At 40.5% G+C, this 57,503-nt stretch overlaps 1 protein-coding gene across 1 annotated transcript; it reads right to left on the bottom strand.

The window, feature by feature from the left end:
* Positions 1 to 460: 460 nt before the first annotated feature.
* Positions 461 to 56,349, bottom strand: LOC140236834 (apolipophorins-like). Its single transcript, XM_072316772.1, has 49 exons — positions 56,228 to 56,349; positions 54,240 to 54,284; positions 50,858 to 51,018; positions 49,740 to 49,994; positions 48,740 to 48,877; positions 48,017 to 48,206; positions 46,270 to 46,522; positions 45,142 to 45,316; positions 44,162 to 44,350; positions 43,394 to 43,540; positions 42,542 to 42,686; positions 41,494 to 41,658; positions 40,938 to 41,062; positions 39,564 to 39,737; positions 38,753 to 38,893; positions 37,764 to 37,981; positions 37,101 to 37,280; positions 35,961 to 36,105; positions 35,141 to 35,242; positions 33,975 to 34,140; positions 33,089 to 33,343; positions 31,381 to 31,668; positions 30,560 to 30,799; positions 29,984 to 30,241; positions 28,864 to 29,066; positions 28,408 to 28,572; positions 26,724 to 27,798; positions 25,486 to 25,988; positions 24,489 to 24,824; positions 23,403 to 23,522; positions 21,108 to 21,301; positions 16,870 to 16,990; positions 15,803 to 15,977; positions 14,730 to 14,914; positions 13,967 to 14,194; positions 13,323 to 13,466; positions 12,266 to 12,530; positions 11,600 to 11,799; positions 10,649 to 11,026; positions 9,202 to 9,694; positions 8,493 to 8,707; positions 7,478 to 7,703; positions 6,977 to 7,182; positions 6,313 to 6,463; positions 5,723 to 5,902; positions 4,859 to 5,127; positions 3,113 to 3,239; positions 2,305 to 2,615; positions 461 to 1,891 (listed from the first exon to the last, which is right to left on the bottom strand). Exons 1-49 carry the CDS (start codon positions 56,307 to 56,309, stop codon positions 1,805 to 1,807), a joined length of 10,794 nt encoding a protein of 3,597 aa, XP_072172873.1. The 5' UTR covers positions 56,310 to 56,349; the 3' UTR covers positions 461 to 1,804.
* Between the last annotated feature and the right edge of the window lie 1,154 nt (positions 56,350 to 57,503).

Below are 57,503 nucleotides of genomic sequence, written 5' to 3'. Positions count from 1 at the left end.
GACCCGATAGTCGACTAACATATGTCGAATTCATCAAACTGCGATTCAATACACTTCTGTGGGTGGCCAGAAGCAATGAACTTTGCTTCCGATGAGTGACCGATGTGAGAAAATCTCTGTAGAATGGGGGTGTTAGGTTTTGACACCATGTAAAGTTGGTTTGAACTGTTATTCATGTATGTACACAATGGGAGGAATCAAGGCATCATTTTATGAAACTTGTCAGTCACAGATAAATATTTCAAGCTTCTGAAATCCTGTGTTTGCTTGGCCAATAGAGTAAATTTGTTAATGAAAATCTCTGACCAAACGGGTGATGAAATGCCACCTAACCCCAATCTCTCTCAAAGTGTCTACACCAGCAACTTTTTCTTGTTTATCTTTGTCCTTCATGCTTTAGTTTCCACAAACATCAACAGAAAACATGCACAAGAAATTTGGACGATCATGATGACGCAAATTAATCTCTGAATAAAGTCACTTTTAATGCTTTAAGAACAACTATACATTTTTCAAAATCGTCATTCACATAATTACACATACAAACACACAGCATATCATAAAAAGAAACATTCTGGTAAGAAAATATAATTCCTAAACACTAGGTACTTTTCCGAAGGATCAACAAATGATTTAGCAGTTAGGATTCTCAAAAATTACATGGACATTGAATCACAATTCTTATCAGCATTTATGTTTTGAAATGAAGGTGTCTGTGGACAATGATGTTTTAGATAGAAACTGAAGGCTGAATATATGAAATCTGTATCATCTTGTTAAACTAACCCTTGACATCCACTGCTCAAGTTGTTAAGTAATGAAGTTTTGTTTTCACTCTCGGTAATAGAAATGTGTTACTTACGTGGACATCCGATGCAGCATAATCTTCATAGACTGTTTGTATCAACAGGCTTTACATAATTGTGCTATATTGCATAGTTTATCTTAAATCTATGTATGAGGTAAAGCTCTTCATAACATTACTGACATAACACAGAAATTGGTGGGTTTATGGCGAAAAAAAACAAAACAAGCCCATCATTCATGGTCCAGTTTTAACTATTAATCTCACAAAGAGCACGTAGAGTCCTGCCTATATCATCGTGAAGTTACTGCGTACAAACTGGGTCCCCACCATATGTCAAAAGCTGAACTCGGCATATACAAGCATATGAACACACAAAGTCTTTGACACTGGCACTGTCTTATCACTGTGCGGAAAGGGGTGCATGCATAGATCTGACACACATCAGAGCTAATATATAGTCTAGTATCCTCATCCTCTGTGCTATATCCCCTAGCCCTGTATTGTACAGACATTTACAACACAAACAATACATACAACAATTGCTCAGTTTCAAAGAAGATAGCCAAGAGCCTCTTCGTACTGATGTCCTTCTTGCATTGAGCATCGCATCCCAACATTTAACTTTCTACCAACCAACATGGCGCAACTATGAAACTTAAAAGACATGATTGGCATGACAAATTCCAATTTGCTTGACTATTGCTTTCCTTCCCATGTACATTCAAAAGAACGAAAAAAGAAAAAGAAGAAGAAGCAAAGAAAAAATTTCTTTGCCGAATTACTGCAGAAAACTCAACAACAGACTATTATATCTAGCTACAATGTCAAACATATCCTTGTATTTTGATTTGGTGGAGAACATTAGTACTTCATCCTGTGGTCATTCTATACAATGTTTGGAATCTCCATCCTAGATGCTGCCGATAAAGAGATCGAGGGATTACTTATCCTACCTACTATCCGTCACGGTCATTAAATACATGGTGGACTTTTTATCTACTCCTCGTCTTCGATTTGGTCACTGAATCTCATGTGTGGAAGGTCGTATCTCAGTTCAAAGTCGCGGATGCTGCCCCGTATAGCCTGTCGACAGAACAGAGAATGATAGGATGGTTACAAAGTCATTTGAGGTGTGGGCAAATTGAGTATCTATAGGACCACGAGATTATGGTAAATACAGGGAAGCATTTGTTTGTTGTATTCCTTTTAGACAGTTTGTGGTGAATGCATACTGAGATGCATTAAACAAGAACCGTTATCAAAAAGCATAACAATCTATGTCCTCTCAAAAAACAACAATAAACAACAAAAACATTAACACATGTGTACAACTTACCACATTACCTAGTGACTTTTGATTTATTGACCCTAGAAAGACTAAGGGTTTAGATTCCTTTGATAACCCTTTCAATGAAAGGCACAAGGACAAAGTCTACAATGCTATGGAGTTTTTGGGGTCAATTGGCACGGAATACACACAAGGGGTTGAAACTCACGTGCTGAAAGGGGTTGGCGGGATCGGTGCACACTTCACACACAGACCGCCCCACTCCGACCATCTTGTCCTCGACGCAGCGGCAGACCTGGCAAGGCTTGGGCTCGCTCTCCTTGGCGATGCGCTTGACGAAGATGTCGACGAAGCCCTTGTTGTCCATCATGCTGCTGTCGAAGATGGCGCCGTTGGTTTCCTGGGCCAGAAGAGAGCAGAGGTTGGTTGGTTCTCGGATGAACTCACGGAGGGTGCGGTCACCCTTCAAGACGTCTTGGCCGGTCATCTTGCTGGTGTAGACAGCAGTATCATCCATACCTGTAAGATCAAGACACAGGATTCTAGTACTGTTGTGTCCTTTAACTCACTTAATAAAAAACACATGCTCATTTTTTTGTTCCTTTTTATATAAATTATTGACAGCGTGTTTACAAAAACTAAATCAAGGTTTCACACGGTCATGGCCCCCATAAAGTTGAAGAGAGGTTTGATTTACAGAATCTTGTCATCACAATCAAACACTTGTAACATCGGTGACAGTATTAACAAGATAAATGTATGTGAAATTGCATGGGGACTGAAATATTCTACAATGATAATAAGAAAAGTATTTACTCTCACTCTCTCTCTCTCTCTCTCCCTCTCTTTCTCCATCATAGCCATCTATCTATTTGTCCATCAATGTACATGTATTAACATCTTTTTTTTATGAAAGTGCTTATGATTATATTTCGCTATAATCCCAGTTTCTCTAACAAAATAATACACAGCCCCAAATGGTCAAAGTCCAGGTGGCTGAATAGAAGGCAACATACCGTATACACGTTCCGACTTGGACTTGGACTTGATCAAATCCTTGCGGATGGTGAACTGGTGGTCAGTGAGCATGAAGAAGGAGATGCCTTGCCTATTGAGGGCGACAGACAGGTCGCTGAACTCCATCTACATCAGGGGAAAGAAGGGAATAGTGATAATAAGGTCATGTTTATCCAGGATAGCCTCTTCAGTATTGCCTCTGCTCTACCACAGGGCCCTGCCATTATCATTACACTAGTATTACCAGGTACCCATTTTTAAAGCTGGGTCAAGAGGGACATGGTGGGTCATAACGGGTCTAGGACACTTACCCCCAGACAGCTACCCCAGACAGCTACCCCAGACCCTTCCCCTGGCCCTAACCCTAATTGTACTCCTGAACCTAATCCTAACCAAAACTCTGACCCTAAACCTAACCCAAACCTTTACATATAACCTTATCACTATTAAACCAGTATTTAGCCAGGGGTAATTACCCCTACAGGGTAAAAACATCTTGTCAAAGGACGTAAGCATCGGGCGGGGATTGAACCTATGTCTTATTATTTTGGAGTCAGGAGTCTTATCCACTGTGCCAGAGTGCTTCCACTTCTCTCTGTCTCTACCCCTCCGAGGGGAGGGTTGGGATTGAGAACAATGTAAGGACTAGAGTAAGCCTGATGAAAGTCTTCCCTAAACACACCGCATAATGACCTCATCACTTCTTTATATCCAACTCAGATACACTGCAGCTGTTGCAAATGTGCAGCGAGTATGACGAATCACAACAATCACTTATGTTTTCCAGGTACACATACATGTGTTTAACCTAAAATGTATGTTCGGTATCAAACACTTTGTCTGCAAGTGAGCTTTACTTATACCTATTCATTTAAAATTCTGACTGACATTACAATGGCAAAGTGTTAAATGGATAAGTTAGTAAATAAAATAAGGAGAAACAGTGCTTCAGCTGTAGGCTAGGCTGTAACTGGTCATGCCATGCCATGTCATTGGTGCTTTTGTAATCCCCCAATGCCATTGCATTAGTGTTATATGTAAAGATACATCTATTTTGGGATCTTATTATCACAATGTCATAACATCCTAATAACATCCTAATGATGTTGAAGAGGATACCATAATCCCTCTATTAACCAGGTGTTGGGAAGATTCTGGGCCAACTGTCAAGGATCTCACTGTAATCGACACTAACGGTGGCCCGGGGCCACCAAAAATGCAAGTCGGGCCACCAAATTTCAAAAAAGGGCAAATTTGGTGGCCCGCCTCGGGCCACCAAAATTTTTTGAAAAGTATGTCAATAAATTCGTAACTTTTTGCGCCGGAAATTAGCACTTAAATTTGTTCAAAGGATGGATGAAAAGGACTGAATGAATGCCTGAGAGTGAGTGTTGCAAGTTTGTTGGAGTTTATTTATGAGTAGATATGTCCAACTTCTAATTCTTACTATCATAAATCTTAAATATTTGACTCATTTAAAAAAAAAGGACTTTTAATGTCTTTTATTGTTTTTGTTTTTTTCAGGACACCAAATTTTTCTCTCGGGCCACCAAAAATGTGAAATTTAGGATTTTGGTGGCCCCATCGGGCCACCAAACAAAAAAGTTAGTGTCGAGCCATGCTGTAACGATGACTTAAACATCCCAATGGTGATGAGGAGGATACCATAATCCCTTTTTTAGCGAGGTGTTGGGAAGATTCTATGCAAACTGTCAAACATCAAAGCATCCACTCTACAATTGTACCTCAGTGTCCTCCTTTCGGCACTCAGAGCAGCCCAGGAGGATGATGTTCTTGGAGGCTCCGGCACGGAATGGGTAGTTGGCGGCCAAGCTGATGGCAGCAAATGTGTCGTTGTTGTCGCTCTCCTCGCTGAACACGAGCGAGTCGCGTCCCAGGACAAACTCGTTGGCTATGGAGCTGAAGATTTGATGGTTGATGGTGTGCGGGTGGGGGTACTCGTGGATGCCGGCGCCACCAAATGCAGCAAGACCAAACCTGACATCCTCGAAACCTAGAGAGAGACGCCAAGGAAACACAACAGAACAAAACAGTGATGAAAAATGACAGCATTTACAGCCTAGGTCCCTCATAACACAGTGCAGTGGTGATGATGTAAGTAAGTTTTACTTTATACAAATACCAAAGTAACAAAGTCATATCATTCAAAAGTAAAAGAAAGATATGTCAGCACCATACCTTGTCTTTGATGTTAGATTTCGAATCTATCAACAAACATGAAATCTCTGGATTTGCACTTGAAGCAGCGATATAATTGTCATACATTCGCTAAACCTTTATTTGTGATACACAAAGCAATAATGTCTTGTTCACCCTTCAGGGAGGAGGCACAATAAAAACACATCAATGCATGTACTGAAATCAAGTATGAAGAGATTATCAAGATCTCAAGATCAGCCAGCAGTCTCATTACAGTGAAGTAAAAATTCAGGTTGCAACAAAATTATCATCAATACTTCTTTAAGGACTTTACTGTGCGGCTGCATTAAAACTCTGATTATAATGACAGAAAATTCAAAACCACCAGTCCTAAGGATTTCTTTACAATCGGATTCGCTTAAATCACAAAAATCTTGTGAGATCCTCACCATCTTCCTTCAGTTTTCCGGCAAGCCTCATCACGATGTTGTCTAAGTTTTCGGCCAGGGACTGGACGCACTGCTTCTCCTCGACCACGATGACGAAGTCCGCCTTGCGTGGCACAGCCTCGCCCTCGATCTTCTGGGGTGAGCTGGCATCAAACGTCTGGTCCCCAAGCTCGCACGTGACTAGAGAAGTAACAATGTCAGTATTCAGAGATTGATATATTCCCCATGCTTGGCTTGTGATATAATTATTGCACACACATCCTGGAGAACATTAACATGATGCGATTATAGTGATCGACACACCAAACTAACAGAATCAATGATTGTATTTGGCTAAGATCCAAAAACAATTTTTGTTCTGTAAAGAGAGAGAGACATTGCATAAATTTGGAATAAAAATATAAAGAGGAATCATAAAGAGGTATGTCAGTATCATACATTGTTATCTGGTAGATTATGTCTTCACTGACCTTGTCTCACACATCAACAGAAAAAAAGAACAAGAACAAAAAACATGGCATGTCTCGCGTTCTTGCTGCCAGCTGGGGGAAAGGGTGGAGGGGGGTGGGGGGTTTCAAAACAATGCTTACTGCATGTATCCGGCATCTTGACTGGAGAGCCAGACATCCAGCACTGAGTCTTGTAGGCGGAGACAAGGCTACACAGCTTGGCATGGCGGTCCTCCTCTGCTGCGTTGACGGTGTCCGTCACGCACATCCTGTAGAACGCATCTGGATCCACCTGGAGCATATCAGTGATAAAACACAGGGATGGTTTTATGGTGGTTGTTGTTGTTGTTTGTCATTCGGTCTCACATCATTCTTCACAACCACAGATTGCTAGTGTTTTTCTGACCTTCAACATTTCTATGAGCAGTTTCTTCACCACAGTTGGCTACTGTAAAAGTGGAAATTTTGGCGGAAATTACACATGAGAAACTCTTCTTGCCTGGCCGAGCCAAAAAAATTAGTCGCGCGAAAATATCCACTTTTACAGTAATTCATTTAACCAAACGAAGGAATCTATTGATTTGTTATTGCACTAATGTCCTGAAAGGCTTACGGGCAAAGTTTTCCAACACTTGGATGAATAACTGACCTACTTTACAACGATCTCCTTCTCTATCTACATCTATTCCTCATAACTGTTTCATCACCCAAGAGCCACTTTAAAACACTCTAAATAATCATTTCTTAGGAGATTGAAGATGGGGAGATACCAAATGAGCAGATCTGGGACATTCTGAATACTTACAGTGCTGTGACAGCGGGCAACAGGAGAGCAGTTGTCCAAGAACATGTTGGCGCATTCCCGGTTGTCTGGGTTCAGGGGGTCAAAGTCTACGGCACTCTCCATCTGTGGGATGACCCTGTTGATGTCGGAGGACACCTCGTCCAGACAGTTCTTGCCCACCTTCCATGAATCCGCAAAGGATGTGATGTTGGTTTGCACCTCGTTGTCTGCATCAAAACAAATATTTGATACTGCCCTTTAACATCAATTTCCAACAATTGAGATATTTGAAACCACAACTCAGCAATGTATGCACTGAATTCTATGTGTACACATTATCTGAACATCAAAATGTATATACATTGAAATCATACATGTTAACCTATATTATCTGAACATTTAAATTGTATTGAACTCATATCTAATTTGCATTCATCTCACTGTTATCATGACATTAGAGCAAAACAAGTATACTACATGAAGCAGTCATAGCTTGTCACAATTTCACATCTTGTCATGTACCTGGAGTCTTCAAATCGTCGTACTGTTCGTAGTTGAAGTTGCCGAGAAGACCGGCAGTCCTGGCAAAGTACCTGCCCTTGAGGACCATGAAGCAGACATCGTGCTGCAGCTTGCAGCCGAGGGTGACGCCGTGGGCGTTCTTCAGGAAGACAGCATCTCCGAGGCGAAGCACCACGGTGTCGTCCACCTGGAATGGGAGCTCGCGAGCCTGGCGATTGACGAGGACCTGCGGAGAAAGATTTAAAAATCGTCTCCAGTCAGACAAGGACCCAGAAATCGTGCAATGACACGTCTTCGACTTTCGTTCACATGATGGATGTCAAACATCTTGGGAGCGAAAGGCAATCATTTTTTAATGTTTGTTTGTTTGTTTTTCTTTGTTGTCTGTTTGTTTTTGTTTTTTCTTACTAAAGGTTACAGAGATAGCAACTGAGTAAGGGAAACTTCTTGACCATTAAAACTTAGTCTAATAAGACTGACTTGCCTTAACTCGTTGAGGACAGACTGATTTTGCTACAACAGGCATTTCCCATAGACACTTGCCCGAGTATACTCAGGACTCGTCCTCGATGGGTTAAAGTTCATACGCAAAATCTTGAAAATTTCCATTTTCTTTGCTTAGAAGAAATTGTGCCTCAGGTTCAAATCCTAATATATCTGACTGTTATCATTTTAAAGTTATTCAGCCAGGAATAACATTACAATGTGCGCTTTCATCGCAGAAAAATTTAATTTTCATTGGCTTTTTGTACACGATCAAAGGAAACTGTGAGGTGATGACATCATCAGCTTTGCACTTATTTGTATACTCCTATCAGCTGTTCTAAAACTGTATTGCAAAAATCAGCAAAACTTTACAATGTTAAAACTTCCCTAATATTTATCAAAATTTGATCAAATTTTTACTGTTGTGCATATACGACCTTTGCAATTTCTTTTCAGACTAACTTCCATCTGGTCCAGAATCGCCCTTTAGCATATTGGCATCACACAAAATTATTTTCCCTTCACTTACGCTGCCATCTGACTTGATGCTGAAGGTTGTTGTGTTGATCATGAACATCATGTTCCTGATGGGGATCTCAGCCTCGCGGTCGTAGTCAACGATTGCAGAGAAGTCGTTCTCGTGCACGAAGTCCTTTGCCAGGAGGTAGCCGCACTTGCCAGAGAAGTCGTAGAACTGCTGGTCAAAGGTCATGTAGTGCTGTGCACCAATCACAAGGGCATTAGCTGGAAAAAAACAACAACAGAAGATTGAAGAAATTACAAATATTTTGGTACACTAGATGCTAACAAGCATTACATCATAAAAATAATGTTATATCTAATTGGCCCACTCTCACATTCTCAAATAACTACAAGTCATGACATCAATATGTCTTGTTTTTCAAAGGAATTAAACTAATCATTAAAACCTCTCTCCCCCTTTAATTGCATGCACTGTTATGGCAGTATTCAGTTCTGTCCAATCCATACTTTCCTGAAGCAATAGCGCGTCACTTTCTTTTCAAGTCAAGACAAGAATGTTTGCTGAAAAACTCATTATGCAGTCCCGCGGCCCATTTCATAAAACTTATTATCAGTGACAACTGCCACATTTCTGTGACAAATATGCTCTTAACCAATCAGATGCAAGCATTTCAGTACCTTATAACAACTGTGACAACTTGTCATTGATAACACGTTTTAGGAAACGGGGCCCTGGGATGTGCTTCTCATTTTACCTTTGAATGGTGGAATGAGCTTCCTAGGGCATGTAGCCTTGGAAATGGTGCTGCTAATCTGGTTGTAGGCCCCACACACCGCCTGCTTCATTCTGCCGTACATCCTCTCGATGCTGCTCACGTCCATCTGCCTGCCGAGCTCCTCAATGAAGGAGCGCTGCTGCTCCGTGACTTCCTCGGTGCGGTAGCTGGGGAAGAACGGCCTGGAGCGCGGGAGGGCGCGGTCCTCGAACCGCTCCAGGAGCGGCCGGATGCGGGTCTCGATCGTCTCGTGGGCCCTCGTCTGAAGGCGCTCCATGATCTCACGGAAGTACGTGCTGTTGCTGCTGAACTGCTCCTGGAAGCGTTGCTGATACTTGCTGAGGAGACCCCGCACGTTCAGCTCGGAGGCAAGCTTCTTGAGGGCAGAAACATTGAAGTTAGACAGGTTCCTTGGGAGAGCATCCAAGAAGGGTGCAGTCAGATTCCTCACTGCAGTCATGTTCTTCCAATCCTTTAGGCAAAAACAAAAAACAAAAACAAACAAAAAAACACATGGCACAATTACTCATCAATAATGATGACATAGAGAACAACATTTTTTGACTCTAATACATTGATTAGCTTGATACAATATTGATATCGATTAATCTTATTACATCCTACGAACACCAAAATCATGTCTCTAGCACCCTTTGGTGCAGAGGTATGAGAGAGGAAAAAAAAAAGAATTCTTTTTCGTTATAGACCGTATTGACACCACAGTCTTGTCTTACCAGTTTCTGATTACACACTGAAAAATGAGTGGTTAAGGATGAGTAACAGTTTAAGTTTTTCATCACTTGCAATGCCCAGTACTTGGGAAAACCAAACCAAATTGACAGACATCATCACAATTAAAGTAAAGCAGACATCAAAATCACCAAACAACTTCCTCTGAGCCAAACCACACAAACAGAAAAGGTAATGGGCATGAGAAAGGGAGGAGGTGGTTTAATTACAGTAAATTTGTTTTTGTCTAGATGTTGCTTCTATACAAAACACTTAAAAGCACTTGGTGGTGCCACAGACAATTCATTTCACATAGTTGCAAGAATGATGTGACAGATTCCAAGAAACCTGAGTATCATACCAAGATGAACATCAAAGAAGCTTCACATTGATACTTAAAATCATTTAAGTACAGAAACTATCATCATTTATGCTGCTGGACAAAAATTAAATCATAATATCAAACAAACTGTCGGCATTGTAGGTAAGTTGTCTCTCCATTTTATTATCAGACAATAAATCTAAATTTACAGACATTCCATACTAAACCTAAAATCATACTAAAAGAAATTCTTTGAGAGTCCCCTCCCCCCCCCCCCCATATACATGTGCAAAATTAAGACTTTGGAAGGTTTTTTTAAGGAAACCTCACTAAATCACTATTCACCCTAGTGCTGCGTGTCCCAGAGAATCTCACCTGCAAAAAGAACCTGAACATGATTTCTCCGTTCTCGAGATCAAACTTGGTCAACTCAAAGGTGCCATTGAAGACCTTCTTCAGGAAGTCCAAGGTCTTGTTCAACCCTCCGGCGAACCTGTCATCAGTGGAGATGGCATTTTCAACAGTGCTGCTCATGGACTGGGAGGTGATTTCTTCTTGGGCAGGCACGATAGCCACGGAGGAGTACTTCTTGTTGAAGTTTGCCAGGGCTGCTTGGATTCTTGCAAGGTCCATGCTGCTGGACACATCGGGGGTAGCACGGCGGAATCGGAGGGGCATTTCCACAACAGCTGTGTAAGGAGCTATCAGTATCTCCACAAAGGTTGTCATCTCTACCAGAAATTCTCCAACCCCCTGGGGAAATAGAGGGACCAACAACGTGTATCAGTTGGCTACGCTTCAGTGGTTGACTTGGTTGTGCATGCAAGAAACATCGCTTATTTCTATCTGTCCAAATGAATACAAATTCTTCATGACCGACATTGTAACTTAAAGGGATAGTATAATATTGGTGGAGATAAAGATTGGGTTTTTAACCCATGGAGGACAAGTCCTGAGTATACTCTGGCGGGGTCTACGGAAAATGTGTGTTGTAGCAAAATCTGTCCATCCTCAACAGCTTAACTTTTTGCGAGATAGAAAGAAACCCCTTAAAAAATAGTAAAGAGCATATAATTCTAAAGAGGAATTCAAATTTTATTTGATGAAAAATCGGTTTTAGAATGGCTGAGACATCCATGAACAAATAAAAACAAAGCGATCGTAATAAAAGGTGGCTCCCACCTTTTATTAGGATGACTCTGTTTTTTGGATATCTCAGCCATTTTAAAACCAATTTCTATCAAATAAATGGTTAATTCATATGGGAATTACATGTTCTTTCATATTTCACCCCATCCCATCCCTAACCCATGAGCCATCGCTTACTCGGTTCAGAGATTCCTTGAGCTCAACTGCCATAGAGCTGAATGGGGAGACGTCGGGTCGCTGGAAGGCCTCCAGTTCTCTGAGGATGTTCTGTTTCAACGACGACACAGTCTCATTCAAGTTTCTCCTTGACGATGCCACGTCTTCCCGGATGTGTTCAATGACTGCACGTGCCAAGTCTTGCTCCTCCGACAAAACCCCTGAAAGGTACGAATGTTGTACGGTCACTGTTAATAGGGCGCATGCATTCATTGTGGACTGCCATCGACCTATCAGCTGTGTGCATATCTGCTGTTGCAGTAGTGACTGCAATAATTTCAACAAACAAAAATTGCAAACATCTCTGTAAGAGTTATTGATAAAAACTTAGTGTACCAGCTCTTCTGAAGACCCATTGGACATTTTAAATACACTGTACTTCTGTCTACCCTGCCCATATGGCTGATTCCAAGCGCATCTGATGAAAATGCATGACATAATTACAACAGTCATTTTTCAACCCCAAGACCAACTCCTAAAAACTGCCATGAAAGCTACTACCATACCTCCACAGGTATTTATAGACATAAAAACTGTACCACAAGAACATTCCACTTTAAGAGGACATGTTAACTTCAATCGCTGCTTTGGATCCTTTGGGCATTGCAGTTATATTTTTTTACTCACCGATTCTCCTTGTGAATTCTGCTTCGATGCGTTCAGCAGTCGCAATTCTGGCTTGGCGAACTGCTGCAAAGCGCTCCGCAAAGAGCTCCCTCATGGGTCGCATGCGTTTCAGGCTGTCAACCATTTGTTGGTAGAACGTCGTGTAGAATTCCATCTCGGCACGGTCGCTCTCTTCGGTGTCAGACAGGATCAGGGCGGAAGCAAACTCAGATGCCCCGACTGTTCTCCAGTTGTTCACAAACTCGCTCCAGTCCTCCTTCACAGTCTGAATGCAACGGAGAGAGATGATTGCCATGGAAACAGATTGATGCAGTCAAAATCTCATCCTGATCACATTCTGGCAACTTTTTTGTCCTCCACTTTCAGCTGGCAGGAGATGCTTCCACTTAAAAGTTTTACCAACTCCCCCTTCAGGGTCCCATGGCATAAATCTATAGTGGCTTTACTTTCAATGGTAACCAGCGGTAACCATCAGCGATTTCTTGGCTTTGATTGGCCAAAGACTATCCTTGCTTTGGTAGCTACGACTGCTTACAGAGTTATCATGAATTTAGTAAATTGCAAAGTTACCATTGTTTTATGCAACGGGGCCTTAGTGTTATGAGCAGCAATTTGATTTTTCGCACTTAACAGAAGATTTCAGCTGGCAGTTTCAAGTGATTGTTGTGATATCATTCTTTTTTTCTTTTTCTTTTTTTCCATAAAGGCTGCACACATGTATACTGCACTTCCACAGAAGTTGTAATGGACAAGATTGATTGCACTGGATTTATCACATACTGTTACACACTTGAATGATATGTTTGAGCTGACACTGCACTCCAGTTATAACGAATATAGGTGTAACGAAATTCTTGTTACAACAAAGTAAAAATTCTGGTTCCAAAATTTACCATCTATACATCTTTATACACTTTTCTTTTGGGCTTTAACAAAATTTTGATAAAACAGAAGAAAACCATCAGTTCCAAGAGCATCATTAAAACGGGAGCCACCTGTAACGCATTTCATGATATGGCAATATCGTACAATCTTTGCAGGGTGATGGTGAACTCACCTCGGCAGAAGTGGGGTACTGACGCTTGAAGTATTCTGCGATGTCGGCAAACTGGGCCTTGAGTGAGTTGAAGGTGTGGATTCTGTCGTTCCTGGCTCTGACAAGGACTTCGTTGAGAGTCATGTTGAACATGATGAATTTCATCTAACAGAAAGAACAGAGACACGTACACAGCCTGCTTTCAGCATTTTCACAAACTTTCACGACGACCACCTAACAATGCCACGGACAATTTGAATGAAGGAATGAATGAGTTGCCAATGGAAATCAGGGAGTTGCCCATGGAAATTATGGAGTTTACTGAAATTCTGTCAGTACATGGAAATAGTAAATGACAAAACTGTTTTCTTCCAAAAATAACTTCCACATTGAAGCACTAATGTCAGCCCTATCTAACAAAAAGCAAACACAGAAACTAAATTCCTTCCTAACTCAAACCAAAACTGCACTGGTCACACAAATCTGTATGCCACAAGCATATATAAGATGTCATGGGGAATAATGTATATCTGGAAAGACAACACTTTTCATAATGGTTTATTTAGGTGGCTCTAAGATCAATACAGCACTGCCAAGACACATTCATAGTAAGATTGTGACAATTTGTATAAAAACAAGGCCTGATGAAGTTATATTGGGCGTACCGGGAAGCGTGCCACTTGAGCCAACAACAGTGGCTTGTTCAGGGTCCACTGAGTTTCCAGCTGTGTCTTCAGCAGCATCGCACTGCCAACAATGTCGGCGTTGGCAGCGACAAAACGGTTTCTATTGGCGGCGATCCTCGCAGCGAGCGGCTCCCACTCGTCCATCACAAACTGCCTGGATTCGTCCATGTTGCTGCGCATCTGTGCCACCATATCCCGCACAGCAGCCTGTGTGATCACAAATCACAGACAGTTAACATCACTTGATTGCCGTAAAGCTTTCACATTCTGGATCCTTTTCCACATGAAGCGCCAACAGCACTTCAGGGTTACTTTGTTGTCTACAATGATTACATTAGCAGACTGATTCTTGGCCTTTACAAGGTATAAATGCTAAACAGCCAGGGCAAAGAACTACTGCAGACCACTGTTTCACACTTTTCACAAGACACTTATTTCCTCATATCATGCCTCTCGTAATAAATGTCTGTTCAACAAACAGTCAAATGATGTAGCACAAGAAAAAATAAAAAAAAACTATTACAATAACTGCTTCTTACAAATACTGCTTCAAACTGAAAAAACAAACAAACATCAGAATATCAGTGTGTGAAGACGTCAAGTCCATCCTATTACATGTAAATAGCATGATAATAACGATAGTCTGAAAAGTACCATAAGTATTTCAAATGGTGTGTTTCTACCATGTATCTCAGAGCATAAGGAACTTAACAAACATATTATGCCATACGGCCATGTGTACCTTGAGATCCTCAGGCCAAGATGGCTCCCACATTATGTGTGTAGTCAGGATGGTAGTGTTGGACAGTCCAATGACAATGGATCCGTTGTGAATGAGTTGGCCTTTGTGTACCGTGTCCAGCTTGGCAAACACCGCTGTGTTATTTTCGTAGCCAGTGCTGAAGGTCCAGACATCTTGCGTATTGTCTACAAATTAATTAGATTCATTTGATGCACAATGCAAAAACAATTACCACAATACATGATTATTTGCATGAAGATGAGAGATTCATTCTTTGCCCATGCACAGTTAGTATGAGTACGCAAAACATTTATAGCTTTGTGAACAAAGTTTGAATTATGCATTTACAGAATGTGTTCGCTGAAACACACACTGCATACCAGCACGTGTCCAGTCTCTCTGAAGTATCCTCATAAAGAAAACACAACATTTGCATCTTTTGCACCTAATGGGTCATAGGTCTTACATCGTAACGATACAAGCATTTCAGGAGGACATAGTCAGAGACTCCAACCCGAAGCACCTTCTGATCTGGAGATTCTCCCGCCCGAAACCCCTAGCAAACGGGAGACTCCAAGTTAATGTGTGCGAAGCGCAAAGTTCCTAGGGTTACAGATGCTCTCTGGTGCTATCTAAGGCTTATTTTTGCAACATACGATAGCAATAAGTAAGAAATCCTTTCCAACGGGAGACATTGAGCCAGGGCGGGAGAAATTAAATCTCAAACGGGAGAACGGGAGATTTTGCAAAAATGGGTTTTCGGCGGGAGATCTCCTGTCGAAAACGGGAGAGTTGGAGTCTCTGCATAGTGTAGGAAAATTTATGGAATGCATTAATTCAAATTTTTATACAACATTCATAACAATTTCATCACACTTATATTTGAATGAAATATTGTGAAAACTGGGACACGTTTTTTTTTTTTTTTTTTGCTGGAACACTTGTATTGAAATCAAATGGAATGCAGAAGTAAATTAATTGCTCCAAATATTAACAGAAAAAAAAAATCGAGCCAACTTCACTAAGAGCTTGCTGTTGAGAGGGTGGATGGACAGGGTGATTGCCACTCTCACCTGGATTGTAGTGGACAGTGACGGTCAGAATCCTCTGAGGCTGGTCAAGGAGGAGTTTGTGGAATGTTTCGCGATTTTTGTACACACTGCGCAGCGAGAGGTTGTACATGTGACCCGCATCAGTGGTGCCATTGACAAAGTTGAAGCTGAGCGCATAGGAGTTGGCGTCCGTGTACTGTCAAAACAAAAGACAACAGCTTCCCCGTTACACAACATGGGCCAACTCTGGCTCTGCCTCGTGGTAACGGTGACATAATAACAACCGACAGTGAGACCTAGCCACATGGCACTTTATCTTCCCACGCATTGCCCTAATAATATCCAGTAGCTGTCATGCCTCTGGGTTTCAGAGAGAAAGAAAAATGAAGAATTGTCACATGATGTCAAGTCAACAAAATCTGATTTGGCTTTGTATTTCATGACTGCCTCGTCCGGTATTAAAGAGATGTGTCATCTGAAACAGGTTTTGAGTTAAAATTGCACAAAAAGCATGCGTGACTACACCCTCAGGCTGGAATTCAGTACAATTTCTAATCATTGTGACTTTTCATCTCCGGAATACGAAGGGTCCAGCCATTGATGTAGTATGATCACACTCGTGGCACTGCATCGAAGAGGCTCACTGTGATACAAGCCTGAGAATAAATTACTAAATAATGACTAGATAATGTGGTCAGGTCCAATGACATTTTTCTATCTTTTCTACAGACATAGGAGACACAGTTTATGCCATCATTCATGCAGTGTATGAACCTACGTGGTGATAAAGAGGACACGGTGTCAGCGTTCAGAAACCTCACTCTACCATTCTTTTCTGTAGTTTATTATCAACAACATTTCTTGTGGTTAACAGAAATGTTAAGATGTGCCATATCTGATGGTTTCATGGAATTTCAGAGCCAATTCTGGAAGAGAAGTAGATAATTTCATCTAAAAAAATATGCCAATCATGAGTTGGTTTTCACTCCACTCGATCATGGGTTTGCTTTCAATTCAGCTGCCATTAGATACCCAGATGTCCGACCATGAGAATGAAGGAATTGCCACGAGTTTGTCTTCTGACTCACCGATAAATCAATGCCTGTCTTGTTCAGTGAAAGGATGATCTCCGGCTGATACCTGTTAATTCCAAGAAGTATGCTGTTCTCAAGAACCACCCGAAGAAGGTTTTCCTCCTTAATGTATGTCCTGAGGATCAGAGAGTCACAAACCCAGTCAAAACGAAACACAACAGGTCTCCGACCTACCTGATCTATCAATTGTGTGGTGAAGAAGAAATCTTATAATTTCCATTCAGTGGCCTGGCAGCCATTGTCGCCAAATTTTGAGAGCATGCCTCATCTTACTTTGGTGGCATAATGTGCTTATATAGTTTCAAACACTTCTTTTTTTTTCTAGTATCTTTGCATCTGCAAAGGCATTTGTGCGTGACCTAAAGATTACTTACACAGAGTTTTATTCTTTACCCAGGGCTGCACACTGGCGCCGGTCCGACGGTCAAGACCGGCAAAAGTCACTGTCGGACCGGTAACTTTTCAGGAAATCCACAAGTTACCGGTCCGACATGACCAGTAAAAAAAAAAAGCATTGGCGGGGTCAGTAGAAAGAAAAAGATCAGCCCCGATCAGGGAGAAACAGAATGCAAGATATCGCATTGTTCAACACGTTTTACGCAAGTTTTCGAATATGTCTACCGGTGCAATTTGTAAAGTAAACATACAATTGTATATTAGTTTTGAGCACTAGCAGTCGACCAGTTATTCGCGCTCGCTTGCGCATTGGCGCTGCTCACGCACTGCCATGCTATGCAATACATGCAAAGGTACAATGTAACTGTTGAAATGCATGGATTGTTTCCCCGATCCCGTTTTGTTTGTTCGTTTGCTTGCGATCGGCGGTCATGCCAGACAAAAAGCATTGATAGAAGCGCACGCATTTCTGGGTCATTTTACTCATGATTTTTTTTTTTTTAAACGCAAGATCGATCCGATCCCGGCTTCGCAGCTGCGTGGCAGTTGACATGTTAGAACTATTTTACTTGTGCCGATTTTTAGAAAAAGTAAAAACATATTCTATATTCAGCGATACAGTAAATTAATATTTTCATTCGTTCAGAATGGTCTCATAATGAAGATAGGCGCGAAAAGGATCACGAAATCGGCCCTTAAAAAAATGTAAAGAGATAATACAAGGGAGAAAAAACAATCATGAAATCATCGCAGTCCCGCTTACATATTTCAGGTAGAAATCGTCCCAAAAAGGATCATGAATTCGGCCGCGTCGTACACCTTTCAAAAGCTCATACAAGTACGAAATGCGAAGAGATTATAGAGGAGAAAAAAATATAAGGACATATCAATTTGGTGCGTGCATCATAAAAGATTACAGCCGAATAACAATTCATGAAATCAACGCAAACCCGTTGAAATTTGAGGAAATAAATAGGCGCGAAAAAGATCTTGAATCCAGTCCTGCATGCCGTGTCGGTTATCAAAAACGCATGCACAAATGCAACGAGATTATCGGGAGAAAAATAAAGGACACATTTTTACCCTTCTGGTGCGTGCATTACAAAAGATTACATCCGAAGTAATTCATGAATTCGCCACAATCCCGCTGATATTTGAGGTAGAAATAGACGCAAAAAGGATCGTGAATTCGGCCGTGTCGTATACCTTTTAACAACGCATGTACTAAATGGTAGGAGATTAGCGGGATAAAAATAATGTACACATTTTCAACCCCTTTTGGCGCTTGCATCATATAGATTACAGCCAAAGAGTAATTCATGAAATTATCGCAATCCCGTTGAAATTTGAGTAAACAATAATAGGCGCAAAAGAATCTCGAATTCGGCCCTGCGTGCAGTGTATAATTTTGAAAACGCATTCACAAATGTGAAGAGATTATCGGGAGAAAAATAAAGAACTTATTTTCAACCCTTCTGTCGCGTGTATCACAAAAGATTACAGCCGAAATAATTAATGAAATATCGCAATCCCGCTGATATTTGATGTAGAAATAGGCGCTAAAAGGACCGTGAATTCGGCCGTGTCGTATAGGCCTACCTTTTAAGAACGCATGTATACGATATGTGAAGAGATTATTGGGAGAAAAATACAGGACACATTTTCAACCCGTATTGGCGCGTGCATCATAAAGATTATAGCCGAATAATAATTCATAAAATCATCGCAATCCCGTTGAAGTTTGAGGAGACAATAGGCGCAAAAAGAATTATGATTTTTGGTCGTGGCGTATATCTTTTAAGAACGCATTTACGAAATGCGAAGAGAAAAAAATAAAGAACACATTTTTTAACCCATATTGGCGCGTTCATCATAAAAGATTACAGCCGAAGTAATTCATGAAATCATCGCAATCCCGCTGATATCTGAGGTAGAAATAGACGCAAAAAGGATCGTGAATTCGGCCGTGTCGTATACCTTTATGTATACGAAACGCGAAGAGATTATGGGGAGAAAAATAAAGAACGCATTTTCAACCATTCTAGCTGGTGCGTGGATCACAAAAGATTACACCCGAAGTAATTCATGAAATCGTCACAATTCCGCTGATATTTGAGGTAGAAATAGGCGCAAAAAGTATCATGAATTCGGCGGTGTGGAACATCTTTTAAGAACGCACTTACGAATTCGAAGAGTTTATCGGGAGAAGATAAAAGGACACACTTTCAACCCCTTTTGGCGCGTGAATTATAAAAGATTACAGCCGAAATAATTCATGAAATCGTCACAATCCCGCTGATATTTGAGGTAGAAATAGGGGCAAAAAGTATCATGAATTCGGCTGTGTGGTACACATACATCTTTTAAGAACGCACTTACGAAATTCGAAGAGTTTATCGGGAAAAAATAAAGGACACATTTTCAACCCCTTTTGGCGCGTTCATCATGAAAGAATACAGCCGAAGTTATTCATGAAATCATCGCAATCCCGCTGATATTTGAGGTAGAAATAGGCGCAAAAAGGATCGTGAATTCGGCCGTGTCGTACATCTTTATGTACGGAATGCGAAGAGATTGTGGGGAGAAAAATAAAGAACGCATTTTCAACCATTTTAGCTGGTGCGTGCATGAGATCACAAAAAGTTACACCCGAAGTAATTCATGAAATTGCCACAATTCCGCTGATAATTTGTTTGAGGTAGAAATAGGCGCAAAAAGTATCATGAATTCGGCGGTGTGGAACATCTTTTAAGAACGCACTTACGAAATTCGAAGAGTTTATCGGGAAAAAATAAAGGACACATTTTCAACCCCTTTTGGCGCATGAATCATAAAAGATTACAGCCGAAGTAATTCATGAAATCGTCACAATCCCGCTGATATTTGAGGTAAAAATAGGCGCAAAAAGTATCATGAATTCGGCCGTGTGGTACATCTTTTAAGAACGCACTTACGAAATTCGAAGAGTTTATATCGGCAAAAAAAAAATAAAGGACACATTTTCACCCCTTTTGGCGCGTGCACAATCCCGCTGATATTTGAGGTAGAAATGGGCGCAAAGAGGACTGCGAATTCGGCCCTGCATGTCGTGTACCTTTCAGAACGCATGCACAAATGCGAAGAGAGTGTCGAAAGAAAAATAAAGAACCCCTTGTAGCTCGTGCATCCGAAAATATCACAGCTAAAATAATTCATTAAATCACGGTTATGCAGCAAGTTCGTGCGCTAATGTTTAGAAAAAGTCACAAACGCATGATACAATCTGATTTTTTTTTTTCATTATCATTTTACACTGTAATTCACGAACAAACATTCTATTTTTTTTCTCATTTTTTTTAATTTCTTGTGCAATAAATAATTCAAGTTTAAAAAGACATTAATCAGTAAAATGTACATGGGGGGGGGGGGTACGTCCATAAAAACAAGAAAATAAGTTTGCAAGTAATTTAATGTTTTTTTTAGGTTGCCGTTGTTGACCGGTAAGTTTTCTGTTCGGACCGGTAAAAAATGGTAAAATGGGGCATCTACCGGTCCGACAGAGACATGTCGGACCGGCAGAAAAAATGGGTTAGTGTGCAGCCCTGCTTTACCTAACATAAACACAATCTTCAATATGTGTATGATATGACATGCATCGCTAAATAAGGCAGAATAGATAGACAGTTAAATGTTCATGTTCACAAAGGGAATCATCACTTGTGGTATGCAATGCCAAACACACAGTGTCAAGCATTTGAAGGACTCAGAGAGTACATGGGTACAAGGGGGTACACGGAGATAAAAGGGAGTACGATGGTGGTGACTTCAAATAGGGAAATACATGAACAGTGACTGACCCGTGCATAGTGATATCAATGGCGTTGATCAAGTGCTGGAAGGTCAGAATCAATTCATGACCACCATCCCTTTCTGTCACCTCGATGCCTGTAGAGATTTTCTCGTCTTCATCCTGAGAGTAGGTGATGACCAGGTCAGCATCCAAGAGAGCCTCCTCACCATTGTGAATAAGGCTGGTCTGCACACTGATGGGCTGCACAATTCGGAGTTCAAAGGTCAAAGTTTCAACTAGTACATGTTTCACAGCTTACAATTTCCAGATAAAAAAAATGTGACCCGCTACAACAAAAGGATCTGAAAGTCGAGGGAGGTCAATTTTCTGAAAATGACATGACATTATTCCCTTACTCTTAAGCTTTAATATCATATAGAACACGACTCATAAAAGTATTGGGTTGTAGAGATATTGATGATTTTATGAGACTATGTTGAGTGGTCTAGGAAATCAACGTTTTGTGAAAATCGCCTTCAAAGTTTTCTTCCGACACAATCGTGATCAAGGGAGATAAGACAGTTTTCACCTCTTGACAACAGAAGGTCCGCTCATAGCAACCTCCGCGACGTTCATTCAGGCTTAGCGCCAGCGGTCTTACGCACAACAATTCAGTAACCAGGATGCCACGCACTGGCCAATAAGATCACTCCCTTGTTGCCAGGGGCAGAGTCTATCTGCAGCACTAAATCCAAATCTTGGGACACATTTCCGTTCCATTGACAGTTGGAAAACCATGACCCTGAAAAATGCTTATTTCTTGCCTTTCCCTTGATCATTAAGTTCCGAAATTTTGGCAGATGATAGACGAAACATTAGATTACAACATTATGCTAACAACAGAAATTCAATGGTTTTGACCAACTTTGATGATCTGATTTCAAACTCGTTTTTCTCGGCTCAGCTGTCAGCGACTTTCGGATCCTTTTGTTGTGGTGGGTTACAAATGGGGAAAAGGACTTTGTACTGTGAGGATTTTCATCAAAAATTGTTGATGGAAACTGTTAGGCTACCTGGTGAAATAAAATGCTTTTTTCATGTGGAAACATTTGAACAGGAATGAACTACACATAACTGACAGGAAAGGATGTGCATATCAGCTGCCTTAGACTACACAATCAGAGTAAGGAGGAAATTGGTATACAAAACCAATTTTGAGAAAATTTTATAGCAAACTACATTTGCTCATTTTGAAATACTGCTTCCAATGGGTGAGACACAAACTGGGATTTCTCACGGGATATCATCTTGACAGTTCCAAAACACACAAGCGAATATCAATTACAGGCTTTCTCATCTGTCACAGTTTTCATAGATGTGTTAAAGGGATTTTATAGTTTTGGTTGAGATGGGAATTCAGGTTTGAACTTTTTACAAGATAATCAGAAACTTCTTATATGAAATATAAAAGAGCATACAATTCTAAGAGGAATTAAAAGTTTATTTGACAAAAAATGGTTTTGAGACGGCTGAGATATCCAGAAAAAAGAAGTCCTAATAAAAGGTAGGTCCCACCTTTCATTAGGACCACTTTGTTTTACTTTGTTTTTGGATATCTCAGTAATTTCAAAACCAATTTTAATCAAATGAACTTTGAATTCCTCTTAGATTGTATGCTCTTTTATATCATCATATACTGTAAAACATGATATATTCGCGGCATGAAATTTTTCGCAAATGGGAGCCAACAGCCTTTTTTGCGGCATGACATTTTCACGAACTGCCACTGGTATTCAATGCGTATAGTGTAGACAAGAACTTTCGCGTGCATTTTAATTTCGCGAATCTTCGCGCTCGCGAAATTCACGAAATTAAAATGCACACGAACATTCCTTGTTTTACAGTAAGTGGTTTCTAATTATCTCATAAAAGTTTAAAACCTGAATTCCTGTCTCAACCAAAATCATACCATCCCTTTAAAGCTGTTTTTTTTTAATGCTCCACTTGAAATCCACTGACTGATAGTTAAAACTCCTCGATTATTTCCCCAAATCCACTGACTGTTACTTGTAATTCCTCTCTTAGTTGTTTTAAAGCAATGTATTTGTAATGCAGAATGAACTCTGAATGCTCAGTTGCTTTTTTTTTCAGCATCAAATATCATTACTCTATTAGGTGATCTAAAACAATATGCCATCTGTCTGCTTAATCTGTTAAGTACCAGTTATACAGAGCAAAGTTTCGTAAATTGCTTCTAGCGACAGTGCATCAAGTCAGGTGGTCAGTGATGAATTTTCATACAGTCTCTCATTGAAGATGATCACTCCCCCAAAAAAGGATTGAAACATTCTAGCTTCTTTACCTCTTTGTTGGCTCTTGTTACGGTGACACCAAGTTGGTGGTTCTTCATAGAACCCATACTGGCATTTTTGTAGTCAGTCTCGATGGTCAATAATCTGCCCATCTCTCCATACACAGTCATCTGAAACAAGAGATCGGTATATATGTACATATATATATTATATACAATGTATATATGTATGTATGTGTGATATAATATATATCAGCATTATATTTGTGACAATTCACATGACAGTTTTGTGTGAACATTTTAAAACTAAGTACAGGAAATATGTACATATGGAATAAGAGAGAATTACACGTTTAAACTGGGCACTGCTAGAAAGTACATACAGGCGTATTGATCGTGGGAACTTTCTACTATCAAATAGAGGAAATGTTTGCACTAGCTGTGTGAGAATTCACAATCCAACCAAGAACTCATAGAATATCCTTCATGAACAAATCCATTCACAAAAGTTGAAAGTCAATGTGTGGTGGAAACAGACATCAAGGAATTTTTCAACAACACCAGAACAAGAGATGTGGATATTACTTAATGATATTAAAGGCATAATTTACCATTTGAAGAAGAAACAAAAACCCAACATTAGTGCTTTAAAATAGTTCTAAAATGTGAGTTAGGGATAGAAACAGCCACTGTAAAAATTTGAATTCGCATAATCGATGTTAAGTATTGTTAAATACACAAAATGTGAACGCTAGTTATAATAAAAATGTTTCGAGACTAAACCATCTACAGTTACCGTTTAATGAGAAAAATACTGATATCTCTGTATATTTTAGGCTTTATTGCAAAAATTCTATATGTAGGATGTTTTGTGATACAACAGACCTACACATATGCATTGACTGTGATATCTTGAACATTTTTTAAATCACTGCTCCCAAAGGTAAACAGGACCTTTAAGCATTTCTAAAGGCATTTTTCATGACTTGGAAACCCGGGATATCCCGAGTTTGGCAAAGATTCCTGATTGGGCGATGTGTTGCATGCAATTGTCCCCAATTGACACCAATTACAAGAACACAAAAACAAACACCGATGGGCAAGAGCACACTGAAAAGTTCAGAAATCTGAACTCACATTACGGGAGCGATCGTAGCCATTTATGTCATCAGTCATGACAAGGCCATAGAGGTTGCCGAATCCAAAGACTCTGCCTGGATTGATGATTTTCACCGACTCCTCTCTCTTGCTATCAGAGCCGCTGGCTACGAGCTTCACGCCGATCATCTGGGTGGGCAGGAAGTCGCCCCACATCACCGTGGTGTTGTGCCGGTAGGAGCTGCCCGTCTTGCGGCAAGAATCGTGGAGGGCCAACTGACGCAGGCGAAGGTCGGGGTTTGTGGGCTGCTTCACGAGCACGTGGGTGATCCTGGTATCCTCCACCGATCGATCGTTGCTGAACACAAAAGAAAACTGGAAAAAGACAAGAGACCAGGTCGAATACAAGTAAAGAAAACATGAAGATAAAAGAACATTTCAAATATTTGACATTTTTTCAAGTCTTATGCACATTTTCTTGTAACACTTTTAAATATTGAAGACTTTTTTTTCAACTATCTCATATGCAATTTAGAATAAAAAATGTAAACTGACTAATGGGTAAACAAAAAAATGTAACATCTAAAATCAAGCTGCCCTGGTGATAGAATTGTTCAAAGCAAGACAAAACTGCATCAAGAAAAAAAAAAAGATGCAGATGAGTAAACACTTTAAAAGATTGCTTTAAACATTTTCTGCTGACTTGTGACTTGTAGTTTAGGGATGGTTTCATTTTATTTTAACACTTATGTAACCATCATGTCATAAGAGGCATTGCACAAAAATATATTGTTTGATATACCTTGTACAATGTAAATTGCCAGTGAGGAGATCTGCACAAACGTAGTTAATGCCCCCAGATCCTGGGGAAACCAAGCATTATAGGACATCCTACACTCTGTTCAAAAGATAATTTCCACACACTGTTACATAGGTGCACATCCATTAGGTTGATAAATAATTTGAAAGCAAGCTATCACTGCCAGTGGAAAATGCTACCAGAAAATGGAAAAATACCAAATATATAGCAGATTACCTCCTGCTGGTAGTTGACACTCAGCGAAGAGTTCAGCGACGTGACTGTCTCAGTATTCAGGAAAATAAGATTTGCTACAGTGGCGTAGCCTGGCACATACTCCGAACGCACATCCAGGACAATGTTCCTTGCACGTGGGGAGCGAGAGATAGAGATACTGATGTCGAGAACATCAGTGGTGTTCTGTCGAAGGCGACCAGAGAAGGAAATGCCATCGCTGAGGTTGGACACCGCGAAGTCCCCCTCAAGAACATGGCCCATCACGTTGGTCCTTTGCATGTGTCTCACTGACACGAGGTTGTTGGGGGCTGACCTCACCACACTGGTAGTAGTGTTCTGCATGAGGATGGGCTCTGAGTCCTTCAGAATAGTGACATTGCGGTGGCGATTGGCACTGCTGTCATAAACAAGCTCGTACGTGTGATCTGGCAACGTCAGGTACACCTTTGACTCGACATTGTCCTCTACTACAACCCGACTAACGCCAGTGGAGACTTCAATGCCTGCAGGAATTCAAAGTACCAGAAATATCAAATATATTAAACCTTTGGGAACAGTGATTTAAAAAATGTTCAAGATGTCACTTTTGATGCATATGTGTAGGTTAGTTGCATCACAAAACATCCTACCATATACAAGGTTTGCAATAAAGCCTAAAATATACAGAGATTTTTTTTTTCATTAAACACCAGTATAAAGTGCCAGTATAAATGCATTTATGAAGAGAGGATACTCGGACAGTAACTGTAGACAGTTTAGACTGGAAACATTTTTATTATAACTATCGTTCACATTTTCTATATTAACAATACTTAACATTGACTATACTGGTTCAAATTTTTACATTGGTTGTTTCTATTCGTATCTGACTTTTTAGAACTATTTTAAAGCACTAATGCTGGTTTTTTGCTGCATCTGCAAATGGTAAATTATGCCTTTAAAATTAGGTCCCCTACAGACTGACTCAAATCAAAACCTATCCAGAAATTCATTGACTTGTACATGAAAACGAGTAAGCATATGCTATTCTAACTTGTCACATAAAGAATGTTGGCAATAAACATGTGGTACACTAAATTAACACACAAAAAATGAAAATCTGTTGTTTATGTCTTGGATAATTCTTGAAAGGGCTAAAAATCACTTAAGGAAAACAGAGCAAATGGAAAACTCTATATTACATTAAAGTCTGAATTGACTTAATTCTTAAAGAATGTCTGAAATAGAAATGCTCTCACCACTGAATGATCCTGAGATTTCACTGGCAATATCCATCATGGAGGGCCGGCCGACTGTGAGATAGTGCCTAATACTGGACTGGTGACGAGGTGCTGCAAGGACAAGGGAGGTCTTGTAGCTGAGCTGGTCTTCGCTGGTGGCGTTTCGCATAGCTAGGTCTACACTATATGTGATATCGCTCCTCCTGCCGTTCGAGATGGTGAGGCTGAGGGTTCCGGATGGGACGCCACCTTCCAACTTGCCCTGAGCCAGGGTAGTGACGTTCATGCTTTGCAAGGCGACGGTGGTTCTCAGGAGCCCCTCTCGCTTGGACTTGGAGGAAGTGTTCCTGAACTCAACCGTGAGAGCATACGGTCTCAGACTGGGTGAGAGGCCGAGCAGGAGCTCCAGGTTGGCATTGTTGTTGTTGGTGTGATCCCGAGAGAAAGTCAAGTTGTAGCTGAATTCCTGAGGGGTGCTAAACATGGTCTTCCAGACATCGCTGACACGGAGCAGTGTACTCTCCTCAGACCTTTGTAATGTCAACTCCTCTCTTCGCAGCATTTTCACCACATTGTTCTTCTTCACAGTCTGTAGTCTGAGCATGCTACCCTCTTGTTGTGCAGAGGAGTAGTGGTAGGCATAGGTGTTATCAGCACTATCCATGCACTGTAAAAGCAGGTCATAGTAAACTTCTTCGATCAACCCAAGCACTGTCAAATTTGAAATAAGCAATGCACCCATCTTGTCCTCCCCAGACCTAAGTTGTGACAAGACCATGAGGTAGCCTCCTCTTCTGCGCCAGGTGGTATTGGTGCCATAGGAACAGAGGCCCGGCATCTCCAAGTCAGCTGCCACCGATCCGTTTCTTGACTTTGTCTCAGGTACGTAGCGGAGCGAGACGTTGAACAGCACCGCAGAGTCATCTCTGATGAGCAGGGAGGAGGAGGATGGGACGTCCCTGCCACAGTCGCTAGTCAAACTCAGGCTGTAACTCTTCCCGGCGGCAGGATGGCTGTACTGCACTTCCAGGTCATTGTTGAACAGATGCAATTCGTGGTCACGGCTGAAGGTCAAGTCGTGCCCCAAGGTTATCTGAAGTGAAACCGGCAAACAATTCTGATATCACCACAGTCAGAGAAGGAAAATCAAAGTTCAATAGATCCTGCCTACGCACAGCTACTTTCAACCAAAGACATTCCATCAGATTCGTCAATGTGGCAGTATTCTCAACAACAATGTTTGAATGCATACCTGCAAACCAAATAATTTAAGAAATAGAACTGAATGGGAGAAAATGTTAACCAGTTGAGGACGGACTGATTTTGCTACAACACGCATTTCCCACAGACACTTGCCTGAGTATACTTGGAACTCATCCTCAACAGGTTAAAATTGGAATTTTCACCCGTCTCCCATGCATCACTACCTGCAAGTGTTGACAGAAATAGAAACACACGATTGAACAAAGCTTTCTCTTTCATAAGAAATAGAAATATTCCCATCTAATGCAAACAACTGGCAGGTACGCTTCATGTGAGAAACTGAACTCATTGCATTATTGCAGCAGCATTACTCACTCTTTGAGCTCATAATAATTCTAATAGCTCTTTGAACGACACTTCCCTTACCATCTATATGACAAAAGATTGACTATCCAGACTCTATCCAAAAGAGTACTACTTCCCTTCCCCCCATACTTACTCTCTTATTTTCATCCGTGCAGTCGATGCCATCATAGCACAGTCTAAAGACGTCCCCATACGAGCGGCCTGGAGTGAGGGTGAATGCTGAATCTGCGCGGAAGCTGAGTTCAGGATGATGGGGGAGGTTTAGCTCCAGTTTGCTGTTCCACGACAGTATCTGGCCCTACACGGAGATGAAATCAACCGGTAACATCATTCTCCTAACTTATTCCAGTCATCACCACCAGCAACAGCAACCCCTTGGCATGAGATATCACAGTATTTCACTATAGTAGCGCAATGATTAATTCACACAAGCTCTTGTTAGAATTGTCAGAAATAGCTAACCGGCAAATATGCAATTGGTTAAAGCAGGATGCTTCATTTTTTTTTTCTCTCTCTCTCTCAAATGGAAAATAAGGCCAAGTTGTTTCTGTTTTACTTGAGTTCTTATCCTCATTTTGTTTCCACTCACCTCACGGGTGGAATTCTGCAAGTCAAACACCACAGTGTAGGAGCGGACCGCATCAGTGCCATCGCCAACAGCCAGCATGTTGTTAAAGGTCACTGTCTGCTCAAAGCAGGATGTGGCGCCCTCTGCTGTTATGTTTGTGTAAGGGTTCACCACACTGATGGTCCAGTAGGCACGGTTGATGTTCCTCTCAATTCCAGCTTCTCCTGCAATGATGAAATAAATAAATAAATAAATACATAGATAAATACATAAATAAATACATAAATACATACATACATACATACATACATACATACATACATACATACATAAATGAATAAATAAATGTACAGTAAATAACATACAAGGAAATGAATACATATAAATATACAAAAAAGTTGTATGTTTGTTATTATAACTAGAAAGATGAGCATTTGACCACAACGTGCAGTCAACTGGGCAATCTCCACTTTGTCATGCAGTCACCATGTTCTGCCATTAGTACAGTATGTGATCCTTCCCCAATTTATTCTATACATTTTTGAGGGTCATATACCTTGACCACTGACCTCAGGGGCTGACTTTATAAAAGGAAGTATTTCCCTTACTTAATTACAGGACTCTTCCAGCAGGTGCTATGTCAGGAAATTGATATTGTACATGCCAATTTGCAGTGATCATCATCCATGTTATTCAAGGGAACTGATCAGTCATTCACATCTATTTTCTTCACAAATAACATTACCACTGAAATTCCTAGATTAAGTTTTTGTCCGTCTCCAAATGACAGTGACCTTTAGATGCCAGTGCAGCACACAGACAAAAGCCTAAAAATACCTAAAAACAGCTGTCAAAGTGAGACTGAAATGACATTTATTGTTTACGCCACATATATCGTGAGGTTGATATTGTCATGAATTTTGCAAGTTCCGTGCTATTCACAAATTTAAAAATATGCACAAATATTATCTGATCCCAACATGAATGTGACGTGCACGAATGCATTCCTCCGTTCAGACCTGTACTCCACAATTGCAGATTTGACAATCAACTTGCGTAATTGTCAGGGAAGTCCCGATTCCCGAAATATTAGACTCGCTAAAAACATGGCGGGCGTATACAGAACGTTGATTCTACTTACCAGTGAGCGTCAATGACTTCTTGGCTCCTTTGATTGTGAGGTCCTTGAAGGTGACACTGTCCTGGGCTACGTCCACTGATCCGGCCAGCGAGATGCTGCCCAGCGTCCTGGTCCTCATGCGGAAGAGAGGCGTAAACCTCTTGCCCTGAGAAATCTCCTCCTGCTGCATTCCGAGAACCAGTCGGTACAGCTGCCTCGTCTTATATGTGACATCTGTGTCCAGAGAATACTTGGCTCCGGTCTGATTGGTCAGTGTTGCTGAATATTGAAGCATGACAGGAAAAGAAAAAAAAAAATCAACAACCTAAACTCACTTTCTCAGTTAGGGATACAAGAGCGGTAAACAATATTTGGAAATCCTCATATGAGGATCCTATCAATAGTTGATTGTGATTTTTCCTTTTGAATACCACAATCTTTTGAGACTTATAAAGACACTGCACTGTTGATCAAAGATTTCTTATTCTACATTTCCAGAAGCAGATCTTCAGGTAATCTGATATATGACATTCCAAATTCAATAGCACTCCAACCTGGCATAGTGACAACAAATCGCTCACTGCCTTTCCAACTCACTTGTAAGGGAGATGAACTCAGTTTCATTGATGTTGGTGATGACATTGAGCACTTTGACTGGGTCATCGGGATGGCTGTCCAGCGAGGCTCCAATGTGGTATTCGCCCATGATGGAGGTGGCAGTCAGGTCGACGGTGTGGTGCCTCTCTTGCGAAGAGGTCTGGAACTCGACGCCAACTGGGATGGTCTCGTCTATCATCGCTTGGAAGCCGAAGCCGGCGGCACCCTCGTAGTGCAAATCTGCAGGACGAACAGAATCCTCTTGTTACTTTAATGCATCTTGGCCTTACCAGAACACCGAAGCAGAACACCAAAGTCACGCTAAAGTCACTACTGGTGATGTCATAGTTGAATTCAAAGGAGTCATCCCAGGAGTGTTTTATCAAGGAATTTGCTGCATAAAGTCACATACGAGAACCAGAACTTCAACAACAACAACAACAACAACCCCTTTCCTTTATGCTGTCTGTTCTTGATTTCTCAGTCAATCTCACTACCAATTTGTAATCTCAAGTTCATGAAAGAATAACACTTCAACTATGATGACTCAGAAGAGATGACTCACATCACATCACATGTTTGGAATGTCTGATAAGATTTCTTCTAAGAACCTGGTCTAGATTACAGAGCCTACATTAAACTTTATATCATAAGTTTCGTTTACTTGTCATCACTCAATCTCCTCACTACAAACCCTATCAGCAAATACTCCCCACCTCCAATAAGTCAATACACTTCCTCCATCCCCAAGCTTTCCAGAATTATTTATGCAGATGTTCATGGTAACCCCGTGGTCTTTGAGGGGTTTTTTTTTCACTCACTGTTAACTTCAAAGAGCCTTGAGGTGGGTGTGGCCAGGAACATGTTTTCAATGGTAACCATGGAGACCTTCCCGGTGGTTGGATTCCTGCTGACGCTGACGGGTCTGCCCCCAATCCTGAGTGAGTGCAGGGCGGGCAGGGAGGTGGAGAACTCAAAGATGGGTGTGATGGACACAGAGTTGCTTGAGGTTTCCTCCTTCCCAAAGCCAGCCTGGAGGGTGGCAGAGAAGGGGTTTATGGAGGCGGAGGCAGACACACGCTTCATGGTCTGGGTGTTCACAAGATCACCTGGAGAACAGAAATTCACAAGTATGTTATTGTTTGAGAGATGTGAGGTTTTGAACTCAATCACAGAGTTACTGGCTTCAAAAAAAAAAAAAAAAAAAAAAAAAAAAAAAAAAAACTAAACAAAACAATACAAGGCTAAACTAAATACACAAATACCTAAAACATTGCAACACCTTAGTCTTTGTTGCACTGACATGCTTCTGATTTCATTTGCTCATTGTGTTTGAATTTCACACATGTATACAAAATTCCTTTTGACCTTTAGCTGGGTTAATTGGGATTCCATCAGTGCGTGTAAGGTGAACTGTATACCTAAATTATACACCTCATGAGTAGGTGATGTATCATGACATCTACACATATATTACTTTTCTTACAGATTTATACATTTTCTCAATTCAAACTCCAAAATCCTTGAGGCAAATGTTGCCATGAATTCCTTTGAACCATTCTGTCATAGCCCAATTACAGTGTACTCCAGTTATGATGAACACGGTAATAACAAAATTCCGGTTACAACAAAGACAAAATTCGGGCCCCAACATTAGCCACTCTGCTTTTTTCATTGTTTATTTGTTCAGTTATAAAAAACTTTTGATATGACGAAAGAAAACTGCCGGTCCCATGGACTTTGTTATAATGGGAGTCCACTGTACATGCGTAATGTACGAGTAGACAATACAACACAGATTGTGTTTTTTTCCATGCTCGATAAATTGGCTTTCCACTTGGACAAAGCCATTAGACCTAAATTATGGGAGAGGAAAAAAAAAAATGAAATTGAAGAAGAAATAAATAAGAATTTCTTTAAAGACTCATTAATATGGAGATGCCACTGAATGGGATGGCTAGCCAAGCTCGGATGATTTGAGGATCCTGGTAACGGAATGTGTCCAGCTTTATCCCTGATCTCTATGTAAGTAAGTATTAAACACACAGCTGAAGAATAGACTGGAGATGACAGTTACCGATGTGCATACACTCTGATGCACATTTTTGCCGACGGGTGCGATTCGTAGTTTTCGGCTGTACAATGTACATGGGAAACTAGTGAATGAAGATTAATTCAAAGGGCTCACCCACGTGTCCCTACGCTACCTGGTCTTAAATTCTCTGAGGGAATCTTACTGTAAATTAGAGCAATTTTTTGTATGAATTTGATGTGGAGCACTGTGGCATAGTGGATTTAAGACTCTCAACTTCCCATCGGAGAACCGGACTTCAATTCTCGCCCAGTGTTTACATCCTTGGGCAAGATTTCTTTCTTTCTTTTTTACCCATCAAGTCCTGCTCGACCCAGGTGTATAAATAGGTACCTGGCAATGCTAGGGAATAATATTAGCAGGGCCCTCTGGTAGAACAGTGGCAACACTGAATTTTATTATGATTTGTCTCTTCTTATTATGATAAAATCACCTACCGCTGATTGCCATGAGCTTAATCCTCTCCCGGTTGATAAGGCTGATGTTGAGTGCGTTGTTTCCCTCTGACTTTATCACACTGCCTTCCAGTGCATAACTCTCAAAACTGCCGAGGGTCATGTTGAAGATCGGAACGTAGCGGACCCCAGTGGGCTGGGGAATGGTGTCAAGGCCAGCCTGGAAGCCGTACATGTCGCCGCCCACTACTGCGGTCAGTTGGGCACTCTTGCGATCAGGGTCATCAAGCAGTGAGGCTGAACAGAGAAACAAATACAGGGGACCACAACGTCAATGACACAGTGACAGATCATCTAGCATTCAACATCTGGCAATGTCTGTTTCCAGATGGCACAACAGAAAAACATGAATTGGAAGTATGCCCACATGCACACACACACACACACAGAAAAGTATTCATACCAGAGAAAGAGAGTGAGAGTGAGAGAGAGAGAAAAAGAGGTGTGGAAATTTTCGTGCATTTCGCACGACCAACAACTAGCTCGAAATAAAAGTACACAAGCATTTTTTCTTGCTATATGTAGCACTAATCAATGCCTTGATTCTGCAGAATAAAAAATAATTATTATGAGAAATCTCTCTTACCCTGCTGAGCACTAAAAATTACTACCACGCAAACATCCCTCAGTGAGGGAGATGAAAAAGAAAGACTACAGACAATAAGAGCAAAACCCGAAGGAAATTGAACAACAACAGAAAAAGGAAAGACCTTCCATGAAACTTAGTAACTACACTCTGCATTCATTTCTGAATCTCAACAAAGAAAACTACTAAACACTGAAATGCTGTCGAGAGTTAATGTAATATGTGTTTGTTTTTTAACAGATTTTTGGCTTACTGCATACAGAATAATGCACGTGTACATACCTGTGATGTAATTATCGGTTGTCGGTGACATGCTGTGCACAAGTACTGTCTTGTTGCTACGGTGATAGGTCAGGTCTAGCGAATAGGTTCCGATGGATTCACTGCCTGGCGCTCCAACAAGAATGTGGACCTGGTCAATCTTTTCGATCTCTCCATTCCTGAATGCCTGAATTGTGATGAAGAGTAACCGACATATAATTTCAATCATCCTCTATTCCATAATTTCGAACGCAACCTGCTATGTACATGGCAAGGACAATTGAAAAGGGGCATACATTGTATCTCATTAAATAACAAGTAAGTTTTTCATATTGGTTAGGATTATTTAACTGTCATATGGCAAGCCATGTGTCTGCACGGCTGTGTTTTGACAACAGGGCTACAAAGCTTTGCACAGCAAAGAAGGAAAGCCCGAAGCAGAATGATTCCGATTAAAAGCTGAAGAAATTGCTGATATCAAGCACGCTTGAAATAATACACTTCACAAGAAATCACTGGGACACAGACAAATGAAGCAGTCCTTCCCCATAATTCACATTTTATTTAAATACCACAAATAGATGCATTTTACTATCAAAGAAATTGAGGTAAGTTAGGAGTCATAAGCCCCCCCCCCAAAAAAAAAAAAAAAGTTAACAAAATTTTCATTAATACAATTTGTGCAAAGTAGTAAACAAAGATAGTGTCAACCTTCTGTCTGCATAAGTTGAAGTTCTTCTGTCTAAAAAGGTACAACACTATGCTTTATCAGCATTTTTTTTTTCCTTGTATGATCTATACCAATTAATGTATCATAGCTTCTAATCTAGTCAACATCCATAATTATTTGTTACTATTTACAGCAACTGGATGTAAGCACCCCATTTTCAGTGATGGTGACTGTGATGGATTAGGAGACTCCTGGAGAGTAATATGCCACTGGCCTTTCGTTTGCCATTACACGAGTGAACTCCATCACTATTTCTCAGGCTATTTGAGGCAGTCCTGGGCCCCGTTTCATAAAAGATGTTAGGATGTCAACTCTTGCTGGAATGACAACTTCCCCTAGCAACAGCCAATCAGGAAGCTGCATTCTTGTCATTACCATGACAATTGACATTCCAGCATAGAGTTGCCCTGGAAATGACGGCAAGATCAAACCCTCTGTGTCGGTGAAAGATACTCACCTTTTCTGTGTGGTATCCGACCTCAAGGTCGTAGGACATCAAACTCTGATCTAGCTTGTCCAGTGTGATGTTCAGCTTCCACTGATGGAAGAGAGCCTCCAGCTATAATGTATAGAAAGATGACCCAAAAAAAAAAACATAAATAAATGCTCCCTCATCCCCTGTGAAAATTTTGTCACAGTGGGTAAGCATATACAAAGATATCTTACATTTAACTGCTCTTAATTAGCCCTTTCTGTGCCCGGGACTTTGGAGGGAGTTTTTTTGTGTGTGTTTATTGGCACTCAAAAACACTTACAGATTTTAAGAGCACTGATTGACTGATTGTGTATTTCTGTGTTTTGTGCTTGAATGTTCATAAGACACCTAGTATTATACAAATGCCTATGTGTTTAATGTTCATCTGAGCTTCAATACAATTTTGATCTCGATGTAACTCTAGTGTGTCCCTTAATGGTATGCCATTAACTAAATAGTAACCACTTCTGTAAGGACCTCATAAACAGTTGCAAAATTCTGTTCTTAGCCTTCAGTGTACATAAGTGTACCTTCACAAAATATGAGTTATCTTTTCTACTGGTTTAAAAGTGATATGGTAAAAAAAAAAAAAAAAAAAATCCCATTTTGTTGCCAGGATACCGTTTTCTCCTGAGGAGTTGAGAGAGTTCTGGATGAAAAAACAGAACGTGACAATTTTTTTCTACCATCCAACGCAATATCTCTGAAGGAGAGAAAAAAACAAACAAAACAAAAGCAAGAACGACATCTCAATACTCTACACCTACAACAGTGCAGAGTCTTGGAAGTTCTTGATACTTACAGGAGAACACTGGAAGCCAGGTCTCCTTCCATCAACATGGATGCGGTATTGTCGGTTCTCGAATGTCTCGTCGATGGTGTTCACCCCCTCCTCAGTGTCAGCCACAGGAACGAGGGCATTGTCCTCCATGAAATAGAGGGAAGAGCTGCAGAATTGTCAGAAAGTTAAGAGAGGCAGATTTTCTAGATGTAAGCACAACTCTGAAAACATCCACCATATTTGGCAACTAGCTTTCAAAGTGACAATGCAAATGAGTGCAAGGGCTGCCCATAAAAGTTTCAGTCACATAGACATGCACATACACACAAAAAAAACAAAAAAACATATATAAGTGTTTCAGCAGCAGCAGCACCACGCACACCAGCTTCTCAGCTTCACCAGAGTATGTGACCGTGCATCACAAAACGAACAAAAAGTCGCACCCCTTGATTTTACTTGAGGACTCGAAAAGGATGAAATGGGTCAACCGAGTCAATCTTCAGTTTTTCATATTTTCTGAAAGAGCTATCCTTCTTCTACATTATTCTTTAGTTTGGGATTATATCATGAATAGAAAAGTGTGCTTTCAGCAGTTTTTCTACAGCTTATTTTTGGGGGAAAATAGAATGATCTGGTATGTCTTACAAGTCCCCTTTCCATGGTTTGAAATCCTGTACACACTCTTCACTTTCAAGTCTTAATAACTTTTGAAAGGATAACTCTAATGCTTTGAAAGTTGATATTAATCATGGACAGAATGTGTTAATAGAACATGCTCAATTTCACTTTAATCTGATAATTCCTTCATTGTTGTTGCTCCAGTGGCTTACATCTTGTGTTTTGTCCCATTCACTGCACAGCTGGCATGGCTTGGTGTAAAGATTAACAATTGATTATTAAAGCACTTGAATAGACCCTGTACTTGAGAGCCTCTTTTCTCAGTTCACACTTTTCCAGAGCACGCCAGAGTGTGTGCTTTCTTTCTAGTATTTAGATAGGTCAGGGGAATCCATTTGAATTGAGTTATACATCATTTTAAAGCTAAGAGTCTGCTCTTTCAGAATCCGCCCTCAACTGAAATTCCGTATCTGGCAAATTTTTGCTGGTTTTGTGATGCAGAGTCACATATTGTATCTTGCAGCTTTGAACACTACTACTTACGAGGCATCGATGAGAGTCTGGCGTTTCGTCGGGGCGTCCACCTTCAGCTTCAGCATGCCGTTCTCAAAGCCCAGGCTGCCGCCCACGCTCACGGAGGCTGCCAGGTTGGTCTTGTGGGTCAGGCCACTTCGGATGCAGGAGGTGTTCACCATCATGCTCGCCTGGATCTCAACTGCAGCGCTGCAGGCATGAAACACACAGAAACAAAGTGCAATATCCCATCATTGGAAAGTAAACATTCATGGAGGGCAAATCTTCTTCAATGACTTTAATACATGTATGACTTTGAATACTATACAGAACTGCTGCGGGAGAGACTTCCATCTTTGTTTGTCTCTTTAATACTACATGCGCACAGTCAATGATACACTCAAGTTGTAGGGGTCACTGGGCAATGCAATTAGTGAATGAAAGGTGCAAACTACGCGAGTATCAGTAAAACCCAGTGCTACACAGAGACAGACCATCCTGGTTAAGATACGTGTACAGTGTCACATTGACACATGTATCGTTAAACTCTTGACATCCAACAGTGTGAGGGCGATACATACCAATTCAATTCAATTCAATTCAATACAATTCAGGTTTATTTCACACTTTAAAAAGAAATACAGCATAAACCAAAAAAAAAGTACAACATGAGTATCGTGATGTTGTACATACCTCGGCTCCAGTGATCCAAAGATGGCCATCCTGCGTGGCTTGGTTGCCATGCCAACGACATCCAGGCTGCCCGAAGCTTTGACAACAGAGGTAAGAGCACCTTTGATGCTGACCTCCAGGGGCAGACCGGCGATGGTGGGGACGGAAGCCGACGAGGGTTTGAAGTTCTTGTTCACGGTGTACTCACGGGTCCTCTCTTGCATCAGCGAGGCAATTATCTGGACGATTATGCAAACAAAATTCAGCCTCATGAGTCAAAATCCATGTACTCGGACAAAATTTGAAGACAAAATTACATTTAGCATGAATAAGAAATCCTAGTGATGTAGAGTCCACATTATATGCAAACATTACACGTAGACAAAAATGTGCCAGGGCTTCTATCATAGAGCCTTGAGTGACTACAGCTTCAGGGCACATCACTGTAGAGTCAAAGGCGAGAAGTTATCAATATGGTAGATGAGACTGCACACCGCAAATTCATGCCTTAACTTTAATTCTTCATTTCTTGCATTGTCAAACTGAACTTCGGAGCACCCCATACAGAATGAGATGAATTTGAAAAGCAAATTCTTGTATCCACATTAATTCTTTGTTTTCCACCCAAGAAATAATGGCGGGCATCTAAAAATGCTGCACGTCTGTCATGAATGCTCACTACTAATGATTCACATGTTCAATCAGACACAGATACAAACATGCAAATCAGCTCACAAGCACACTAATTCTCAAAATCATAAGCGAGATTTGTTTTGTGCCATCACTCTTGTTGGCAAACTGCAGACACAAAACATATTTCTATCCCTTACGCTCATACGAATGCCAAAGAAAAAAGGCAAATGATGCTGACCCCATAGCGGCTCATCCCAGAAGACTAAAGATAGTCAATCAACAGTATCCATCCGACATCTTGCCATACAAGATTTTATATACATGGCTTAGTGAGTGAAGCGGCAAATTTCATGAGGTGCAAAGCCTTCCTAGCTTACCGTCATCATGTTCTCCCTGCTGAACTTCTCTGCCATCCTGGCGAAGTCATCCTGATCCTTGTACGCCACCTCAGTATCCATCAACTTCAGCGACAATGAGGCCTCCTCGCTATCCTCTGTCCACAAGTGGTTCTGGTCATACTATCATTCAAATGCAAACAACACAAAATATTGCATTCACTTCAATTATCCTATCAGTCAGCACACTCACAAATTTTAAAAGAATTTCCTTTGGGATAGGCAGTGGCCATACGATTAGAAAATATTTGCCATTAATGAGAATTTCAGGTTTACAAAAATGAGTTTTATACGTGGAACTTTTTTTCATTGAATTCGGAAAGCAATTTCCATTCACCTCATGGGTATTCGAATATTTATATATATCTCATAGAAGTTACACCTGTTGACAAAAATACTTAGAGCTGATTTTCATATCCCTCTCAAGCTGTTGTTTCAGAGATTCAAAGAAGGGCAGGGTTGAAGGGTGACCAGGATATATCTGACTTAAATCGTTAATGTCTACTGAGAAATTCCTTTGCAGGCTTGTAAAGAAATAAATGTAATCTTTTCACAAACTGAATCTAAATGCAGGGATGCACACTAACCCATTTTTTCTACTGGTCCAACCTGTCTGTTGGACCAGTAGGTACCCAGTTTTCCATTTCTTACTGGTCCATTCCTGAAAATATTACTGATCCAACAGTGATTTTTACTGGTCACGGACCGTCGGACCAGTGCCAGCGTGCAGCGCTGCTAAACGACATTTTATTGGATGGGTTCTAGAGATCAAAAGGTCAATCACGTCCTCTACCTTTGCCTTGATCTTGTTGATGGACGAAGCCTTGACTCCTGCCCTCCTGTGGCGGGATGCTTGCTTCTTGAAAATCCGCTGGACGTGCTCCACCATGTTCGCTGTCCGCTCCTCGCTGTCCTTCTCAAGGAGAGACTCGAAGCGCTCCTGCATACCCTCAGTCCTGGCCTCAACCTGATGGGTGTAGATCGAATGCATGACTCAGAGGAAAATCTAAAAACTTCTACCCTCAAGACTCAAGTAGTCATATTTTCATTCATAGCGCATACCTAGGACTTTGCCATCAGATAGATACTTAGAATCTATCACTGAGAAATTCCAGATATTTAGAAGTGAATGACTAAGACATTATTCAGAACTTTGGACAGGAGAATGTCAACAAAAATAATCTCATCAAACAAAAAAAAAATATATGTGCAGTGTCATTTCTCTTGCAGTTGTCAATATGATATAGCTTACAGACACAATATTTTTGTCTTCTCTCCATAGTTCTTTGGATTGGTCACTCTGTTAGTGCTTGTGGCATAAAATGTCCTTAACATTTATGATCTGCTCATTATCAGCTGATTCAATACAGTTCAAGCAACATGACTGCAGCACACAGCTGACTGGAATCATTCTATTCTCTCAACAAACCATTATACATCCGACAAGAGTACAGTACTGTATGTGTGACCTTCAATTTACATTTTCATGAAGTTCATTGATCTTGAGCTCTGACCATCAAAATTGACCGTGCCATATACCACTAGATATTTGCAGCTGATGTAATGGCTGGAAACTCATATCTTATATACAGTACAGTTACACTGACCTTTGACCCTGACCATCCATTAGTCACCCATAGCCTAAAATGTTTATGCAAGTAACTGATTATTCCATTCCCACCAACACTGTAATGCAACTGGACATTCCCAGCTTAAGTAACAGCTTGACATATTTTGGAGGGCAAAAGGGGTGACCTTTGATAGTTTACTCCAATTATTTCTTTTTAAATATCTGTGTACCTATTTCTATCCTTCCTCCCAAATTATACTAGCATCACACATTGCAAGAAAAAGTCACAGCTGGAAAATGCCATATTTAGTCAGAAGTTCAATGACTTTTGACATTGAGGGATTTTTGCCCAAATTCTTTATCAGTTCACTCGTTTACACGTCATGCAGCACACCTGGGCCAAGTTCTTAAAGTAGCCATCACACCCTTTGTCTTAAATCATGACAACAAAATCTGGGACAGAAAGAGGGACAGACCAACAACCTAAGCACAATGTCTCCAGTGCCCTCTGTGGCAGAGCATAAAATGTTGCAGTACCACCATTAAAATATGTCTAATTATTGAATACCCTTTTGACTGAACTAATAGGCGGCTTACCTCAAAGAGATCCAAGCCATATCCAAAGAGATCGATGTTGAAGCCAAGGCGTGCAGTCCTCGGGAGGTAGGACCGGGGGGAGAAGATGAGGTCGCCATCGACGTGGATGCCATTGCCAGACTCCTCTGTGGAAGAAAGCAGCCAAATCATGACGACTTTGACATCAACATGGGGTGTTTATCCTGAGGAAGGGGACCCTGGGGTTTTCGTCTCTCTTCACATTTTTCACAACTTTGCAAAGGCGTTGCTGTATCCATGACAATTGTAACACTTGATTAATTAAGTCAAAGAAAAGTCTGTGCTAAATCAAAAATCATCTGATTATTGAAACATAGCTGTAAATTGCAGTGATTTAGCTGTGAGTGGAGATGAAATATGATGTGACAGGGAAAAAAAAAAGTGTAGTGCATTTCAAGGACAGAGATTGTTAAATATATAAGTCCAAATATAATTACAGCTTGCATTTAAGTTGACATAGTGCATAGTGCCTCGAATTATCAATAGATGCAGATGTCAAGAATGAACGCTTGGTTCTGAGCCACGCAGGCATGCTCACCGTTGTACTGTGAGAAGGCGTAGTTGCGAGAGAACTTCCTGATGTCCATGTCGCACTGGGTAACATTGACGAGTGGGCTCTCTTGGATTGAGAGCTTCAGGTCCTGCTGCAAGGGATCCTGGGAGTTGAGCAGGTTGTGCAGGTGACTGGAGACGTAGCAGCTCACTGAAAGAAAGTCATAGTGCAGGCCACAGTGAGACTAGCATGATACCAACCATCTTCACCATAACCACCTTGAACCATGCACTTCCATAACATGAAATCTACAACTCCCTTTGCAACATCTCCAGCTGAAGGCACCTTTCAACAATTTTTCCAGTTTGAAAAATCTCAGCTGCACAGTCCTACATGCTATCAGAGTGTAAATATGAAGTCATGCTAAAATGACAATTCAAAATAAACACAAAATGCTTCAAACAAAACTGAAAATCTGTATGTGACTGAATATGCCATTTCATTATTTCTTATAAACTGTCACGCTAGAACATTAGTAAACTATTCAGTTAACATTGTACAGCTCTGTAACAGCATGGTGATATTTTGTTTATAGATCTCCATAGTGACAAAAATGATTCTCCAAACTTTTAAATTATGAATAGTGTTCCCTGAATAGAATAAACTAGTCAGGAAACAGTGTATCAGCAGGGGATATTTTGCTTACAGATCTCCACAGTAACAAAACAATTAACAAAAGCAATTATTAAACAAAGATTCAACAAGACAGTCAGCATAAAGATGCCAATATTTGCATATATGATATGTATGAGATTTCTTGGAGTGATAAATACCATAAATCGTTTGCACTCAATTTTCATAAGAAGCAGCAAAAAATTGCCCATAGATTGAAATTTAAACTAAAAAAACACACATAATTGTGTTTCTATCCTTATGCCGCAAGCAGAATGCAACCTTTATACAAAACACATCACAGAAGTTCCATTCCCTCTCGATTCAATATAACCACATACCATGATGAAAGGACTCTTAAGACATCGACTACAAGACGGCAGGTATTGTGTTGAATATTCAACCACAATAACATGTTTACCTTGGTTCGTTGGCTCTACTGCCATCACTCGCGCGATGCCCTCGAGGAGAGTTTCTGAGGGGCATCTGATGAGCCCTCTGTAGGCAGCAATGCGCAGCTCGCTGTCGTTGTCCACAGTGCTGAAGATTTCCATGAAACGGTCAATCTAGAGGAACCAAGAGACAAGCATATTCTTCCATGAGATCCATGTGGACTCCAATCCACAAGGTGGAAGTTTGCTTTACCAGAAAGCATAACAGAGTCTTTATGACTTACACCCAACATCACTTGCCCCGTTGTCATCACTTGTTCTCAAAATTATAATTTTTTTTTTTCTTACAGATATGCAGACGGTTAGCATCATTTACAACCTCCACCAAGGAGTTTATGGTTTATGGTTGAAATTGTTTGTCTGTCTGTTTGTTTGAATGTTTGCAAAATAATTTTTTTTTAATGAACAGATTTAGATGAAATCTCAGGAAAGGCGGACAATGACACAAGAAACAGATGATTAAATTTTGGTAGTGATACCGATCAATGTCTGGATCTAGAATTTTTTTTTTTTTTTTTGGGGGGGGGAATTTTTTTTAAGGATTCTGTATTATTGGGACGTGGGGCCAACAAATGAGGGAATTCAAGCTGTGCGTACTTGAGGAGAACATCTGCACACATAATGCACATAGTCAATCAAGTCACAGCAAGAAGCTAAGGTAGAGACACTAGCAAGGTTTCTATATCACTGGGAAATAGGGCCATTTTCAGCATAAACGTGTATATTGGTGGAAATGAGCTGCTTGGCGGAGGTCTGCACTCTCAGAGTGCTTTTCTACTTGTAATGTGTAACAGTGAATTTGCAAAATGTTGATGACTCACAGGCACTCGATCACACGGCAGTCTTCGGTGGGCTTCGATGGAGGCCAGGCGAACCTTGAAGGGGTTGCGGTTCCTGTTGCATCTGTTCATGAGTGCCTTACTTTGGACGAGACCCATGTTACCAATAGCCTTCAGTGACATCAGCATCTGTGACAATATCCAGAGCAAATGACACTCTTATAATGAGAAGTGTTCTTTGTACAAACTGCTCATTTTATATGGACATACATATGTTTGACATAAGTACATAATCATCTCCTTATTAACTTCATTAGCCCTGTTTAACCAGGAAGTTTGAACAAAGACTGCAATAATGCATCTTCAATGAAATAAGACAGAAAAACAAAAACTGGATCGCAACTGATAAACAAATTGCCCTAAATCGACATAGATTTCATGAATTTGAATAACAATAGGTGAAACCAAATGATATGACTTTAACATAACACTGCTTGTTATATCACATTAATTCAGCCATTTTCGGAAAAAACAGAAAACAAAGTAAAATTGGTGACTGTCACCTTCTGTGATATATCTTGTTGCAAATTTATAACAAATTTTATTTTCATTCAAGTTATTTCCTTACAGAGTATATTCAAAAAATTGTCTATTACCATCTATCCCAGACACAAACAGTCAGGTACCATAATCTTATTCAGCCTGTCTTTGCAAAATTTACATATAAGCTATACCATCACTAAGACCTTAATGAACATATTCTATGATGAAAAGTGCTTAGTATGGAAAATCTTTTGAAGTTCAATTCACCTTCTTTGTCTCTTGTTCTGTCTCTGGGGCACAAGAGTTGTCGAGGTTATTTTCAAAGAAGGCAGCAATCTCTAGGATCTCGCCGTCGCGAGAGCAGTCATCGGTGGCGATGGTGCAGTATTCATGAATCATAGAGGAGAGGGCATAGTATGCCGCATTGTCCACATCTGCCATGTTGGAGACAAAGCGCTGGGAAAAGAAAACGTAACATTCCAGATGCACCATCAACGACCACATCACAACAGTTCAACTTCAAAACAAGCAGCGGCGGACAGGACACCATTTCATGTAAAATTCTGAAAACTACATCTGATGACCAACTAATACTGTTTCATAGCAAAAATGGAAACAGACACAAAACACATTCGAGCATTTACTGCACACAAGCACTGCATTATTAACCTGTTGAGGACGAGTCCTGAGTATACTCGGGCAGGCATCTCTGTGAAATGCGTGTTATAGCAAAATCAGTCCGTCCTCAACGGGTTAACATTGGATATACATATCCTGAAGGCTAGACAAATAAAAATGTGAATTTCATAATGAAATGTCCTCAACATCAAAACAGTGTCAGCTGCTCACTACTAAGATATCATTATTTCACCAAAGTCACCCCCTTTTCTGCTTTTAGTTGTACATACATTGCATTTGTTAACATTTATCATCTTTGTTTTTGTTTTGTTTTGTTTTTCACAGAGCAGCTGAAAAGAATCTATATAAGGCTGTGACTGTTTGAACTGATAAGAAATATATGCACTGATTATTTTAGACTCTCCTCACTTTTCTTTCCTTCTTATAGCCATCTAGGCTTTGTTTTAAAGTACTTCAAAATATTGACAATTCCTAACCAATACATTGAGATGACAAATCGTCCTCTATCAGCATTCCATATACAAGTCAAGGTGAAAAATGTCCGATTCTTCAGTTTATCACCACACGACACCCCAAATGGTCAACTGAATTTCAGTAAGAATACTTACATGCACTTGGTGAAGCATGTCCTTGGTGGGATTCTTGATGAGGACGAGCTTCATAAACCACTTCTTGAGGTAGACGTCATTTTCTACAGCAGTGTTCTCTGTTCTCATGATAGCGAGGAAACCCTGGACGCACTCCTCAGAATTGCAGTCAATCAAGGCATCCTTCACCATGTTTCTACAGCAGAAGAAAAAAGAAATTAATTGTTGCTCTTACAACACACTGACAATAAACAATAATCAACTGAGATAATACAGGCTGTAACATCATAACCAGTCAGTTACCTTTGGAAAATAACATTTTGAAAATAAAGGGGGGAATTAACTTTCTGGAAACTGGTTGTCACCAAATTTCAGCAATGTGAAAAAGATGACAACATAATATGATTGGCAGGCAATGTTGTTGCACAAAAATTTCCGTCAGACCCAAATCTGGTGGTAGAAATAATGGATGTGTAAGAAATACAAAATGATGCTCTTTATTGGAGACTTTCATGGAAATAAACACAAATCATCAGCTTACAACTGTTAAAGTACACTTGGATTTGCACTCCGATGGCTGTTTTGAAATTCACACAAGTTAGGAAAAAAGTCAATGCTTCTATCTATCATGAATGAAACAATCTATTTCCACAGGTCTAGAGCACTTGAGTCAACTTTTATGGGACAATTGTTTCGTGCATGTGTTCCTGTTATGGCTGCTGAACATGGGTGATGAATTTAGATGCTGGAAGAAAAAAAAAATTGCAGTGCTTGCTATTACAGAGGAGTTGAAAGTGAATACTACAGTTTTCTTTCAAGATAAAAGTGCTTTTTTTAAGAGGGGTAAAAGTTAAGAAGAATGTTGATTGGAATACAACAGGAGACAAACAAGGAATTTTGAGCAAAAACTATGTCATAAAATTAAGCTTCTATGCCTTTAATAACGTACCCTATATTTTTCACCTACATGATATTCCATGTCCAATCAGAAGTATCTGGACAATATTGCTATCAAATCTCATTTTAATTCTTTTATTTGCTCCTCTCCTTTCTCTGCTCAAACAGAACAGTGCGTCGCTCGTACAAATCAATTTGTTTTTTCTAATCCCTAGCTAATAACCCAACACAGTGACCTGTGCACTTGCTTACATTACATCAGTCCGTGCAGACGACTCTGGGCAGATCCGGAAGAGCTGGCTGATGACACTGCTCATGTCATCGGAGTCCAGACGTCCGAGCTGATTGGTCAGGAGACCGAAGAGGGCGGGTGTCTCTGAGGTGACACCGCCGTCCAGATTGGAGCAGAGGGTCAAGAGAGTTTCCCTGACAGTCTCATCACTCGCCGAGATTCGAGAGTTGGCGTCTTCAAAGAGCAGATTGGTCTGACGAGCAAACACGCTTCCTGCAGTCAAATGGTACGGTTATGATATTACTAACACCCCCTGCAGTCAAATGGTACAGTCAAAAATCACTGACACCCCCTGCAGTTAATGCACTTAAAGTTGTCTTTGTTTCACTGATGTTGAATGATGATATTTAAAATTTTGCTGTAACCATGTTCTATGTTATAATATTCTTCTCACTTATCTTACAAAATCCAAGATCTGGACAACTGGTAAATTGTACGACTGAGCCAGTCTTTAAATCATTGAGGTATTTGAAGGCAATTTTAATTCACAGATTTCAGATAAGTAAGCATAAAAATAATGAATGTTTACGCATGTTATGGATAGAATATGTCATGAGGTGAAAAGATAAATGATCCATTCCACAAGGCACAGCCAAGTTGAGTGGATCAATAATTTCATCTTTCACCAAGTGAAACATTCTGTCCATTGCATGAATGAAAAACATTCATTATTTGTTCTATATAGCACCCCAAAATAGATCCCTGTCATTTGATATTTCATGAGAGAATAAGCAAGATCTGAGACTGAGCGAGCGTTGAGCGCTATATGCTAGCACTCTGTCCGTCAATATGCTTGCTCACATGCACATTGCACACGCAAGTGTTTTATGTAGCATGGAACCAAGATTGCATGGTAAATGGAGCCACAATTGCACAAATGATGACGTAATAGTAAAATGGGCCAAATGATTGATGTCAAACAACCAATCAAATGACGAGGATCTATTTAGGTGTTGTAAGATATTTTAGTTTCTAGCTGAAATTGTAGTCTTGCTGGACACATTCTAGATGTTCTGTCAGCCATTTTGTTGTGATGCTGAGCTGACCAGCACACTGACCAGACCACTCAGAGAGGATGTGACTTTAGGTTTGAATAAACTAGCATTTATCTTTTGGTATCAAATATTTATAACACTGCACAGGATGATGTAGTCTTGTAAAAATCTGATCCGATGCCTGTTCTGTTGTTAAGTGCTAACTTAAAGGGGATCTTTGGATGATTTTCAAACTTTTACATTTGAGCAACTATAAGTTAGTTATACAGAGTACAGAATTTCAGAATTTATGATTGGGATGAAGAATAAGAATGTTCTCAAAATCTATAACAAATTGTAATGAATTGTAATGAACAAGGATGACGACATGGCAGCCTCACCATCAAAATGCATAAGTCTGGCCTCAAGGAAGCAGAACAACAGAAGAGGGCACGCACACACAGGTGAACTTGCAAGAAAGTGGCATTGTAATGGAATTACACTGCTACAATTCTGAAATACATGTATGTGACGCTCCTATGTCATCAACACTTTTCAGTGTAATTTGTTTAAGGTTTTTCAAAATAGTGATTTCTCTGCTCAAGGACCACAATAAATTCCACCAAATCTATCCATTGAGCTGTTGATTTGTGCACTGCATGATCGATGTGAAATTATGAAAATCGTCTGGAGTTCCCCTTTAAGTATGCAGCAGGCGGTGCGCAATGCTCACCCAACGTTGTCTCAATGCGGTGAGTGACACTTCTCCTGGTGACGGTGGTTTGCACTGTTGTCAGAGGCTGTCTGCTGTCCTCCGGGAAAGCCTTCAGCCTGTGCTCCTCAAAACAGGTGACACTGCGGAGGCCCGTATCATCCATCAGGTAACGGCACTGGAGCTGGCTGGAGAGCGGACTGACGGTGGGCTGTAACCAGGCATGGATGTATAGCATCATTGACGGTTTTGTTCAAATATATGTGATCGTCAAGCTTATAACAAAACAACAACAAAAAAGTAGGCCAAAATGAATTTCCATTAATCTACAAAGTTAGAGTAAGCGCTAAGTTTTAAAATGACATATGACTTGTAAAAGGTATGGTAGTTTTGATGTAGATGGGGCTGCAAGATTTTAACTCTTTGTGTGTGTTTGTGTTAGTGAGATAATGAGAAACCTCTTCGGAAAATATGAAAGAATATGTAATCTTACTAAAACTCAAAGTTCATTCGGTGAAAATTGGTCTTCAAATGGCTGAGAAATCCAAACAAAGCAATTGTAATAAAATGCAACAAGCCACGATTTTGATCAAGACCACTTTGTTTTACATTGTTTTGGGATATCTCAGTCAAAACAAAACCACTTTTCACCAAATAAACTTTCAATTCAATAATTTCAATTCGATTTCACACATATCACTCAGATCTGAATATGAAACACAGAATACAGTATACTTGACTTACTGCAAATGCATTGACCATGACAGCATCAGCGAACATGCTGAGGCGCGTCCTGTCCTTGCACACGAGGTAGTCCTGGGTTTTGATGACCTCCCGCCCCTCGCTGTGATACGATGGCATGCAGGTACCAGTCACATCAGTCTGGACATTGAAACAAACACAGAAATAAACATCATGAACGCATCATCACTGGCGGAACTAGAGGGGGGCACACCGGGCGCACACCCCCTATTTGCTGTTAAAACAAAAGAAATAAAAATGAGATGAAACCCGGATGTAGCATCAGAAATATTGTTTGCCCCCCTCTTTACGGAATTCCTGGATTTGCCCCTGATCATGGTCACAGTTGTTTTTTATCCTTGTGGAATGATGGAAATAAACGAAATGAAATGAAATGAAATGAAATGAGTACCTACCCGCTGCTGCTGCAAGATGAGTTACACAGTAACCATGTTCAGAAGGCCAAGGGCAATAACAAAGAAGCTTTGAAGAACTGATTTAGTTGCTGACAGAAGGTTGTTAATTGCTTCACAAAACCAAAAGATATCAAGGGCTAAGAAGGCATTATAAGTGAGTTGAGACTTTTTTGTCTATGCTGAGGATTTCCTTTTCACTCTTGAATTTTCTCACCATTTTATCTAAATTTACTTTATATCTCTAGATAGAGTACAATGGTCATCGTATCATTAAAGGATTGACTTCACCTATTTCTCATATCATGTCTCAAAAGCCTTCTACAAACGAGGCAAGCGAGCTCCGGTCAGCAATTTACCCTTCCATCACAATGCTTGCCAACATCAGGTGGCAAAACCTAGGTCGATTTTACTGGTCTATTTGCAATCCCCAGAGTAGGAAATGCAGGACAAATAGATTACTCACAGGCATTTACTTAGACAGTAGAACATTTTTTTCTCTGATGGAGTGGATATTGATGTGATTATTTTAGATGATGGGCAGGATTTCGATGAATGTGAAAAAGACGATGCTGATTTTAGGGACATACCTCCCACAGTCCAGCCTGTCCCATGGCTTCTCCCTGTCGCACCATCCTGGTTTGGATGGTGGAGAGGAAGCCGCGCTTGATGTTCAGGGCGTCGAGGTCCTCCCCTTCCTCCGGGCACACCGATGTGATGGTCCCGTTGCTCTCCATGGAGAAGCGCAGTGGATGGGCCTCGAGCAGAATGGCAAGTTCGGAGGCATCCTCTGGTGTGGCGGCACTGCCATCTTCACGCGTCCGCTCAATAGCGACCCTGTCAAGCTGTACACAAAAGACCCCCCCAAAAAGAGGCAGGTGGTTAATTCAGAGCCAGGTGGTTAATTCAGAGCCAGCTAATATCAACGAACAATTCGTAAACCGTTCACATGAATGACTAGTCACTGTCTAGTCAATATGTCATCTACTGAAATATTTCTGCCATTACAGATTTTTTTTTTTTTTTTTTCAGATGACATATTGTCAGTCCTACTTTGGTGTAAAATTTGTGCATGTGCTGTGTTTTGGATTTTGAAGGACAACAACAAAACAGCTAAATATCAGAGATTATTCATAGTCCATCTTGCATGGTTGGTTACCATCATGCCATTTCAAACCACTTAAAATACATAGGTCTCAGTCTTGTCTTACTACTATTTCCTGTTAAAATGTTGGGTAAACATTTTTTTATTGAAGAAAAGACTACTGTTTTTAGGTATCATTATCTTTAACATTGCAATCAGACAAAAAGAAAATTTCTCATTATTAGGGCCCCATTTCATAAAAGATGTTATGATAGCAACTCTTGCTGGAATGGCATCTTCTTATAGCAGCAGCCAATCAGGAAGCTGGATTCTTGTTACCATGACAAGTGACATCCCAGCAAGAGTTGTTACCGGTATCATATCAACTTTTGATGAAATGGGTCACAGGTCACGAAGAAGAGGAGGAGGAAGGGTAATAAGGAAGGGGCAGGAGGAGGAAGAGGAAAAGGCAGCAGAGGAGTACATGGAGGACAAAGAGGATGAAGAGGGAGGAAAGAATCAGAGGGAGGAGGAGGAGGGAAGGAGGAGGAGGAGTTAGGCCTTGAGGGAAGAGGAGGTTACTGCTGGTAGAGGATGGGATGAATTCCAGTCATTTCACTTTACCTTGAGCACTTTCTCACATGTGGACAGGCCCTCAATGATGGCAGTAGCTACTAGCCTGACCTGTGAGGTCTGCCCCGAGGGATGATCGTCGTCAATCAAGCTGTTGAATGTCACATCATAATCGTAGTAGTAGCTTTTGAAAGCCCTGAAAATGCCATCATCTGTGTTGGGTTTTAAAAAAAAATAAAAAATCAACAGTAAGTGCACATTACACATTTAAATTTAACGCTCGAGTCATATTTAATACGACAACATTAAAAATTAATATGGATTTGGCTGGACACTATATAAGCAGATATTCTCATATCTAAATCTTGAATTTACAACTTTAATCATTAACGTTAATATGTACCCCCCCCCCCCCCCCCCTCACCTAACATTGTAGTTTGAATTCCTTTATCCATGTACTGGAACATCTAACGTTATGTCTAAAGTTAGAGCGTCTACAGTAGTAAAATGTTACACCTTCGAAACGTTACACGCATTTTGGAACCTACCTTTTCAAAGGCACACTAACTGTTAACGTTATAACGTTATATATAAAAATGAAAGCAGGAGAGAGTTGAAATATTAAACAATTTGTAAATAGCTTCATTTCGTTTCTACACTTCGTTTCTACACCAGCTACTAGTCCCTTTAACATCTATTCTCTTACCGACCGTTTCGAAAAAGCTTCACGGAAGTTTACAGTAGAGTAAAGAGGTTCTATGTAAGAACCTCTTAGGGCCCTATCTACAAAATAATACGTAGGAATCCAGCCCAAAAATGACTGCAATGCAGACATAAACACGCACAACTGAATTCACCTCAAATCTCTATGCAAGGATGACCCGCGCGCGCGGTACCCACGTATGCGTACTGTACTTCTCCCAAGCCCTCCGACTGCGCTGACTGGGAGTACTGGTACTCTATGGCTGTACTGCAACCACAGGGAGGTGTAAGAAAAGGAGAGACAACTCCCAGCTCTCTTGATCCTAAAGATGCGCGGCACCGCCGAGACTTGAAATCAGCAGGTGCTTTGACAAAAGAGAGCATCATTAATCGGGACTACTAGTATAGCGCTCTCACATCTAGAAAATTTGACTTGTCCCCACAGCATTTCGCTCTCTCTCTTTCAATGTGATGGCAACAATGAATTTGTGTACCTTGAATTGAAGCAGCGAATCAAAATGCAGTGTAAAACTGTTTAACAGTAAAAAGTTTAAAAGCACGCTGGAGCACGCTTTAGCGGAGTACTTTATTTGAAAGATCAGCGGAAATGTGCGCATTATAGAAAAATATTAGGTTTTTAAGAGGGCCTCATTTTCATTTCATTTCGATCTGCGCATTACGAAGAAACTAGGAATACATGTTTATAATATTGAATTCTTTCCTAAACTACTCTTAATCAATTCGAGTATTTCATTTAAAATTTTACGGGGAAATAAAGTTTGTAATTCAACGAAAGGTGAAATGCGCTCTTCGTCTCCGAATTTCGCCTTGCAACTAGAGCGGTGCAGAGCATCACTTCAAAGCGTATAGTGGAATGCTAGACATCCCATTGTAACGCTTTGAACCTAAACATGTGTTTGCATGAATTACGAAGAGTTGTCTCTCCTTTTCTTACACATCCCTGTTGCAACGTACCAACGTGTAGGCTATATATTGCCGCTAACTACTGAGTACTGGTGGAGTACTTCTACTAAACTGTAGTCTCCGTATTACGCAAGATTAGGTCAAGCGTGACGATGTAAACAAAGTTTACTCGTGGTGAGTCGTCCTGTACATCGTGTATGCAATGCAATGACGGTGAGATTCGTGGAAGCGCTAAACCACTGATTTTTTTTTTTTTTCGGTTTTCTTTGCGATGTTGTAACCGTTGTTGAGGACGTAGGGACGAGGAGTAATATTTTCATGGCGGTAAAAACTAACTTACGTTTCAAACTTCTCTTGCGTTATATCCGTTTCATCAGGGAGATGAGATTGGTATGCTATGTTGAACAATTCGATTTCTTAATTGTTAGTGTGGATTTCAAGATTATTGTGTTTAGAGGTTTACATGACAATTGTAAGCCCTATAAGTCACAATCCACCTGTAGACCAACCGTGATGATCAATAATTAATCTTAAAGTGACAAGTTCTGAATAATAATCTTTATTATTATATTATGCAAATTCTGGTTAACTAATGCCTATTTTGATGTTTCTCTTATATCACGACCAATATCTCTTATCAAAAACAAAATTTTAAACATTTCAAAAAACAAAGGTGAATTTTTAAGTCCAAAACAAATAATTTCGCAAGAAAACATGTGAATGAAGAAGAAAAATAAAGGGTATTGTGACGAGGATGAAAAGTAGAAGTGGTGGTTCATAGTAGCGGAGTGGTATAATGATAGAACCGCATGTCAAAGTAGCAGGTTAATCGGTCATTAAGGTTGCAGCTGTTACTGCCCACTTTTGATGCACTACGCTGTTCCCGATTAATAGACGATCATGACCGCAAGATAATGGCATGTAGTCCTGACAGATAACCTATTATGTCGGCGATGAAGATAAACGACGTCACCTGTTCGGCGGAGTGACCGTAAACAATATACTTCATTACTACAGCCACCGAGCGTAGAAGTCTTTGTACTATTATTTAGCAAGACGTGGGAACGGGGCACCGCTGACAAGGTAGGCCTATTATATGCAAATTTACAGAGCCTCCTGTAAATATAATGCTTTGTTGTCATCAGCTGAGAGGGAACCTTTCTGGGGATTAAATTAACGATTCACTGCCTTCTCGATTCCTGCAGATTTCCTAGAACCCGCCAGCTGATATACAGTTAATCTTCCCGACAGTTGACAACTTCCTACACAGGATTTTAATCGTCTTTCCCCTGTCAGCCTCGAGACATTGTTGTTGTTGTTCAGTGAACATAACACCTCCCTCTGCTATAGTGATTCATCTGACCATAAACAATTTTGACAATAGGCCTATAGGCCTACGGAAGGGGGGAGGTCAAAACAGAACACGATGGTTACAGGTTTTCAGTCCAGACAATAGATCTGGTTCCCATTGAACTGTCACATTCTCACGTATTGATTCAGGATGAAGTGGCATAGGTATTTTTCCAGAGACAGTTGAACTACAGTATAGAATCTCCGCATGGAATAATGGTGAAATAAACGCAGACTCGATACAATACTCAGTAGGTCCTATATAAAATGGTGGCACCCTTTCACAGTTTATTGATTGTTCTGACCTGCAGGTCAGAAGACGTTCGTCGTGTCCGTATAAAATACGCGGTGATTTTCTCTCCCGTTTTATCAAACTTTAAACTGTTTAAAGTAAAAATGTTCTCTTACGAGCAGTATTCGTATTGTGCAACTACACGATTAGTCTTGGTATACTTACCATTACTTTCGCATTGACTCGCACAGAAGTTGTCCCTCACTGGTCCTGTGAAAACATAGAGAGAAGAAGAAATTAAATAATCTCTTTTGCGTCAAGACGGACTGCCCTATGTACCTGCAATGACTCCGTTTGATATTGTGCTAATTGCCGTATGACTTTCTTTGTACTATGTCGTATAATGAAATGCAAATATACAACTCTTACAGTTTGAATAAATCATCCTAGATCACAGTTGCTGTTTAACAGGATGGTGAAAATTAGATGTTCCCTTCTCCAATCCCTCCTGTTCCTCACTATTCTCCATCTCCACCTCTCTGTCTTCTGTTTTTCTCTTCTGAAAATTTCATTCAATAAACCCCACCATCACTCCCCGCCATCGCCATCACTATCTCGCTTTCATCATCAGTCGACCTTTTCCCACTTCATACATGTCGTTTTCTTTTTTGTTTTCAATGACCTTCTGTTACTCATAGTTATTTCGCACTTCCTTAATGATGTCTTGTTTCCAACTCGCTTCTTTCACACCGAGTAAACTAACTGCGAGAGGGCCTTCGACAGAGACTAACTTCCTCGTCACCTCTCCTGCCCTCCTCCTTTAGTTCAGGAAAATTGGTACCTGGTGGTTAACAATCAGACTGGTTCCCGTTTTTGTATACGAATGGGATTGGATGGAGGCCAAGCCCCCGTGACACTTTTCCTCGAACCCAGATTGGAAAATGAAAACGACAACTTCTTTGACAGCATCCCAGCGCACCGGGGAACAAACAATACTTGGAAATAATTTATGAGCTCCGGTCCTTTTACGGGCTTCCCTCGATCTCAATCGTGCAGGTCGAAAAGGGCCTGCAATGTTTACACCACGCACAATAACACGGTCCTCGTATAAAAAGGTATGTTGTTCTCCTCCTCCTCATCTTCCTCCGCTTTCATCTTGTAATATTTTCCGTTCTGTATATCTCTCATCTCGTAGCGAATGTTCATGCGTCTGCGTATATCCGAGTCCACACTACAAACTACTTCAGTATCATGAGTATACAGGACGAAATTCAAGGCCCAACGGGTATAATAAACACAAGTCCTTCCTTTTTCCTCACACGAGGCAGCTCGGACTCCTTCTTCATATCCACTTCTTGTCATTTCTTACGATACCAACATCTTTCATCTCTTTCCACCTTCCTGGTTAGCCTTGGAAATTTAATGTTTAAAAACATAGCAATCACGTATATACGCAAACCACGCAGTAGAAAAGCGATGCTTACATCGCTCATCTGCTGCATGTAAAACTGCAAGGAAACGTTTATCCATCGCATATACTCCAGTAGTTACATTTGTCAGAAAATAATATCTCCCAGATCATGCTACTAATAACTACATTGTATGATCTACTGACACTGTAAGGCCTACATCTCAACACGAGACTTTCACTTTAAAAAAAATGCACATTCCTTGCGAAAACACTGATTACTTCACATTCAGAGCGGAGGAATAACAATTTGATTAGACATTGATAATGTCTTGCATATAGGACTATCGCACTCATCGCGACATGTATAGATTATTTAAAAAAAAAAACAACGATGTTCTGTAACCCGCGGAGAGATATGTAAAGAGATAAACAGATAGATACAGATAGAGAAGATAGGCAGAGTGAGAGGGGGATGAAGATAAGGAGAAGATGGACATAGAGAAAGAGTTAGAGATGAGAGGACATAATTGATAAAGTTAACAGGAAATATTAAAGGCAATGTCAAAAAAAAAAAAAAAGAGAGATACAAATAAAGCATTGTGCTACTTCATATTTCCAAACACACACACACACACAACCTGACATAGGATTGAAACCAAGGTGGTACTCCAAGCAACAGGTGCGGGCGAGGAAAAGGGGAAAAACATGGATTATATCAGGAAACACTATGTCATGACAGCATTATTAATGGGCAACATCATCATGGTTGGACATCATAAACAATAGGACAACGCAAACTCACCAGCTAGTGACCCAGCCGCTACACAAGCGAGGACTAAGAGCGCTTTGAAATCCATAATTGGGTTCCAGTATAGGATGTACATCCAAAAGGAACGCAATTCGTGTGAGGCTCTTCTCCGGGCCTTGCGTCCAACTATTGAATAGAAGATGTTCGGTCTTGCGAATATATAGCTAAACTTTGTGCTCCAATCACGAGCGAGTTTGCCCCCCGTGCGCGGGTTGGCTGGAAGAATCGCTCCTGCGCAGAACTGGTGGCTGTTCCAATCACTGGCATGTGCCCCCATTGCTCTGGGCCGTGGTGGAAGAAGGAACCTTGACTTTTTTTTTTTTTTTTTCATTGTCCCTGTTGCAAAGCAACACCGGTCTTGATTCGAGACGTTTTTCTGATTTATTTTGTGGTTGATAGGGTCACGTCTTGAATTTCGCTCATGTTTGCTTCTTCTCGTCGTTTGGAGAAACAGTGTTAACTAATCTGGAATGAACTGACTATCTATGGTGGCGCTAATAGAAAGCCGCATCCTTTGATACATCGTGTCAATACTACACCGATAAACACAGAATACCAATACCTGTTCTGTTTCAAGCCTCAGTAACTTTAATTTAAAGACCTGGATCTCAGACTATCTTCAGCAGCTCCAGACTGTTTGTTACTCTTTGTGGTTTATAACGTGAGCACGCACGGCAGAAGTCCGAGACTTCAGTATTGAAACACACGATAGAATGGTTACTGCAATTATTGTTTTCATCATCAGCTTTTACTACATGTATTCAAACACATGCGAACACAGATGATAGCAGGAAGGTGGGGGAAATCAACTGTCCACCTCCCTGATGATGCAGAACACATATATCATGCCATATACTTGCAACAAAGAGGGGGAGGAAGGAGAATAAAACGGGAGAGGTGAATTCTGTTTCACCTGATGGGTGGTGGTTCATCTCAGGCCAACCAACTTGTTGTGACGCACTTCTCGGATTAGCATCATTCTGTCGCAGAAGTACAAATTAGCCCCTTATAATCCACCTAGGGCCATCTTCCTGTAGTAAAGCTCTGCTGCTTATGAAGATGGTCCCCCATGCATTTACAATTTCATAATATGGTATTGTATATAATCTTATATTGTTTACACCCAATGTGAACTGTTCCCTATCGCACAATTTACATTCAATTTGACATTGTTGTGTAATTTCTCCCTTTATACGTTTTACTTAGACAATCGTACTCAACAATGTATCCTATATGCGTTAGAACAATTCGTATGATTTATGACACATTG

The sequence above is a fragment of the Diadema setosum genome, chromosome 13 (assembly GCF_964275005.1).
Source record: "Diadema setosum chromosome 13, eeDiaSeto1, whole genome shotgun sequence".
Taxonomy (NCBI): domain Eukaryota; kingdom Metazoa; phylum Echinodermata; class Echinoidea; order Diadematoida; family Diadematidae; genus Diadema; species Diadema setosum.
The sequence above is the reverse complement of the archived record's forward strand: the minus strand, read 5'-3'. Positions and strand labels throughout refer to the sequence as shown.

What these genes read in the sequence shown, in the direction of transcription:
- LOC140236834 (XM_072316772.1), bottom strand. Translation starts at nt 56,309, where the DNA reads ATGTACATCCTATACTGGAACCCAATTATGGATTTCAAAGCGCTCTTA. An exon ending in TCTGCACGGACTGATGTAAT is followed by an intron (nt 45,317 to 46,269) that starts GTAAGCAAGTGC and finishes CTTCTGCTGTAG; the next exon opens with AAACATGGTGAAGGATGCCT. An exon ending in TAAGCTCATGGCAATCAGCG is followed by an intron (nt 31,669 to 33,088) that starts GTAGGTGATTTT and finishes TCTGTTCTCCAG; the next exon opens with GTGATCTTGTGAACACCCAG.